Consider the following 70,525-nt stretch of genomic DNA (forward strand, 5'->3'; position numbering starts at 1 on the left):
GAGGGGGGTGCGAGCTGGGGGGGGGAGGGCACAGGAGGAAAAGTTTGCACACCTCTGCATTAGAGGAAATAGCCAACATTATTTGGTCTGTAGAGACTACTAAATATCAGTATATGAACCTATTTCGCTTTCAATGAAGAATTTGCCGGTAAGGCCGGTGCAGGGAAGGAAGGGTATTCTGTATGTTTGTTTGAACGTGTGTTTTTCTGTTAGAGTAAAGTTTCATTTGCTACCAACCGGTAGTTAAAATCAGACACAGGACCTCTGCATCCTTTTTAAGTTATTTTAAGGAAAGTCTAAATCTGGTCAATATTGGCGCAAAAGCTCATATTAGAAAAGTGTTTTTTGTTTTTTTAAGCTAAATAAAGTGAGCGCATCTTTAATTTCAACAAAAACAATTCTTTGAAAGAAAAGTGGCACTTTACATTTCTAGATAAATTTTAAAAAACTGGTACTCCTGGGTCTGTAAAAATATATATTTTAAAAATGGTGATTGAAAAGATAAGTAGTAAATATAATGTAAGCGGGAACATTACCGTGACTGCTTCCCCAGAGGTGCAGGGAAGGAGTGCTGCTCTGATAGCTCCGCTGCCTGGGGGGGTTAATTGGGATGTTACACGCACTCTGACTGTCCCCATCGCCTCTTTATCTGCAGAGCAGAGAGTCTGGGCTGCAGGAGGCATCAAAGGGGTTCAAAAGGCAAAATAGCGAGTCCTCCGGGAACCCAGAGAAGCGGCGCAGTGTGGCGCTTACAGCTGCTAATCAGGAGGTGAGTGTAAGCTCTGCAGACAGAGCTGGAGGGCGGCAGCTTGGCAAACGGAACATCCTCTCTGCTAGACAGACCTCAAAAATATTCATCTGTGAGAGAGATCTCCCTTACCCTCCATACCTCCCTTACCCTCCATACCTCCCTTACCCTCCATACCTCCCTTACCCTCCATACCTCCCTTGCCCTCCATATCCTCCCTTACCCTCCATACCTCCCTTGCCCTCCATATCCTCCCTTGCCCTCCATATCCTCCCTTGCCCTCCATATCCTCCCTTGCCCTCCCATACCTTCTTTACCCTCTCTTACCCTCCCATATAATGTGGTTTGGGAAGCTGACCCAGTAAAAAAAAAAAAAAAAAAAACTTGAAATGCTTTTATATACTTATATTTTTTTTTTAGAATTTCCTGGAGCGACCCATAAAAGCTAAAAGCAAAAAAAACACACAAGATCAATGCAGAACCACTGTCCTTAATATTGCATGTCATTATTAACCATGCTGCAAGACCTTTAACTATCTCTTATATTTTATTTTAATTGGGGTTTTAGTTCAAAACTTTTTTTTTATACTATGTCCTGAAACTGAATAAATACCAAAGTAAATCAATTAAAGCATGTTCTTTTATAATTTTTTCTGCTCAGGTTGTGGGTGAAATAGAAAAGGGAAACCCTGAGCCAGATGAGATATACAGCGCAGTGAGGGTGAACCCGTCTGAGATGGGGTTACCTGCTCCCTTGGAGATGGGTGAGGAGGATCTGCAGGTGGAAGTAGAGAGGAAAATACCTGCAGATGTGTCGGCTCCAGTGGACAATGGAGAAACTGAGCACGTAGAAGACCTGAAGACTTTTAGCAGTGAAGAGGAAGAGGAGGCAACACCCCCTGAGTCGGACAGTATCCTCCCTCCTTCTGTGCTGAACCAAGCCAGTGTTATTGCCGAGAGGTTCATAAATAACATGTCCAGAAGGAGTAGCTTGGCTTTGGACGATGGGAAGCTCATTGGCTTCTTAACCCCCAGGTTAACAAGCCGGAGCAGCAGTTTGATAAGCCTGGATTGTACAGAGAAAGTTCTCTATTGCAATGGGTCCTCTGACTTTCAGATCTCTGTGCCACATCAAGATGCTTCATCCGATGCCGGAGCTGCAACCACAGAGTCTCTTGGTAGAGTCAACTCTGCCAGTGCGGAGAATTTGATTGAGGAGCGAGAGAGAACCGTGTGCAAGAGGCGGGAGTCCATCTTGTCCGTTCAGGATAGACAACTTCTTGACAAGATCAAAAGCTACTATGACACTGCTGAGAATGAGGATGCAGCTTTTTGCATCAAACGCAGAGAGAGTTTGTCATACATCCCCACCGGACTTGTAAGAAACTCTGTCTTTAAGATTAACAGTCTCCCGCGGTATGATACCAGCCAGGTGTCTTTGGCACCGCAAAGGATAGGTAGCTCTTCTAGTAATGCCAGCTCAGGGGGTAGCAGACCTGCCTCCTGGACAGAATTTCCCACTTTTCCCAACGAAGGGGTGTCCAAAATGCCGAGTTCTCGACCACAAGAGATGTTTGTGCCACACCAAAATTCCGATCCAGAAGATCACATCCCCATTACAGACAAGAATGCAGGTCCAGAAGATCAGATTCCCATAACGGACAACGAATTTAAATCTCCCACAGAGATGATTAAAGTGTGGGAGGAGATTGAGAAGCAAAGCGCGTGGAAAGAGAAGACGGTTGCCCCGGAGGGCAGAGACGTGGATTCCAGGAGTGAGGACAAGCCATTGAAAACCCTGGAGAATGGGGTGGAATCTCATGAGCCACTGATGATCCTGGAGGACAGCGACCTCAGCACTATAACAGAGGAATCTCCAGCTCATACGCCAGAGCGCACCTCCCCATCTCAGTCTGGGAATCCTACAACCGACCAGAACTTTAACTATCTGGATTTTAAAACACCCATTAAGCTTCACCCCAAGATAATGCAGCTGGCAAACTGTATGGATGGAGACATGTCAGAGAAGATGAAGAACAAGGTGTATCAGCTAGCCAGGCAGTACAGCCAGAGAATTAAATGCAACAAGCCTGCCCCACGACGCCTGAAGGAGATAGAAGAGGATCTAAGAAGAAACAGCCTGCCATCTGTGCAAGAGGAGAAGCAGGAAGAGAAAGGTGAGGCACTGCTCAGGACAGGGTCTTCAAATCAATGAGATGAGTGAGTCTCAGCCCTGGGGGGTGCAAGATAGAGGGTCGGGACTTACCAAACTCTGATACGGGGGACAGAAGCTTAATTCCTCGTTAACTGACATTGACTTGAATGGCATTTAACATGGAATCGAGCAACAGATGTCACCTGATTTATCACGGAAAATTTCCATTACTCTCAGCAGAATTTCTTGAAATAAATCTGGTTCTGCACCTGACAGACTTTACTAAATAAGGCTGCGTTTATAGTAACCGTGATGGCGCGCTCTGCGAGAATAAATCTGTGGAAGTCAATGAGAGCGTCCATAGTGGGCGCGATGCAGACCGACCACGCAGCAGAATTTTCAAGCTTCAAATCAATGTGTTATTTCCGCACAGCGGCCGCGTCACGTGAGTGGTTCATCCTGTGAGGGCGAACCAACCATGTGACGTGTCCACCACGCCTCCCCATCGCCACTCACCTCAGTGCAAGGATCGCTCGAGCGATAGGCGTGCGCGGCTCCATGCGCTCGCCTGCTATAATCTCAGCCTAACCCTCAATAACCGTACTGTGGGCCAGTCACAAGTTCTTGGCTGACGTGATTTTCTAAGAACTGCTTCAGTAGCTGAGCTCTCATTGCTGCAAATTTGTAACTGGGAATACTTTATTTTCTTGGGTAGGTGTGCCCTTCTCCCCCTCCCATCTCTCAAACCAAAGCACTATTCCTGCATATTTTGCATTTTTTTTAATTCTGTTTTCCACATTTAACCTTCATGAACATTACCTTCGTAAATAGAAAGCACTCATACTTAAGCCCACCATGTACCATCATACAGAATTATCCACGAGACTAATCCCACATTGAGTCTTGTGTTGCAGAAGCACATCTCAACACTCACGGTTGTTTCTCTGTTTCTAGGTAAACTGAAGCCCTCGTTGTCACTTCCCATCTACGACCACGTTGTCCTCCAAGAACATGGCCCTACAACTCCCACATCCGCCTCATTCCAAGAGAAATCACCCAAGCGTCTCTCCTTCCCCTCCTGTGATAGCCCAGGGACCGCTTCCCCTGTGATATCAGACTGCAGAAGTCCTCTGAGTCCAGTCAAGACAGAAAAATTCCATTGGCCCGATGTCCGAGAACTGAGATCCAGGTACACGCGTCCAACTGGAGTGGGCAAAACTCTTCCGGTGAAGAGTCAGTCCGTGCCGGACAGAATGGTGGAACACAACGTGGCAGAACCATTAGGGGCTCAAAATAAAGACTGCATCAGTCACTCGTACAGCATGAACATAAAAAACACGGACAACTTGGAGGAAATAAGTCATACTAACAAGAAAATACAGTCCCAGGCTGAATGTGCTGCGTCAGCATCGTCCAAACTAAACGGGCATATGGAGACACTGCAGAACCACAGGAATTTGGGGCAGGGGGTGGACTGCCGTTACTATGTTAGTGCAGAAGCTCCACTGGAGTACAATAAAAAAGTAATGGTCATGGAGCAGTTTCCTATCGATAAGGACTTTGTAGACCCTTCCACCCATGATTTGGAAAGTGATGACACTTATGTACACATTAGATCACCCACCACCAGAGAGAAGATCTCTTTGAAGGCGGTGATCGAGCGCTGCAAAGCTTACCAGGAGTCCGAGGAGTACAGAACCAGGGAGGAGACCTCCAAGCCAGAAGATACCACGGAGCACAATCCAGATCCTACCCATCCAGATTCAAAACAAGAGCAGCTGCTCTCGCAAAACAGTGACGTGACTCAACAGAACCGAGTGAAGAACTTGAGGGAGAAATTTCAGACTCTGAACTCAAGTAGCTGAGCTAACGTGAGTGGGAAAACACTCCGAACGTCATTAACTTTTTCATTAAAATGTAGTATCCTGAGTTTTTTTTGGAATTACAATGAAAAGGAAATAGACTGAAGTGCTCCAACCTCCAATGGAAGGTTCTTTTGGCATTTGAGGCAATTTCATTGTCTCTCATTTCCACTGTCGTTGTCCTGACCACTATAGACATTACACTGTTGCAATGCACTACATGAAGACAAGGACTGCTGAAATGATTTAAGCTATAATAGCAACACTGTATATTTTGTGTATTTTGTATTTGATTGCTCCTGTTAAATTTGCGATGGGACCCAGAATATCTTGGAATGACTTGGTTAGGGACGAGAGACTTGCATGGCCTATTCCTACTTAATAAGGGACGATTCTGCTTCCTGATGTGTGTTTTTTTTTTTGTTTTTTTTTAATTTATAAATCTTTTTGGTTTTCACTTAACCTTCAGATCCCGAGTGATCAATGCATCTCGTCTGGGTCTTCTGCCTGAATGTGATTAGAGATTGACCACGCTTGACCACGCGGGCGACGAGTGCATGTTCCAAGCAAGGCATTGAGAAAAGCATAACTTTATATTCCCACGCTATTTATTGTTTCTTTGTCAATGTTTTAATATTTAAAAAAAAAAAATGGATGTCCTGTACAAATACGTTTCTGTAATTACTTCTCTGTGATGTAAATACAATTCATTCAATAAAGGAATGTGCAATAATGATATGACCAGCTGGGTCAATTGCTTCATATCGCAATAATTAGGGCTGCATTGCGTTGCAATTCATTTGTAGGCGCATCTGGCAGTGACTGGGCTAAGGGCATTTTATTGGAGGTGTTTTTTTAACAGCATGTTACCCATTTTTACCTAAAAAAAAATAAATTAAGATAAGAACAGGGAGTTATTGTATTGTCATTTGGTAATTTATGGCAGGAGGTTTGGGGTATAACGAACAGTGACTAGATCAGGGGCAACCAACTCCACTCCTCAAGGGCCACCAACAAGTCAGGTTTTCAGGATATCCCTGCTTCAGCACAGGTGGCTCAGTCAAAGACTGCACTACCTGTGCTGAAGCAAGGATATTGTGAAAACCTGACTTTCAGGGGTTTTCTCTGGGAATGTTGGGGGGGCTTTGTTGTTTTGGTTATAATTCGTCACTAAAGGAACCATTTTCTTAAATTCAGAAATGTAAACAATTTCATGTTTGTGTGTTGCCGACTGTGACCCTTGCAGTGCTAGATTATGCAACGAATGGTGAGTCTCTCTGGCACTGAAATAGTTAATGCAGTATGTTTTGAAGACTGTGTGTGTATTTGTGTATATATATATATATATATATATATATATATATATATATATATATATATATATATATATATATATATATATATAGAGACAGAGAGAGAGAGAAGAATGGAAATATTCCTGTATGCTCATTTGCATGTGTTAGACAAGTCTGCAGCCCCGCCTTTCACCATTATCAACCAGCACACAGCGCTTCCACTGCAGCAAAGGATTCTGGGAAATGACATACAAATGAGCACACGGTGCCACCTTTTGCTTCAAAACTATTTAACATGCTCTCCCTATAGGCTTAAGCTTGCTGCATTTCACAGCTTTGAGCACAGCCTGGGTTAAGATGCATAGCCAGTAAACCCACCCACAGACAGCTGTTTCGACCTTAATGGGTCTCCTCAGTGTGGGGTTGGTTATACTGGCTTTGCAAAATGAAGCAGTGATAGGTTTCACCACACTGCTTCATTTTGCAAAGCCAGTCCACCACCGTGCTTGACAGTTGGTATGAGGTGTTTGGGCTGATATGCTGTGTTTGGTTTTCGCCAAACGTGGCGCTGTGCATTATAGCCAAACATCTCCACTTTGGTCTCGTCTGTCCAAAGGTTTGTTCAGATGCAACTTTGCAAACCTAAGCCGTGCTGCCATGTTCTGTTTAGATTGAAGAGGCTTTCTCCTGGCAACCCTTCCAAACAAACCATACTTGTTCAGTCTTTTTCTAATTGTACTGTCATGAACTTTAACATTTAACATGAATGTTTCCCACTTTTGAATAATCTTTCTCACTGTAGAATGATGGACTTTAAATTGTTTGGAAATGGCCTTACAACTAGTATTGGACCGGGTCCTACATTTTTTTTAAACCGGGTAGCGGGTATCCGGAGAACTTGGCACCTTGTACCTGGCTTCCCAGTTTTTCACTTACCTGGGGGTGGTGGAAACATACCTGGGGTGGAGGAAGCCTGCGGCGACATCTTAACAGGTAAGCAGAGGTGCGGTGGGGCGGTATCAGCGGTCAGTGTGGAGCCCGCGCGGGAGCTGCAGGACTCCATACTGCACTGGGAGCTGCAGGACTCCATACTGCACTGTGAGCTGCGACCATGTGACCGGAGCAGGGGAAGAAGCTTTCCTATTGGACAGCCGGCTGAGCTCCTTGGTGAGTAGCGCGTTCTAAAAAGTTCGAAATAAATGACATGCAAATAAGCTCTTTACTTATCCATCTTAAGCGGTAAAGTAACACACCAAGTGCTCATTTGCATGTCATTACCCAGAATACCTGGCACTATGCTTAAAAGGTAATGGGGGGAAGACAGAGTTGGAGACCTGTCTGGGATGTAAATGTGCTCACAAGTGGGATGTTTATTTGCTGTACAGCAGGGCCCCGCTTTTCGGCGTTTCGCTTCTCGGCAATCCACCAATACGGCGGTACCGAGAAGGGGGCCGCCATCTCTGCGCATGCGCAGAACGGGGGAGCGGTCGAGTTTGCGCATGCGCAGAACGGGAACGGCAGAGGTTTTGCAGAACGGGGGAGCGGTCGAGTTCGCGTATGCGCAGAAGGGGGTACTTCAAGCCTGCGCATGCGCAGAAGGGTAGGAGATGCCAAAAATCGCCAGTTCCGCTTTTTGGCGATTTTCACTTTGCGGCGGCGCCGCCAGGGAGCGGAATCCGCCTTATGAGCGGGGCCCTCCTGTACTGTAACGGTAGAGTGTTTTCGTCACTTATTTTTTTTTTTTAACCCACCATAACTCTTTAAATGAATGGATGCGACCACGTGAGTGAGGAAATGACGCCATGCGGTGGGACAGCGTTTCAGGCTGCTGACCTTTCCCGATGAAGGGAACAGTTCCAACCTTAATTATTATGAGCAGTGGGGGAGCAGACAGATTGCTGCCAGGAGGCCCCCCGGTACCCAGCTGGAGACCCTAATTCTGCTCTCTGCGGGGCCCTGATCTCAATAACGGGAGACCCCTCTCTGTCCTTAATGTGAAGCCCACCTGCCTACAATCTTGCCCCCCCTCCCAGGGCAGTGTCCTTTTAAAGCAGGATATCCCAGCATGCCTCACTGTTTTGCCCTGCTGTGTTGAGGACAAATTAATATTCAGCGACGGTCACTGCAGAAGGGGACCCGCTATCTGAAAGTTTAATGGGGCATTTGTGTTTCCTACATGCATTATTGCCATAGACTTCTTGCAATCTGCTTCTCTACAAACAGAAAAAGACAAACCCATAGACTGGAACTCAAAGGCCTTGAACACGAGGGCGCTCATGGGGCAGGAAAAGCAGGGGCGGCCTACCCAGTCCTCAATGGCCACAAACAGGTCAGGTTCTCAGGATATCCCTGCTTCAGCACAGGTGGCTCAATCAGTCTGCTTTAGCACAGGTGGCTTCAACAGCCACCTGTGCTGAAGCAGGGATATCCTGAAAACCTGACCCGTTGGTGGCCATTAGGGACTGGAGTTGGCCGCCCCTTGGGTGTATGTGTCACAAAAATGTATTTTAATCCATAATCAAAAATAATTCATAAAGTCGATATCTAAAAACAAAATCGCACAAGCACCAACTGCCCGTAAACTGCGGCAGTATAACGTCACTGCTGGACTCCAATCATAGTGTACTGTATGCCAGTGTTCCGGGAATTACTACACGCGGGAAGTACCCGGGTACACCGTATTCTAGATCAGAGCGACCCCTTATTGCTCAAAAAGTATCAAATCGACAAGAGCAATATTACCCATAGCAAGAGCCTAATAAAAATCGGCTAAAAATGTAGCGCTCCTCGGCGCCAGCTCATAAGAACGTTGTGTATAAGGTCGTAATGTCCGGACCAGACCAGGGGGGCTCAACTCCAGTCCTCAACACCCCCAACAGGTAAGGTTTTCAGGATATCCCAGCTTCAGCACAGGTGGTTCAATCAGTCCCTGCTTCAGCACAGGTGGCTCAATCAGAGGCTCAGTCTATGTCTGAGCCACCTGTGCTGAAGCTGGGATATCCATAAAACCTGGCCTGTTAGTGGGTGAGAGGGGGGTCCTCTGCGGTTCTCCATATTGCAAAAGTCTGAGACTGTTACGTGTCTCTGTTCCACGCGGTCGTGTGCAGGCGTGACGATGTGTTGGGATACTGATGCGTGTGCGTGCTGGTGCGTGTTTACATGTTCACGTGCTAGAACGACAACGCATCGGTATCCCAGTACATCGTCACGCCAGCACACTTAGGCCTGGGTCCCGCTGCTTCCGATGGCCTGTGTGGCCGCGCGGCAGCGGACCACCAGCCCCTTTCCTGCAGTGTGGAGGTCCCCGCTGGCTCCTTACTACTTGGCTGACTGCGTGCTGTGACGCGTCAGCCGGCCGATGCTGGACGTGGTGTGGCAGTCAGCCAATGGGGGACGGAGGGGAGGGAATGAGCTACGGATGGGAGGCGGCTTGGGAGGGGAGCAGGGAAGGCGCTGCGGGGGAAAAGTGTGTGAGTGTATGTATGTGTGTATGTATGTGTGTGTGTATGTGTTGTGTGTGTGGGTGGTGGGGGGGTGGACGGCAAAACGATTTTCACAAAGTTTTACCACGCCCCCCACTCCCGCCCCCTCCCACTCCGCCTGTCTGCAGTGCGGGCGCGCTGACTGAGGGAGCGGGGCCATAGCCTAATATGGTGGCACTCCAACTTCTGTCTACAGGCGGGCTCCGGTAATGCGGCGGGACCATAGAACGGAACCGGCCGCATTACCGAAAATTGCCGGACAGCGGAACCGGCGATTTTCGCCATCTGCTCATGCGCAGACTGGCAATTTCCGTTCTGCGCATGCGCGACCTCTGCACCCCCCGTTCTGCGCATGCGTGACCTCTGCACCGCCCGTTCTGCGCATGTGTAGACATGGCGGCCCCCTTCCCGGTACCGCTGTTTGAGTGGAACGCCGTAAAGCGGGCCCTACTGTACTTCAATATAATTGAATGTATGTTGTTAGTTTTTAAGGTGTGTGTGTGTCATTGCTACCTTGGAAATCTAAATACAATGTAATATTAATATTACTCTCGGCATTCAAAGAAAACACGCCCTGAAAAAAAATATGTATTTTTCATAGTATTAAAACTGCAAAACGCTGACTCGCTCTGCTGGAAAAAAGAGACCTGCAATGTGTTGTGTAAGGCAGTGCGGACCTTCATGGCAATGATGGGGTTAAGTTATTTGGTTACATAGCTCTTCCCAGAATCCTTTGCGATTAGCTATAATGTGCTGTGGAATCTAAAATAAACTCCTGGTACGGTTAATAGATCGTTATAAACCATACATCTCCGTCCCCCGTGGCACTGAAGGGGTTAGTCTTGTTTACTTGTTGATTGCATTTGAGGTTTGTAATCAATTCTGTGTTGCTGACCGTGCCCGGGGGTCTGGCAGATGTCTCCTCTTGTTTGCACTGACAGTGCCAGAGCAAGGAGCGCAGGGTGGCATGGACGCTGTCAGATGCTTTGTCACTAGGACAGTTCTCGGTCTGGCACACGTCCCTCTGCCTCTAATGGGTTATTATCATGTCAGCCTTCCTACTCCGGAGCAATGACAGACACAACATCTGAGTACCTCCTGGGGGCACAGATTCCCCCCCCCCCCCACCTCCATCACAGCTGGAGCACCATGATGTGAGAGGAGACCTGCAGCCGCTTAGGGATCGGTGTTGTGTTGAAATCATTTTAAAGAATGATTTCATTGGCTGCCGGGGTCCCAGTGACGCTGCTGCAGCTTCAAAAAACGACTTGGGTTGTTTATTGAAACTGTAGCCAGCGTCAACTCCGTACTTCGGAGACAGGGCAGCTGCCACCCTGACAACTGCGACTCAGTTTAAACAGTTTGTATCGAACGCGCGCCCGCACGTAAGCGCGCCCCCCTCCGAAGCCGGCACCCTGAGCAGCAGGGATTAGGCTGCTGATGGGCTGGAACTGGGCTTCAAGTGGTGACAGGTGTAGTGCACAGAACCAGCCCGCCGCGTGGGTGTAACCGCTGCACGTGGACGGGGTCCAGTCTCGGGGATACGGATCTGAGGATGTCTACTTGATCAATCCAAGGGTCTGCTGGGGAGCGAGATCAAGGTGCTGTCATCCAGGACAGGGGATGGGGTGTGCCCTGTCAGGGCTGGGCTGGCAAAGAAGAGCTTCTGTGGATCCGGCAAAGCCGGAACCTTTGCCCACGCTGAATCTGTCCCAGGAGCAACACCGACTGCTCGTGGAGTCATGGAAACTCATTCGGGAGGACATTGCCAAAGTTGGAGTTATTATGTTCATCAGGTAAGGAGCAGCCCTTTTATAGAACCACTTGTCCCACCCAGGGCCTATGGGCACGCTGGGCAGTTGCCCGGGGGCCCCACGCGCCCGGCCCACGCGCCCCACCCTGGACATGGGATAGAGCAGGGCTGCGGCTGCGGCTGCTGCTAGGGGGCTGGGCAGCCTCTGATTGGTTGCTGCTGTGTAATTCAGCCAATCGGGAGATGACAGGAGCCTGGGGGTGGGGACAAAGAGCGGAGGAAAAGCATGCAGCAGAGGTGTGTGTGTGTGTGTGTGTGTGTGTGTGTGTGTGTGTGTGTGTGTGTGTGTGTGTGTGTGTGTGTGTGTGTGTGTGTGTGTGTGTCTCAGTGTCCTGTGTGTGTCTGTGTCTGTGTCATGTGTGTGTGTCTCTGTGTCCTGTGTGTGTGTCTCTGTGTCCTGTGTGTGTGTCTCTGTGTCCTGTGTGTGTGTGTCTCAGTGTCCTGTGTGTGTGTCTGTGTCCTGTCTGTGTCCTGTGTGTGTGTGTGTGTGTGTCTCAGTGTCGTGTGTGTGTGTGTCCTGTGTATGTATGTGTGTCTGTGTGTCTCAGTGTCCTGTGTGTGTGTGTCTCAGTGTCTGTGTCCTGTCTGTGTCCTGTCTGTGTGTCTGTCTCAGTGTCCTGTGTGTGTCTCAGTGTCCTGCCTGCGTGTGTGTGTCTCTGTGTCCTGTGTGTGTGTCTCTGTGTCCTGTGTGTGTGTCTCAGTGTCCTGTGTGTGTGTCTCAGTGTCCTGTGTGTGTGTCTCTGTGTCCTGTGTGTGTGTCTCTGTGTCCTGCCTGCGTGTGTGTGTCTCAGTGTCCTGCCTGCGTATTAGTGTCTCAGTGTCCTGCCTGTGTGTGTCTCAGTGTCCTGCCTGTGTGTGTCTCAGTGTCCTTCCTGTGTGTGTCTCAGTGTCCTGTCTGCGTGTCTGTCTATCTGCGTGTGTGTGTCTCGGTGTCCTGCCTGCGTGTGTGTGTCTCGGGGTCCTGCCTGCGTGTGTGTGTCTCGGTGTCCTGCCTGCGTGTGTGTGTCTCGGTGTCCTGCCTGTGTGTGTCTCGGTGTCCTGCCTGCCTGCGTGTGTGTGTTTCGGTGTCCTGCCTGCGTGTGTGTGTCTCGGTGTCCTGCCTGCGTGTGTGTGTCTCGGTGTCCTGCCTGCGTGTGTGTGTCTCGGTGTCCTGCCTGCGTGTGTGTGTGTCTCGGTGTCCTGCCTGCGTGTGTGTGTCTCGGTGTCCTGCCTGCGTGTGTGTGTCTCGGTGTCCTGCCTGCGTGTGTGTGTCTCTGTGTCCTGCCTGCGTGTGTGTGTCTCGGTGTCCTGCCTGCGTGTGTGTGTCTCGGTGTCCTGCCTGTGTGTGTCTCGGTGTCCTGCCTGCCTGCGTGTGTGTGTTTCGGTGTCCTGCCTGCGTGTGTGTGTCTCGGTGTCCTGCCTGCGTGTGTGTGTCTCGGTGTCCTGCCTGCGTGTGTGTGTCTCGGTGTCCTGCCTGCGTGTGTGTGTCTCGGTGTCCTGCCTGCGTGTGTGTGTCTCGGTGTCCTGCCTGCGTGTGTGTGTGTCTCGGTGTCCTGCCTGCGTGTGTGTGTGTCTCGGTGTCCTGCCTGCGTGTGTGTGTCTCGGTGTCCTGCCTGCCTGTGTGTGTCTCGGTGTCCTGCCTGCCTGTGTGTGTCTCGGTGTCCTGCCTGCCTGTGTGTGTCTCGGTGTCCTGCCTGCGTGTGTGTGTCTCGGTGTCCTGCCTGCCTGTGTGTGTCTCGGTGTCCTGCCTGCCTGTGTGTGTCTCGGTGTCCTGCCTGCGTGTGTGTGTCTCGGTGTCCTGCCTGCGTGTGTGTGTCTCGGTGTCCTGCCTGCGTGTGTGTGTCTCGGTGTCCTGCCTGCGTGTGTGTGTCTCTGTGTCCTGCCTGCGTGCGTGTGTCTCGGTGTCCTGCCTGCGTGCGTGTGTCTCGGTGTCCTGCCTGCGTGCGTGTGTCTCGGTGTCCTGCCTGCCTGCGTGTGTCTCGGTGTCCTGCCTGCGTGTGTGTGTCTCGGTGTCCTGCCTGCGTGTGTGTGTCTCGGTGTCCTGCCTGCGTGTGTGTGTCTCGGTGTCCTGCCTGCGTGTGTGTGTCTCGGTGTCCTGCCTGCGTGTGTGTGTTTCGATGTCCTGCCTGCGTGTGTGTGTGTGTGTGTGTCAGTGTCCTGTGTGTGTCTCAGTGTCCTGTGTGTCTGTGTCATGTGTGTCTCAGTGTCCTGTGTGTCTGTGTCATGTGTGTGTGTCTCTGTGTCCTGTGTGTGTGTCTCAGTGTCCTGTGTGTGTGTCTCAGTGTCCTATGTGTGTCTGTGTCCTGTGTGTGTGTGTCTCAGTGTCCTGTGTGTGTGTCTGTGTCCTGTCTGTGTCCTGTGTGTGTGTGTGTGTCTCAGTGTCGTGTGTGTGTCCTGTGTATGTATGTGTGTCTGTGTGTCTCAGTGTCCTGTGTGTGTGTGTGTCTCAGTGTGTGTGTCCTGTCTGTGTCCTGTCTGTGTCCTGTCTGTGTCCTGTCTGTGTCCTGTCTGTGTCCTGTCTGTGTGTCTGTCTCAGTGTCCTGCCTGCGTATTAGTGTCTCAGTGTCCTGCCTGTGTGTGTCTCAGTGTCCTGCCTGTGTGTGTCTGTGTCCTGCCTGTGTGTGTCTCAGTGTCCTGTCTGCTTGTCTGTCTATCTGCGTGTGTGTGTCTCGGTGTCCTGCCTGCGTGTGTGTGTCTCGGGGTCCTGCCTGCGTGTATGTGTCTCGGTGTCCTGCCTGCGTGTGTGTGTCTCGGTGTCCTGCCTGTGTGTGTCTCGGTGTCCTGCCTGCCTGCGTGTGTGTGTTTCGGTGTCCTGCCTGCGTGTGTGTGTCTCGGTGTCCTGCCTGCGTGTGTGTGTCTCGGTGTCCTGCCTGCGTGTGTGTGTGTCTCGGTGTCCTGCCTGCGTGTGTGTGTCTCGGTGTCCTGCCTGCGTGTGTGTGTCTCGGTGTCCTGCCTGCGTGTGTGTGTCTCGGTGTCCTGCCTGCGTGTGTGTGTCTCGGTGTCCTGCCTGCGTGTGTGTGTCTCGGTGTCCTGCCTGCGTGTGTGTGTCTCGGTGTCCTGCCTGTGTGTGTCTCGGTGTCCTGCCTGCCTGCGTGTGTGTGTTTCGGTGTCCTGCCTGCGTGTGTGTGTCTCGGTGTCCTGCCTGCGTGCGTGTGTTTCGGTGTCCTGCCTGCGTGCGTGTGTTTCGGTGTCCTGCCTGCGTGCGTGTGTCTCGGTGTCCTGCCTGCGTGCGTGTGTCTCGGTGTCCTGCCTGCGTGCGTGTGTCTCGGTGTCCTGCCTGCGTGCGTGTGTTTCGGTGTCCTGCGTGCGTGTGTCTCGGGGTCCTGCCTGCGTGCGTGTGTCTCAGTGTCCTGCCTGCGTGCGTGTGTCTCGGTGTCCTGCCTGCGTGCGTGTGTCTCGGTGTCCTGCCTGCGTGTGTGTGTCTCGGTGTCCTGCCTGCGTGTGTGTGTCTCGGTGTCCTGCCTGCGTGTGTGTGTCTCGGTGTCCTGCCTGTGTGTGTCTCGGTGTCCTGCCTGCCTGCGTGCGTGTGTCTCGGTGTCCTGCCTGCGTGTGTGTGTCTCGGTGTCCTGCCTGCGTGTGTGTGTCTCGGTGTCCTGCCTGCGTGCGTGTGTCTCGGTGTCCTGCCTGCGTGCGTGTGTTTCGGTGTCCTGCCTACGTGCGTGTGTCTCGGTGTCCTGCCTGCGTGCGTGTGTCTCGGTGTCCTGCCTGCGTGCGTGTGTCTCGGTGTCCTGCCTGCGTGCGTGTGTCTCGGTGTCCTGCCTGCGTGCGTGTGTTTCGGTGTCCTGCGTGCGTGTGTCTCGGGGTCCTGCCTGCGTGCGTGTGTCTCAGTGTCCTGCCTGCGTGCGTGTGTTTCGGTGTCCTGCCTGCGTGCGTGTGTTTCGGTGTCCTGCCTGCGTGCGTGTGTCTCGGTGTCCTGCCTGCGTGTGTGTCTCGGTGTCCTGCCTGCGTGTGTGTGTCTCGGTGTCCTGCCTGCGTGTGTGTGTTTCGGTGTCCTGCCTGCGTGTGTGTGTCTCGGTGTCCTGCCTGCGTGTGTGTGTCTCGGTGTCCTGCCTGCGTGTGTGTGTCTCGGTGTCCTGCCTGCGTGTGTGTGTGTGTGTGTCTCGGTGTCCTGCCTGCCTGCGTGTGTCTCGGTGTCCTGCCTGCCTGCGTGTGTCTCGGTGTCCTGCCTGCCTGCGTGTGTCTCGGTGTCCTGCCTGCATGTGTGTCTCTGTGTCCTGCCTGCATGTGTGTCTCTGTGTCCTGCCTGCGTGTGTGTGTCTCGGTGTCCTGCCTGCGTGTGTGTGTCTCTGTGTCCTGCCTGCGTGCGTGTGTCTCGGTGTCCTGCCTGCGTGCGTGTGTCTCGGTGTCCTGCCTGCGTGCGTGTGTCTCGGTGTCCTGCCTGCGTGTGTGTGTCTCGGTGTCCTGCCTGCGTGTGTGTGTCTCGGTGTCCTGCCTGCGTGTGTGTGTCTCGGTGTCCTGCCTGCGTGTGTGTGTCTCGGTGTCCTGCCTGCGTGTGTGTGTCTCGGTGTCCTGCCTGCGTATGTGTGTCTCGGTGTCCTGCCTGCGTGTGTGTGTCTCGGTTGCCTGCGTGTGTGTGTCTCGGTGTCCGTCCTGCGTGTGTGTGTGTGTGTCTCGGTGTCCTGCCTGCCTGCGTGTGTCTCGGTGTCCTGCCTGCGTGTGTGTCTCTGTGTCCTGCCTGCGTGTGTGTGTCTCGGTGTCCTGCCTGCGTGTGTGTGTCTCTGTGTCCTGCCTGCGTGTGTGTGTCTCGGTGTCCTGCCTGCGTGTGTGTGTCTCGGTGTCCTGCCTGCCTGCGTGTGTCTCGTGTCCTGCCTGCGTGTGTTTGTCTCGGTGTCCTGCCTGCGTGCGTGTGTCTCGGTGTCCTGCCTGCGTGCGTGTGTCTCGGTGTCCTGCCTGCCTGCGTGTGTCTCGGTGTCCTGCCTGCGTCTGTGTGTCTCGGTGTCCTGCCTGCGTCTGTGTGTCTCGGTGTCCTGCCTGCGTCTGTGTGTCTCGGTGTCCTGCCTGCGTGTGTGTGTCTCGGTGTCCTGCCTGCGTGTGTGTGTGTGTGTGTCTCGGTGTCCTGCCTGCCTGCGTGTGTCTCGGTGTCCTGCCTGCCTGCGTGTGTCTCGGTGTCCTGCCTGCCTGCGTGTGTCTCGGTGTCCTGCCTGCATGTGTGTCTCTGTGTCCTGCCTGCGTGTGTGTGTCTCGGTGTCCTGCCTGCGTGTGTGTGTCTCTGTGTCCTGCCTGCGTGCGTGTGTCTCGGTGTCCTGCCTGCGTGCGTGTGTCTCGGTGTCCTGCCTGCGTGTGTGTGTCTCGGTGTCCTGCCTGCGTGTGTGTGTCTCGGTGTCCTGCCTGCGTGTGTGTGTCTCGGTGTCCTGCCTGCGTGTGTGTGTCTCGGTGTCCTGCCTGCGTGTGTGTGTTTCGGTGTCCTGCCTGCGTGTGTGTGTCTCGGTGTCCTGCCTGCGTGTGTGTGTCTCGGTTGCCTGCGTGTGTGTGTCTCGGTGTCCGTCCTGCGTGTGTGTGTGTGTGTCTCGGTGTCCTGCCTGCCTGCGTGTGTCTCGGTGTCCTGCCTGCGTGTGTGTCTCTGTGTCCTGCCTGCGTGTGTGTGTCTCGGTGTCCTGCCTGCGTGTGTGTGTCTCTGTGTCCTGCCTGCGTGTGTGTGTCTCGGTGTCCTGCCTGCGTGTGTGTGTCTCGGTGTCCTGCCTGCCTGCGTGTGTCTCGGTGTCCTGCCTGCGTGTGTGTGTCTCGGTGTCCTGCCTGCGTGTGTGTGTCTCGGTGTCCTGCCTGCGTGCGTGTGTCTCGGTGTCCTGCCTGCCTGCGTGTGTCTCGGTGTCCTGCCTGCGTGTGTGTGTCTCGGTGTCCTGCCTGCGTGTGTGTGTCTCGGTGTCCTGCCTGCGTGTGTGTGTCTCGGTGTCCTGCCTGCGTGTGTGTGTCTCGGTGTCCTGCCTGCGTGTGTGTGTCTCGGTGTCCTGCCTGCGTGTGTGTGTCTCGGTGTCCTGCCTGCGTGTGTGTGTCTCGGTGTCCTGCCTGCGTGTGTGTATCTCGGTGTTCTGCCTGCGTGTGTGTGTCTCGGTGTCCTGCCTGCGTGTGTGTGTTTCGGTGTCCTGCCTGCGTGTGTGTGTCTCGGTGTCCTGCCTGCGTGTGTGTGTCTCGGTGTCCTGCGTGTGTGTGTCTCGGTGTCCTGCCTGCGTGTGTGTGTCTCGGTGTCCGTCCTGCGTGTGTGTGTCTCGGTGTCCTGCCTGCGTGTGTGTGTCTCGGTGTCCTGCCTGCGTGTGTGTGTCTCGGTGTCCTGCCTGCCTGTGTGTGTCTCGGTGTCCTGCCTGCGTGTGTGTATCTCGGTGTCCTGCCTGCGTGTGTGTGTCTCGGTGTCCTGCCTGCGTGTGTGTGTCTCGGTGTCCTGCCTGCGTGTGTGTGTCTCGGTGTCCTGCCTGCGTGTGTGTGTCTCGGTGTCCTGCCTGCGGGTGTGTGTCTCGGGGTCCTGCCTGCGTGTGTGTGTCTCGGTGTCCTGCCTGCGTGTGTGTGTCTCGGTGTCCTGCCTGCGTGTGTGTGTCTCGGTGTCCTGCCTGCCTGTGTGTGTCTCGGTGCCCTGCTTGCGTGTGTGTGTCTCGGGGTCCTGCCTGCGTGTGTGTGTCTCGGTGTCCTGCCTGCGTGTGTGTGTCTCGGTGTCCTGCCTGCGTGTGTGTGTCTCGGTGTCCTGCCTGCGTGTGTGTGTCTCGGTGTCCTGCCTGCGTGTGTGTGTCTCGGTGTCCTGCCTGCGTGTGTGTGTCTCGGTGTCCTGCCTGCCTGTGTGTGTCTCGGTGTCCTGCCTGCGTGTGTGTATCTCGGTGTCCTGCCTGCGTGTGTGTATCTCGGTGTTCTGCCTGCGTGTGTGTGTCTCGGTGTCCTGCCTGCGTGTGTGTGTCTCGGGGTCCAGCCTGCGTGTGTGTGTTTCGGTGTCCTGCCTGCGTGTGTGTGTCTCGGTGTCCTGCCTGCGTGTGTGTGTCTCGGTGTCCTGCGTGTGTGTGTCTCGGTGTCCTGCCTGCGTGTGTGTGTCTCGGTGTCCGTCCTGCGTGTGTGTGTCTCGGTGTCCGTCCTGCGTGTGTGTGTCTCGGTGTCCTGCCTGCCTGTGTGTGTCTCGGTGTCCTGCCTGCGTGCGTGTGTCTCGGTGTCCTGCCTGCGTGTGTGTGTCTCGGTGTCCTGCCTGCGTGTGTGTGTCCTGTCTGTGTGTCTGTCTATCTGTGTCGTGTCCTGCGTGTGTGTGTCTCTGTGTCCGTCCTGCGTGTGTGTGTCTCGGTGTCCGTCCTGCGTGTGTGTGTCTCGGTGTCCTGCCTGCCTGTGTGTGTCTCGGTGTCCTGCCTGCGTGTGTGTGTCTCTGTGTCCTGCCTGCGTGTGTGTGTCTCGGTGTCCTGCCTGCATGTGTGTGTCTCGGTTTCCTGCCTGTGGGTGTGTGTCTCGGGGTCCTGCCTGCGTGTGTGTGTGTCTCGGTGTCCTGCCTGCGGGTGTGTGTCTCGGTGTCCTGCTTGCGTGTGTCTCTGTGTCCTGCCTGCGTGTGTGTGTCTCGGTGTCCTGCCTGCGTGTGTGTGTCTCGGTGTCCTGCCTGCGTGTGTCTCGGTGTCCTGCCTGCGTGTGTGTGTCTCGGTTTCCTGCCTGCGTGTGTGTGTCTCGGTGTCCTGCCTGCGTGTGTGTGTCTCGGTGCCCTGCTTGCGTGTGTGTGTCTCGGGGTCCTGCCTGCGTGTGTGTCTCGGGGTCCTGCCTGCGTGTGTGTGTGTCTCGGTGTCCTGCCTGCGTGTGTGTGTGTCTCGGTGTCCTGCCTGCGTGTGTGTGTCTCGGTGTCCTGCCTGCGTGTGTGTGTCTCGGTGTCCTGCCTGCGTGTGTGTGTGTCTCGGTGTCCTGCCTGCGTGTGTGTGTGTCTCGGTGTCCTGCCTGCGTGTGTGTGTCTCGGTGTCCTGCCTGCGTGTGTGTGTCTCGGTGTCCTGCCTGCGTGTGTGTGTCTCGGTGTACTGCCTGCGTGTGTGTGTCTCGGTGTCCTGCCTGCGTGTGTGTGTCTCGGTGTCCTGCCTGCGTGTGTGTCTCGGTGTCCTGCCTGCGTGTGTGTGTCTCGGTGTCCTGCCTGCGTGTGTGTATCTCGGTGTCCTGCCTGCGTGTGTGTGTCTCTGTGTCCTGCCTGCGTGTGTGTGTCTCTGTGTCCTGCCTGCGTGTGTGTGTCTCGGTGTCCTGCCTGCGTGTGTGTGTCTCGGTGTCCTGCCTGCGTGTGTGTGTCTCTGTGTCCTGCCTGCGTGTGTGTGTCTCGGTGTCCTGCCTGCGTGTGTCTCTGTGTCCTGCCTGCTTGTGTGTGTCTCTGTGTCCTGCCTGCGTGTGTGTGTCTCTGTGTCCTGCCTGCGTGTGTGTGTCTCGGTGTCCTGCCTGCGTGTGTGTGTCTCTGTTTCCTGCCTGCGTGTGTGTGTCTCGGGGTCCAGCCTGCGTGTGTGTGTTTCGGGGTCCTGCCTGCGTGTGTGTGTCTCGGGGTCCTGCCTGCGTGTGTGTGTCTCGGTGTCCTGCCTGCGTGTGTGTGTCTCGGTGTCCTGCCTGCGTGTGTGTGTCTCGGTGTCCTGCCTGCGTGTGTGTGTCTCGGTGTCCTGCCTGCGTGTGTGTGTCTCGGTGTCCTGCCTGCGTGTGTGTGTCTCGGTGTCCTGCCTGCGTGTGTGTGTCTCGGTGTCCTGCCTGCGTGTGTGTGTCACGGTGTCCTGCCTGCGTGTGTCTGTCTCGGTGTCCTGCCTGCCTGCGTGTGTGTGTCTCGGTGTCCTGCCTGCGTGTGTGTGTCTCGGTGTCCTGCCTGCGTGTGTCTCGGTGTCCTGCCTGCGTGTGTGTGTCTCGGTGTCCTGCCTGCGTGTGTGTGTCTCGGTGTCTGTCCTGCGTGTGTGTGTCTCGGTGTCCTGCCTGCGTGTGTCTCGGTGTCCTGCCTGCGTGTGTGTGTCTCGGTGTCCTGCCTGCGTGTGTGTGTCTCGGTGTCCTGCCTGCGTGTGTCTCGGTGTCCTGCCTGCGTGTGTGTGTCTCGGTGTCCGTCCTGCGTGTGTGTGTCTCGGTGTCCTGCCTGCGTGTGTGTGTCTCGGGGTCCTGCCTGCGTGTGTGTGTCTCGGTGTCCTGCCTGCGTGTGTGTGTCTCGGTGTCCTGCCTGCGTGTGTGTGTCTCGGTGTCCTGCCTGCGTGTGTGTGTCTCGGTGTCCTGCCTGCGTGTGTGTGTCTCGGTGTCCTGCCTGCGTGTGTGTGTCCTGTCTGTGTGTCTGTCTATCTGTGTCGTGTCCTGCGTGTGTGTGTCTCTGTGTCCGTCCTGCGTGTGTGTGTCTCGGTGTCCGTCCTGCGTGTGTGTGTCTCGGTGTCCTGCCTGCCTGTGTGTGTCTCGGTGTCCTGCCTGCGTGTGTGTGTCTCTGTGTCCTGCCTGCGTGTGTGTGTCTCGGTGTCCTGCCTGCGTGTGTGTGTCTCGGTGTCCTGCCTGCGGGTGTGTGTCTCGGGGTCCTGCCTGCGTGTGTGTGTGTCTCGGTGTCCTGCCTGCGGGTGTGTTTCTCGGTGTCCTGCCTGCGTGTGTCTCGGTGTCCTGCCTGCGTGTGTGTGTCTCGGTGTCCTGCCTGCGTGTGTGTGTCTCGGTGTCCTGCCTGCGTGTGTCTCGGTGTCCTGCCTGCGTGTGTGTGTCTCGGTTTCCTGCCTGCGTGTGTGTGTGTCTCGGTGTCCTGCCTGCGTGTGTGTGTCTCGGTGCCCTGCTTGCGTGTGTGTGTCTCGGGGTCCTGCCTGCGTGTGTGTCTCGGGGTCCTGCCTGCGTGTGTGTGTGTCTCGGTGTCCTGCCTGCGTGTGTGTGTGTCTCGGTGTCCTGCCTGCGTGTGTGTGTCTCGGTGTCCTGCCTGCGTGTGTGTGTCTCGGTGTCCTGCCTGCGTGTGTGTGTGTCTCGGTGTCCTGCCTGCGTGTGTGTGTCTCGGTGTCATGCCTGCGTGTGTGTGTCTCGGTGTCCTGCCTGCGTGTGTGTGTCTCGGTGTCCTGCCTGCGTGTGTGTGTCTCGGTGTACTGCCTGCGTGTGTGTGTCTCGGTGTCCTGCCTGCGTGTGTGTGTCTCGGTGTCCTGCCTGCGTGTGTGTCTCGGTGTCCTGCCTGCGTGTGTGTGTCTCGGTGTCCTGCCTGCGTGTGTGTGTCTCGGTGTCCTGCCTGCGTGTGTGTGTGTCTCGGTGTCCTGCCTGCGTGTGTGTGTGTCTCGGTGTCCTGCCTGTGTGTGTGTGTCTCGGTGTCCTGCCTGCGTGTGTGTGTGTCTCGGTGTCCTGCCTGCGTGTGTGTGTGTCTCGGTGTCCTGCCTGCATGTGTGTGTCTCGGTGTCCTGCCTGCGTGTGTGTCTCGGTGTCCTGCCTGCGTGTGTGTGTCTCGGTGTCCTGCCTGCGTGTGTGTGTCTCGGTGTCCTGCCTGCGTGTGTGTGTGTCTGTGTCCTGCCTGCGTGTGTGTGTCTCTGTGTCCTGCCTGTGTGTGTGTGTCTCGGTGTCCTGCCTGCGTGTGTGTGTCTCGGTGTCCTGCCTGCGTGTGTGTGTCTCGGTGTCCTGCCTGCGTGTGTGTGTCTCGGTGTCCTGCCTGCGTGTGTGTGTCTCGGTGTCCTGCCTGCGTGTGTGTGTCCTGTCTGTATATCTGTGTGTGTGTCGTGTGTGTCTTTGTTTTTGTGGGTGTGTCTTTGTTTTTGTGGGTGTGTCTTTGTTTGTGTGGTGACAGACAGTACATACAGTACTGGCAACTTTTGTTTAATTGCTCACTCACCCTTTCTTTTCTTTTACTGTACAAACAGTCTTCCCATTTTCATGATCTATTAAAAATAACCAGCATTGTAAATTCTCAGGCTCCATAACTCAGCTCTCATCCCAGCAGCATTGCAATCTCTGCAGCACCTTCTTACTTACAGATCATCCCAGCAGCATTGCTATCTCTGCAGCACCCTTACTTACACATCATCCCAGCAGCATTGCAATCTCTGCAGCACCCTTACTTACAGATCATCCCAGCAGCATTGCAATCTCTGCAGCACCTTCTTACTTACAGATCTCAGCTCTCATCCCAGCAGCATTGCAATCTCTGCAGCACCTTCTTACTTACACATCATCCCCAAGAAGGCAGAGCAGGTTACTTATTCACTGGCATGATTCAATATGCAAGTTAAAGCTGGATTTTGAAGTCTAAATTTGAAAGCTACTGTACTGATAATGACAGGGATGGGGGGGGGGGGTGAGAGGACAAAGTGGATGAGGGGTAACAGAGGATGAAGGGAGGGGGTGAGAGAGGATGAAGGGACGGGGGGGGTGGGGGGATGAGAGAGGATGAAGGGAGGGGGTGAGAGGACAAGGGGGAGAGAGGATGAGGAAGGGGTGCAACAATCTTGGAATTTGTGGGCGGAGCAGTAAGATTAGTATTGCTCGCCATGTACAGTATGACTGCAGGTTAGTTATGTATAAATGATCTGACCATTACGTCATTTGTTCTAAATGTTCACTCCAAGCGCGCACCAATTTGCACTATTTCATATTGTATTTCCTAAAACAATCCTCGGATGGGCGCTCCCTCCCAAGACTCCTCCCCAGATTTTTTACGAAATAGAATATAAACCTACTCGCTCCGCTCGCTCTCCCACCACCCCGGCTCCGCTCACTCTCCCCCCGCCCGGCACCGCTGCTCCGCTCGCTCTCCCCCCGCCCGGCACACGTCACAACCGCTCGCAGCCTAGCAGTGCAGCACTTCCGGTGCCTGCTGCTGCTAGTGAGCGCGTGGGAGGCTGGGAGCGACAGTGTAGGCCGGGCCCCGTGCACTGCTCTGCCCGGGGGCCCCTAATGGTGTTCAGATAGCCCTGGTCCCACCCAGTCTGCGCATTCTTCTACCCGCTATGAAACCTCACACCCCATGTAATCCCTTTGGTTTATTTTGTATTTAGGATTGGCTTGCGTCTCCCCCCGGCATGCTTTGATTCATTTACTGTATAAGGCTGCGTCCATAGGACTGCAGCCGTGCGGAGGCGCGCTGAGGCTGAGGGAAAGCGAATGTTTTCCTGGCTTTGGTCCGCGCGCCGTCTGGGGGCGTGTCGGGGGCCTGTGACGTCATTGGGCGAACCGCTCACGTGACCGGCCCTGCGCTCCCGTGAGCGCGAAAATTTTTAATTTGAATAAGACCTACGCTTCCGCACGCTTGCAGAAGCGTGCGCGAGCCCCTGCTAAAGCCGCTCTCATTGCAGTTGCAGGGGAACACTGAGAAGCGTCAGCGCGCCTGAGCACGGGTCAGCGCCTATGTGCTGACCCTAGCTGCAGCCTTAGCCTCCAGCACTTCTACTCGAAAGCTATTCCAAGAAGCCACCACCTTCCATGAAGTACTTCCTCACACATGAGCCTCCCGTCCTCAGGGCATGACCTCTTGCTCAGTTGGAACTTCTTTGCGGTGTGCTCATTTGCATGTCATTTCCCAGAATCCCTGGCTGCAGTGGCAGCACTGCTTGCTAAAACAGGGGGACTCAACTCCCACTCAAGCAAATAACACCAATAGTGAGCACATGTACGTGTTTCAGACAGGTCTGCAACCCTGTCTTTCCCCATTATATCTTAGGACAGTCATCAAGCTTGCACCCCAACCCCCCCCCCCCCCCACCCCAACAGGTCAGGTTTTCAGGATATCCCAGCTTCAGCACAGTTGGCTCAATCAGAGGCTTAATGAATGACTGAGTGGCCTGTGCTAAAGCATGGACTGACCGAGCCACCTGTGCTGAAGCAGGGATACCCTGAAAACCTGACCTGTTGGAGGACTGTGCTACCAGATAATGGGGAAAGACAGGCTTGCACACTTGTCAGAGACACGTAAATGTGCTCACTACTGCTATTTGTATTTGCTGCACCCTTCTTTACCTGTAGCATGCTTCCCTCCTGCACCTGGGTGAAACCCTTGCTTTAGTTGCAAGCTTCATTTCTCTCCCACTATGCCTCACCTTTTTAACATAACCCCTTAAGTAACAAATGGCTTCCATGGGTGAAATACCGCTATATAAATATTAAAACATGAAATTCCCTTTGTGGTCAAGTGAACAAGCTGTTGGTACACCAGGAATCCTCTGTAAATAGCACTGAATATGGGCATTTATTTCCACGCTGTTCTGTGGAAGATCCCTTCACATTCCTCTGCACCTCCGACGTTAATATGTTACTAAAATAAACCTTTTACAGAACACACGACACCTCTGTTGTTTCAGGTTGTTTGAGACTCACCCTGAGTGTAAAGATGTTTTTTTTATGTTCCGTGATGTGGATGATCTGCGTGGACTCGGAGCCCGTAAAGACCTGCGGACACACGGGCTGAGGTGAGCCCGCGCCACTGCACACAGCGGGAGTTCTTAGTGAACACACCCCCCCCTCCCATACACTATAATGTATTACCCAACACACACACACCCCTACCCCTCATACACTATAAGGTATTACCCAACACACACACACCCCTACCCCTCATACACTATAAGGTGTCACCAAACACACATCAGTTTCCCCCCACCCTCCATACAATGTCACCCAACACACAGTCCCCCTCAAAAGAAAGATGTCTGAAGCTGAAGAATCCCTGGGTAGCTCCATTGATAACTGGGAGGTGGCAAGTTGGCTTTGGGTGCAAGTGACCAAACAAATAATAATAGTGTCTTGGAGATAAATCTTTCCATCCCCACATTTGTCTCTTGGTGCCTGGTGACCTCCCCCATACGCTACGGTTGAAATCGCTGCTCTGGTTCATTAATGCTGAATGTATAATGGGATCCTCTGCTTTTCAAGAGTCTTGTCTTTTGTGGAGAAAAGTGTGGCTCGGATAGGTCAGTCTGCTCGCCTGGAAGAGATGACCTTGGATCTTGGGAGAAGCCACTACGCATACAATGCTCCTCCACACTATTATCAGGCGAGTAATATTTCATCACAGATCAAAGAAACTGCTCAAAACACTCATGTACAACGCTGCCGTTCCAGAGCTGTTTAGAAGTAGAGATGGGTGAATTTGGATCTGCCATGGATTGTCTGGTTCCTATGGTCCGCGGATCAATGTCAATAAGGGCGATTTTGCGGATTTTTTTAATATATCATTATTACCAATACACTCCGCGGATTCAGCAGACCCGTGGACGGACCTGTCGAATCCAATCCATGGATTCAGCAATCCGTTGATGGATTCTTTAGAATCCACCAATGGGTTACTGAATCCGAGGACTGGATTCCACAGATCCGTCCACCGGTTTTGTCCAATGGCGGATTTTGATGAATCCGCGCGGGTTGAAATCGCCTAAAATCCGTTTCTGGATTTTACGCCATGAAACTATTTAGAAGAACTATTTGTATTAACTTTCTCATTGTATGTCTGTATCGATCTATGTATGTGTTTATTTAAATAGCGCCATTAATGTGTGCTTCACAGCAGTAATACACAAAATATTATAAATAACAAATAATACAAATGTTATGGACCCTCATAACACACAATGGGAAGAAGCGCTTCAGACATAAAAGTAACATTTAGGAAAAGGAGTCCCTGCCCCGAAGAGCTTACAATCTAATTGGTAGGTAGAACGTTCAGACAGTAGGAGGGCGTTCTGGTAAGTGCGTCTGCAAGGGGCCATGGTCGATGTATGAGGTGTAAAGTATCAACCACAGAGCTGCTCATATGCTTCGTTAAGGAGGTGTGTTTAATACAGGCCTTAAAGGTGGATAGACAGGTTGCTAATCAGATATTGAGGGGAAAGGCATTCCAGAGTTGTGTGGCGGGGGAGGGCTTTAGACAGAAAAAGGGTAGCGCGAAGACATCCTTGAGCAGAACGCAAGAGTCGGGCAGGTGTATAGCGAGAATTTAGGGTGAGGTGTAAGGAGGAGCAGAGGGATTTGATGTTATGTTTATTGTGTTTGTTATAGAAGACGAACGAGGTGTGAATGATTGTGAATTGATAATTTACTATTTGTTACTGTTTATATTATGAATAGATTTCCATATTTTTAGCTGATTATTTTTGCAGACCATCTCTTTGACAAACACGGTTTGTGTTTTTGTCACCGCAATGTTTATTGTGTTTAGTAATATGTCATTCTCCAGGTTATAGTAAGGCTTGGGTGGTATACAGACACGCTGAATATTTGTGAGATGAGGGTAAAGTGGTCCCTTTTATACGATGATGGTTTCCCCCCCCCCCTTAGTAATATTGATATGTTATGGCTGGGGCAGTATGCGTATTTTTGTGCTGTATACCAGAGGGGCTCAACACCAGTCCGCAAGCCTCCCCAACAGGTCAGGTATTCAGGATATCCCAGCTTTAGCACAGGTGTCTCAATCAGTCCCAGCTTCAGCACAGGTAGCGGTCTTCAACTGGGCCTCTGATTGAGCCACCTGTGCTGAAGCTGGGATATCCTGAAAACCTGACCTGTTGGAGGGGCTTGTGGACTGGAGTGCAGCGCTCCTGCTGCATATAACTCCATTTACTGCTATGACATGTAACAGTAATAACCCATATTGATTTCCATGCCATGGATAACGTTGTAAGAAATTCCTGCAGTGCGCTCGTGGTGATCTGATTATACTGGGAACAGCTAGCTCCATGTAACGCCACGTCCAAATGTACATAACTGCATTATTTAACAGTAGTGCTATTGTAAACCATGGTTAAGGAGATAGTTTTATTTTGCCGGGGGGGGGGGGTGGGGGAGGAGATTTACATCTGTCATTCAATTAGCTGTGTCCTATTGTCATTTATGTTGTAGTATGTTGGGACTGAGTTTATTTCTGCCGTTCGTCCAGTTCTGAACGAGAAATTGACTCCAGATGTGGAAGAAGCTTGGCAGGTATGTGGCTTTATCATTTGAAGGTAATTTTAGCCTCAGGTGTTTTTGTTGATTTGAGAAGTAATAAGAGGGCAGAATTTGATGGGGAGAGGGAGGAGGAGACAGAGACTCTCTAAATCTATTAGCATAAAAAGTCTGCATTTCATAAACCAATGAGATTAAAGAAAATCTACTACTATCCTTTTGCTGCCAATGAGATCTGTAATACATTGCAAAGTGTGACACACACACAGACGTAATCAATTAATGCTATTCATTCTCTCAACAGCATCTGTTTACATATATCTGCACTGTAATGAAATGGGGATATCAGGAAGAAGAGAGAAAGAGCTTCGGTGGCAGAAGTGGCACACCCAGATCCCAGCAAGCAAGAGAAGCCACGGTTGCGTAGAAACATAATGCAACGACCCCTGGGCTGCCTCTAGTAGGAAGTCTTCGCACAGTACAGATGTGAGCTGGGGAGGGTTAAATCACTGTGCTAAGTTATGGCATACTGCACTGTCGGACACTTCAGATCATTAAGCACGTAATCTAGATTAATGATGCTTACTTGTACTTTAAGCGCTGCCAGACATGCTTAAATCTGTAATACATGCCCTAATCTTCCAGGTTCTGTAACATCGCTTTAATGTATAACTGTCCCAAAGTTATGTCTACTTGCCCTTTGCCTTGTTTTCCTTGCAACCAGTTTTGTTAGTCACTACCAACACAAATTTACACTGGGTGTGACGTACTCAACTCCTAACATCCGACCAATACAAATAACTTTTCCAGCAGTTTACATTTTGCGCCAAGAGAGAAACAGAATCATAAAAAATAACTAAACTGCAGTGAAGGTAGTAAACTATAGCTAAATATTGCGGACAATCTTATCCATGTACTTGAAACAAGAAATCACCTTTACTGTAAAGATGAGTTGTGTACAGTGAAAGGTGAGCTACAAATACACACCATAGTGCTGTGCTATCGCCAGATTCAAAATAGTGGATAACATTTTAGAAATACAATAGCCACATATAAGCCTTCCCAGAACGCCTTTGCTCTACGGTTGTTATCCTTTCAAATAAATATGTCTTAATCTTTTTAATGTCTTGTTTCTGTGAGATTGTCCTGTAACGGTATGTGTAAATACATTGTTTTCAGTGCACTATTATGAGTGTTGGCTTCTAAGTGCTTTATCAGAGCGGTTTCAATGTATGACATGCTTTAGGGTAGCACCTGAGTCATTAAGGCTTATATCACTTATCTGCATGCCAGACATATGTAATTAATATACACATGCACCTGCATCCACATTAGCAAACACTTGGTTGTCAGCAGGTCCTGCAAGGCATTGTTGTCTAAGATGTGTATGTGTTTAACTCCTCCACTAGAGAAGCCCCAAACAATTGTTTCTGTTGCAATTGGGGTAAAAACTTTTCCATGTAACATTTTCTGCTGTAATTGGTTCAAAAGTATATGTACACACACATCGCTCAATTTTAAAATACAATTTAATTGATATACTGTAGCCTTTTTAGAAAACTGTTTCTTGTGTCTGAGCAACTTTTATCAAAGTCAAACATCTGATGTTTCTACTTTAGTAACCACAAGAGAATACAGCACTAGCAACAGTTATGGAATTGAGCGTTAGTTTTAATGAACGAACTTAACCGAACTTCTCCAACCAGACACAAAATATATGCATTAAACCGAAGTGAAATTCCTTCACAAAATAAAATACAACTAAAATACAGGCCACAGCATATGCAAGTTACACCATTCCCTGCCATACAAACAGGAGTGGTGGTTCACGCAGTATCTGGTGTCTTAGTGTCTGCCCGGTCCAAACACAGTGTGCCGAGTGAGCCGGGTCACTGAGGGAGGAGGGGATTTTCTCCAGTTCATCACGGAGCCGCACTGCTTTTCTTGCTTTTACTCTTCTTGTCTTTCTTTTTTAGACCGTCCATGTTCGCTCGGAGGAGGTTGGAATATGCCTGCAAAGAGAGACAAGACCGTTCAGAGGGTCTCATGTAGGAGGCGGAGAACTCCGCTTCCTTAAGATTCAGGAACATATCAACCAAGCAGTGCTATTCTGAACTTCCAGCACAGCTTTGTAAATATGGCCCATTAAAGACTGTTAACATTGTTGTTTCTAGGTTAGTTATCGGGGACTGCACCTCTAACGCAAGTTTTAATTGTGTCTCCACATGGAACTTACCATTTGAAACTTGTTTACTTCCTTGGAACTCACCTGCAAATAGAAGGGAAACAATTAAAACGCAAACAAGATTGAGACCAGTACAGTTCAATCTGCAAATGTAGCAGCAGGTCACTTACCACTGCACTGATTTTCTTCTTTCCATCAGTAGCTCTTAAAAGACATTTGTTATCGGCAGGTTCAAAGACCTCGGGATGTCCTTTCCGCGGTACTGGCTTTGTTCGGCCATCATCTTTTGGCATTGAGGGAAAAAATAAGATACATCAATGCATTCAAGTCTAGAAGAATATTAGTGTCACATCCAAACATGAGAAGCAACTCATTCACAAAGATAGAATACCAAAAATATAGCAAGTGGGTGCTTTGGAAAAGACAGGCAGCTATTTCCCACAATATACAACACCCAATCACATCAGCAGCCACATGAAAAAAAATAGCGCAGTTTAATCAGGAACTCGTATGGCCTAGGAAAAATAAAAGCAGGGAATAACCTCAGTGAAGAGCCAAATTGTTTAGAAAATGTTGCTGCTTTGGTTTTCCTGATAATTTAGAAAAAACAGACAGGATAGGTAGTGCGATGCCATTTATTAGAACCGATGGTTCAAACCCTGCATTGTTCTTCATCAAGTATGGCAGAAGTAAAGACAGATCTAGATACATATACACACGTAAAATGGAAGGTTCCATGTAGTGTTAGGACCGGCATATTTGGTTATGCCTTGACGTTGGCATGCAGGCTTATAGTGCTTTGGCCAAAGGGTTTAACTAAAATGATCAAGAAATTATTATTGCAGCATTTAACTTTATACCATATATATTTTGTCAAATTGGATGTAGCATTGGGTTTCCCTGTATTGTTATATAGTCACACAGTATTAGAGATTATGTATGATTTTTATGTATTTTCATGCACATGTTATAATTATGCACAAAGACAAGGAGAGCGAGACTTTGCCTGTACACGCAGAAGAAATCAAATCCCTCCCAACTCAGCTCATCATGCTCACAAATTAACTTTAAAAATAAATAATTATAGATGTCAGATTTTGGTTTAAAAAAAAAAGCCAACACACAGGTTTGACCCCTAAACATGTCGCTGTCATTAGTGCACTTTCCTCACTTTGTGACTTGCTATGTATGTAGGTTAGTAGCAGATATACAAGTGCTTCAGGACAGGTAGAACTTGCTCTCTGGATTTGCTTGCATGTCAGCAGCTGTTACCTCCTTCCTACCCTTTATTGATCGGTATTGGGTGCTGCATCTGTTGGGCACTGCAAGATTTTAACAGCCAGCAAATAGTCAGAAGATGACAATAATACTAAGGGGTACTAACACTATACACAGCTTACTCATTTAGAGTGGAGGAAAACCAACAGCTTTTCAGCTGCTAAAGCCACAACCGCAGAAATCAGCTACACACGTGTGCTCATCTCTGCCTGTGTATGTCACATGGTTGTAATATTCACATTTCTATGTCCTAACAGGCACGCTCATTTAAAGCTGCAGTACTGCCATCAGAATGAGGCACTGCAGCTTAGGCTGGCTTGATATTACTTCTGCTTTAAGATAATCTGTTCATGCACCAGCAGATGTTGGCTTCTCAGTGTATACCGTGAAACCATTCATGTTTCCCGTACGTACATTTCTTCAGTGTGATATACACACTTCCCGACGTCCGGCATTTCTGGAACAACCGCGTCAGCTCAGTCAGAAACTGCAAGGGGAGACAAAACAGTCGCCCGGAACTTGGTAAATTGTTCCTTTGCCAGACGTGTGTGCGCAACAGGAAGTTCCGGGAGGTACAGCTATCCAATGGAGAATGTGCACGCCGTGGAGGTGTCTGGGGCAGGGCAGAGCGCGCACGCGCAGGGCGTATAGATGATGGTCCATATTTACAAAGCAGTACTGCTCCATAAAACCCATTGAAATGAATACACTGCAAGGTGTCTTCCAGCACGAAAGAAAACACCGCTTAGTAATTATGACTCAGGGTTGGCAGACACAAAAATGTACAGGACTCGGGATATACACATGTCTAACATACCTCAGGACGAGGGAACTTTTACCAGGGACAATATATATATATATATATATATATATATATATATATATATATATATATATTCCCCCCCCCATATTACTCTCTTCCCTACCCCCCCTCCACCCCTTATTACTCTCTTCCCCCCACCCCTTATTACTCTCTTCCCTCCCCCCCACCCCTTATTACTCTCTTCCCTCCCCCCAACCCTTATTACTCTTCCTTCCCCCCACCCCTTATTACTCTCTTCCCTCCCCCCCAACCCTTATTACTCTTCCCTCCCCCCACCCCTTATTACCCTCTTCCCTCCCCCCCCCACCCCTTATTACCCTCTTCCCTCCCCCCCCCACCCCTTATTACCCTCTTCCCTCCCCCCCACCCCTTATTACTCTCTTCCCTCCCCCCCACCCCTTATTACTCTCTTCCCTTCCCCCCACCCCTTATTACTCTCTTCCCTTCCCCCCACCCCTTATTACTCTCTTCCCTCCCCCCCACCCCTTATTACTCTCTTCCCTCCCCCCCCACCCCTTATTACTCTCTTCCCTCCCCCCCCACCCCTTATTACTCTCTTCCCTCCCCCCCCCCACCCCTTATTACTCTCTTCCCTCCCCCCCCACCCCTTATTACTCTCTTCCCTCCCCCCCCACCCCTTATTACTCTCTTCCCTCCCCCCCCACCCCTTATTACTCTCTTCCCTCCCCCCCCACCCCTTATTACTCTCTTCCCTCCCCCCCCACCCCTTATTACTCTCTTCCCTCCCCCCCACCCCTTATTACTCTCTTCCCTCCCCCCCCCCCACCCCTTATTACTCTCTTCCCTCCCCCCCCCCCCCCACCCCTTATTACTCTCTTCCCTCCCCCCCCCCACTCTTTCCCTCTTACCTGCTCACTCTCCAGCAGCACCATCTCCCCGCAGCGCTGAGCTCACACAACCAAGCGACGGAAACACGTCACGGGAACTGCGGGCCCAGACTGGCAATTATAGAGACAACCTGAGGATCATAGAGAGAAAGTGCGGGCGTTTTCTCTGGAGGACCCCACCAGCGCCCCCATGCGGCCAGGAGAGGAACAGCAGTTACTGTTAAAATTGGCAACTTTAGCCTTATATAAAGAAACGTGGTAAAAATACACCCAGGTTTAGCATGTTTTAGCCAAAAGATGGAACTAAATGACCCATATCTCGGAGAAGAAAAATATACAGCAATGAGCTAAATAATGTACCACATTGGACGTGTATTGGGGCGTCTTTTACGCGATCTGGGACATTTGGTCGCTGTTTTGCGTGACCAAATTACAGTCGGGGCTGAGCTGCAACACCCCTCTGCCGGGACCTGTCGCCACCGCTGCTTCGCTGCTCAGGTACGTGCCTAAACCACGTACCCTAATCCCATACCCTACACCTCGTATTCTAATCCCATACCCTACACCTCTTATTCTAATCCCATACCCTACACCTCGTATTCTAATCCCATACCCTACACCTCGTATTCTAATCCCATACCCTACACCTCGTATTCTAATCCCATACCCTACACCTCGTATTCTAATCCCATACCCTACACCTCGTATTCTAATCCCATACCTACACCTCGTTCCCTAATCCCATACCCTACACCTCGTATTCTAATCCCATACCCTACACCTCGTTCCCTAATCCCATACCCTACACCTCGTATTCTAATCCCATACCCTACACCTCGTTCCCTAATCCCATACCCTACACCTCGTATTCTAATCCCATACCCTACACCTCGTTCCCTAATCCCATACCCTACACCTCGTTCCCTAATCCCATACCCTACACCTCGTTCCCTAATCCCATACCCTACACCTCGTTCCCTAATCCCATACCCTACACCTCGTATTCTAATCCCATACCCTACACCTCGTATTCTAATCCCATACCCTACACCTCGTATTCTAATCCCATACCCTACACCTCGTATTCTAATCCCATACCCTACACCTCATATTCTAATCCCATACCCTACACCTCATTCCCTAATCCCATACCCTACACCTCGTATTCTAATCCCATACCCTACACCTCGTTCCCTAATCCCATACCCTACACCTCGTATTCTAATCCCACACCCTACACCTCGTATTCTAATCCCATACCCTACACCTCGTTCCCTAATCCCATACCCTACACCTCGTTCCCTAATCCCATACCCTACACCTCGTTCCCTAATCCCATACCCTACACCTCGTTCCCTAATCCCATACCCTACACCTCGTATTCTAATCCCATACCCTACACCTCGTATTCTAATCCCATACCCTACACCTCGTATTCTAATCCCATACCCTACACCTCGTATTCTAATCCCATACCCTACACCTCATTCCCTAATCCCATACCCTACACCTCGTTCCCTAATCCCATACCCTACACCTCGTTCCCTAATCCCATACTCTACACCTCGTATTCTAATCCCATACCCTACACCTCGTATTCTAATCCCATACCCTACACCTCGTATTCTAATCCCATACCCTACACCTCGTATTCTAATCCCTACACCTCGTATTTTAATCCCATACCCTACACCTCGTATTCTAATCCCATACCCTACACCTCGTATTCTAATCCCATACCCTACACCTCGTATTCTAATCCCATACCCTGCACCTCGTTCCCTAATCCCATACCCTACACCTCGTATTCTAATCCCATACACTACACCTCGTATTCTAATCCCATACCCTACACCTCGTATTCTAATCCCATACCCTACACCTCGTATTCTAATCCCATACCCTACACCTCGTATTCTAATCCCATACACCTCGTATTCTAATCCCATACCCTACACCTCGTATTCTAATCCCATACCCTACACCTCGTATTCTAATCCCATACCCTACACCTCGTATTCTAATCCCATACCCTACACCTCGTACTCTAATCCCATACCCTACACCTCGTATTCTAATCCCATACCCTACACCTCGTATTCTAATCCCATACCCTACACCTCGTTCCCTAATCCCATACCCTACACCTCGTATTCTAATCCCATACCCTACACCTCGTATTCTAATCCCATACCCTACACCTCGTATTCTAATCCCATACCCTACACCTCGTACTCTAATCCCATACCCTACACCTCGTATTCTAATCCCATACCCTAAACCAGGGGAGCGCAAATTTTTACTGTTGCGGGCCCCTGTCGGCCAGCTCCGGAGCCGGGCCCCCCCTCCTTCCTTTGCAGCCGCATCAAATGACGCTCTGGGATCATGTGACGTCAGGTCACGTGACCCGTGGCGTGCTTTGACGCCTGTGGCATCACGTCACATGACCCCGTGACCCCGTGATGCCACGTTGCCATGGAGACGCGTCACAGTGTCTGAATCCCGGTACGTTTTACTGTTGCAGTGGACTCACGCGATCCCCCGGCATTTAAATTAAATGCCTTGGGGAAGAGCGCGGGACCTCTGCACCCCCCAGAAAATCTCCCACCTCCCAGGTTGCCCTAAACACCCTACCCTTAATCCCATACTATAAACCCCATACCCTTAATCCTCTATCCTAAACCCCATACTCTAAACACCCTACCCTTAATCCCATACTATAAACCCCATACCCTTAATCCTCTATCCTAAACCCCATACTCTAAACACCCTACCCTTAATCCCATACTATAAACCCCATACCCTTAATCCTCTATCCTAAACCCCATACTCTTAGTGCCCTACCCTTAAACCCATACTATAAACCCCATACCCTTAATCCTCTATCCTAAACCCCATACTCTTAGTGCCCTACCCTTAATCCCATACTATAAACCCCATACCCTTAATCCTCTATCCTAAACCCCATACTCTTAGTGCCCTACCCTTAATCCCATACTATAAACCCCATACCCTTAATCCTCTATCCTAAACCCCATACTCTTAGTGCCCTACCCTTAAACCCACACCCTAAACTCCGTACCCTAAGCCTTTACACTAACCATTAAAACACCTTAAATTAACCTCCTACCCTTAGAAGCAGCAGCGGGCGGCAGCAAGGGTGCTACAGTAGCTGCAAATCGCCTGCGGCGTAGGCTCTGTCTGCGGCCTAACGCCGGCCGCCATTTCGTAGCGATCAAATGTCCCATTCCTTCTTTTCCTGTTGTGCAGTTGAGTAACCTACTCACAGACAGCTTCTTCTTTTTTTGGCGCCCAAGACATGCAAATGTACTACAAGTGGTACTGAGTGGTACTGAGTGGTACTGAGTGGTACTGAGTGGTACTGAGTGGTACTGAGTGGTACTGAGTGGTACTGAGTGGTATGTATTTGTCTTTTAGACTAAAGTAATGTAATAGTGATGCGGAATTATACAGCGTATCTATATAACATCACCACAAGAGGGACCCCCACATCCACAGATAAAGGGGGATTTAGGTGTGTGTGTGTGTGTGTGTGTGTGTGTGTGTGTGTGTGTGTGTGTGTGTGTGTGTGTGTGTGTGTGTGTGTGTGTGTGTGTGTGTGTGTGTGTGTGTGTGTGTGTGTGTGTGTGTGTGTGTGTGTGTGTGTGTGGGTTCACTGACTTCGCATCTCATCCCAGACTATGTTCAAAAGCTGTGTCTAAAAACAGCGAGCATTTGCTTAAGGGTGCCATGTAATAATGGACTTGAGACAAGGGTGACCAGATTTTCAAAATGAAAAACCGGGACACTTAAAAAAATTATTTATAAAACAATGTACATCACGTCACGCCCTCGTTGCCATGACAACGACACACTAACGTCAGGCGGTGACATGTTGCCATGACAATGTGGCATCACGTGATGCCTCGTCACCATAATGCATCCTGTTGTCATGTCAACTTGGAAGTCGCTGGAAGTCACTTCAATTTGAATTCCAGTGACCACAGCATGACGTCAGCGTCGCCGGCACTATAAGCGCGGCCTTAGGCTGCGCTTATAGTGCCGGCGACGCGACAAAACAAATGTATTGCTGCCGTCGCGTGTGCTTATCGTAAGCGCAACGTGAGCAACGCTGTCGGCGCAAATTTCTGAAACCGGCCAAATTTGATTTTTCAGAGGTTGTCGCCACGTGACAGCCTCTGAACCAATCAAGGACCTGGTCCCCCGTGACGTCGCCGGAAAGCGAATTACAACTTTCGCTAGCGGCGACGGGTGACGTCAACCGTCGCGCACACTATAAGCGCGGCCTTAGGCTGCGTCCATAGATGGACCAGCCGTGCTGAGGCGTGCGGACGCTCCGCGCTGAGCCCCTGCATCCTCAATGAGGATGCCTTGAGAGGGGGCTCACGCGAGCGTCCGCAGGCGTGCTGAAGAGTTGGAGGTTTCAGCCGAGCGCCAAGCTGTTTTTCAGCGCGCTGTCGTCTGAAAACCTCCAATCACAGCACAGCAACGTCACGGCGCCGTGACGTCGGCGCCGTGACATTGACGCCAGTGCGTCGCGGGCGATTGGCCCAGCGACGTCACTGCCCCGCCTCCAACCACCTCCCCCTGGCTCCTTTCGCGCACGCTGGCTCGCCTGCAAGTCCGTGCAATCGCGCTGACTGAAGCAGGCGAGCCTCAGCGTTAGCGCGCCTCCGCTCTCCCCACCCTCTATGGCCCGGGCCTTAGGTTAATTTCACACCTCAGGAGCCCCTTCTATTTCCCACCCTCTACCCATGAATTTCTCTCTCCCCTCCGTCTCACTCACTTCCCCCCTCCCCCTCCCCCTCCCCCTCTCCCCTGTCTTACTCCCTCTTTCCCTCACTCCCCCTCTCTCCTCTCACTTGCCCCTACCTTCCATCAACTACCCCACTCTGCTCACTCAATTCCCCCACAAAATACATACCAAAAAACCCCACCCCGTCAATACATATTAAAAAGACCCTCGCCGCCTCAATAAATTTTTAAAAGACCCCCACCCCCCACACATATTTTAAAAAATTGGGCCGCACAGGTAAAAACATCATCATCATCATCCCCATATACCCACCCCCACATCTCCCATCTCTCCCGCCTCCCCTGCATCTCCCATCTCTCTCTCCCCCCCTGCATCTCCCATCTCTCTCCCCCCCTGCATCTCCCATCTCTCTCCCCCCCTGCATCTCCCATCTCTCTCCCCCCCTGCATCTCCCATCTCTCTCACCCCCCTGCATCTCCCATCCCTCTCCCCCCCCTGCATCTCCCATCTCTCTCCCCCCCCTGCATCTCCCATCTCTCTCCCCCCCCTGCATCTCCCATCTCTCTCCCCCCCCTGCATGTCCCATCTCTCTCCCCCTGCATCTCCCATCTCTCTCCCCCCCTGCATCTCCCATCTCTCTCCCCCCTGCATCTCCCATCTCTCCCCCCCCTGCATCTCAACTCTCTCCCCCCCTGCATCCCCCATCTCTCTCTCCCCCTGCATCTCCCATCTCTCTCCCCCCCTGCATCTCCCATCTCTCTCCCCCCCTGCATCTCCCATCTCTCTCCCCCCCTGCATCTCCCATCTCTCTTCCCCCCTGCATCTCCCATCTCTCTCCCCCCCTGCATCTCCCATCTCTGCATCTCCCATCTCTCTCCCCCCCCTGCATCTCCCATCTCTCTCCCCTCCCTGCATCTCCCATCTCTCCCCCCCTGCATCTCCCATCTCCCCCCCCCTGCATCTCCCATCTCTCTCCCCCCCCATGCATCTCCCATCTCTCTCCCCCCCTGCATCTCCCATCTCTCTCCCCCCCCCTGCATCTCCCATCTCTCTCCCCCCCTGCATCTCCCATCTCTCTCCCCCCTGCATCTCCCATCTCTCTCCCCCCCCTGCATCTCCCATCTCTCTCCCCCCCTGCATCTCCCATCTCTCCCCCCCCCTGCATCTCCCATCTCTCTCCCCCCCTGCATCTCCCATCTCTCTCCCCCCCTGCATCTCCCATCTCTCTCCCCCCCCTGCATCTCCCATCTCTCTCCCCTCCTGCATCTCCCATATCTCTCCCCCCCTGCATCCCCCATCTATCACCCCCCCTGCATCTCCCATCTCTCTCCCCCCCATCTCCCATCTATCACCCCCTGCATCTCCCATCTCTCTCCCCCCCCTGCATCTCCCATCTCTCTCCCCCCCTGCATCTCCCATCTCTCTCCCCCCTGCATCTCCCATCTCTCCCTCCCTGCATCTCCCATATCTCCCCCCCTGCATCTCCTATCTCTCTCCCCCCCCTGCATCTCCCATATCTCTCCCCCCCTGCATCTCCCATATCCCCCCCCTGCATCTCCCATATTTCTCCCCCCTGCAGCTCCCATCTCTCTACCCCCTGCAGCTCCCATCTCTCTCCCCCTGCAGCTCTCATCTCTTCCCTCCCACCCCCTGCAGCTCTCATCTCTTCCCCCCCACCCCCTACAGCTCTCATCTCTTCCCTCCCACCCCCTGCAGCTCTCATCTCTTCCCCCCACCCCCTGCAGCTCTCATCTCTTCCCCCCTCCCTTGCAGCTCCCATCTCTCCCCCTCCCTTGCAGCTCCCATCTCTCCCCCCCTTGCAGCTCCCATCTCTTCCCCCCCCTTGCAGCTCCCATCTCTCCCCCCCCTACCCTTGCAGCTCCCATCTCTCCCCCCCCCCACCCTTGCAGCTCCCATCTCTCCTACCTCAGGCGGCTGCGGGTTCGGCAGAGGCGGCGCTCACTAGCAGCAGGCACAGGAAGTGCCGTGAGCGGGCTCTGGGTGGGGGAGAGTGAACCAGGGACCGAGTGCCGGAGGGAGGGTGGAGGGAGTGCTGGGGTGCCGGAGGGAGGGAGAGCCAGAGTGCTGGGGGGAGGGAGAGCCGGAGACTAGTGCCGGAGTGAGGAAGAGCCGGAGACTAGTGCCGGGGTACCGAGGGGAAGAGGAGGGAGAGCCGGAGACTAGTACTGGGGTGCCGAGGGAGGGAAAGCCGAGGAGAACCGGAGACTGGTGCCGGACGGAGGGCCGGGGTGCCGAGGGAGGAAAAGCTCCTACAGTACTTTTATCCAATCCCCTGATGGCCAGCATTCTAAAGCCCCGCCCCCGGCATCCTCCACCAATCCCCTGCGGCCCGGCATGTTCAACTAAGAAGCCCAACCCCTTGCATTCGGGCTGTCGCATCCTCCTCTTCACCGCCGCCGACTCGCGCACCGCCACACCCGCGCACCTCCGCCGACTCGCGCACCGCCGCAGACCCAACTAAAAAACGGGGCCAGGGAGAAAATCCAGGACATTTCTGGGACGGACAGGCAACCGGGACAGGAACGAAAAAAACGGGACTGTCCCGGCAAAACCGGGACGGCTGGTCACCCTATTTATTTTAGTATATTTTCAATTATTTTCAATTAACAAATTCATTTCTTATCACTTATTCAGCATTTCAGCCAGAAGTACTTACATCTGATTGTAGAAGCTTGTAAGGAGTAACTGGAATATGTCCCAGACAGTTTTCTGGACCGCAGAGTCTCACGTTTACCAGGTGTAACACATTAAGGGGTCTATGCAGTAAGCGACAAAAAGCACTTTCGGCAGGGTTTGAACTCGCCATTTTTTTGCTGAGTATGCAGAAAGGCCCGAATACCTGTGAGAGCAACCTTTTTCTAAATGGCGAGTAGCTGGTGGCGAGATGACCTGCCTGCCGAGAAGGGCTCCCTGGCGAGATCTGCCTGCAGCAGAGAGATCCGCCACTCTCTCTGCGCAAATCTCACCTGAAAAAAAATATTTTGAAATAAAATGTTATTCCTAGTGTAGATGTGCAGAGGGTCTCCGGAGCTGAACCGCGTTGATTTCAGTTCCGGAGACCCCCTACTTCCCGAGATACAGGCCCCGTTATGGGGTGCCAGTATCCCTCTGCTTTTAAATGTCCCGATCACGTGACCGTGGGATGTAAACAAAGTATAGGAGATACCGGCACCCCATAGCGGGGCCTGTATCTCGGGAAGTAGGGGGTCCCCGGACCTAAAACCAATGTGGTTCTGCTCCGGAGACCCCCTGCACATCTACACTAGAGTCAAAACACGCATAGCAATAAACAATAATTAATTACCGTAGCGGATAGCCGCTATGGTAATGAAGCTGCATTAATGTTATTTTTTTTAATAGTGTGCGGGAGCAGGGGGTCTTCTGAGCTGAACCGCTTTGATTTCTGGCTCAGGGACCCCTGCTTCCCGAGTTACAGGCCCCGGTATGGGGCATCGGTGCCGGTATCCCATTGTTTACATGTCACACGTCACGCAACGTGGACACAATAAAAATGGCGGCGACACTGGCACCCGATGCCCCATACCGGGGCCTGTAACTCAGGAAGCAGGGGGTCCCTGAGCCAGAAATCAATGCGGTTCAGCTCAGGGGACCCCCTGCTACCGCACACTATTAATAAAAATACATTAAAGCAGCTTCATTACCATAGCGGCTATTTGCTAAGGCAATGAAGGGGTTAAGGCACGATAGCATGTTTATTGGGGACACTTGCCCCCAATAAACATTGCAATTCACAACACACACCCTCTGCCCCCAACAACCCCTATACCCCCTAACATACATAACATATCTTAATTGTTTGAGGATGCACAGGAATTCTACTACAGTGGCCCTTGGGTGGTGTCTGGGGGTCCCCGCTTGCCTGCAGTACCAATTCTGTGCCCCCCCAAAATATTTTTAAAAATACATAAATACTTTAAAATAAATACACCCCCAGCACCCTAACACATATGGATAATAATGCATTTGCCCATTTCAAATACAAGAAGCAGCAGAAATAAAATAAATACATCTTGCACTCACCCCTGCCAGGCACCCACGATGAAGGTCGTCCTCATCCTCACCCCAATCCTGCAAAAAATACACAAGAATAAAAAGCGACAATATAATGTCCCCTAACCCCTTAATCACCTTAGCGGTAGAGTAATTAAGGGGTTAACCTACCCTCACCCACTATCCACCTGGGAGGCCTAACCACCCTCCCCCCAATACCCACCCGTGAGGCCTAACTATATATATATATATAAATATAAAAATATATATATAACTATATAAATATATAAAATCTGGGCATGATTAACCAATATACAAAAAAATGGTTAGGGATTAACAAAACATGCCAAAATAAGAACATCACATTGCTAAATCAAAACATCACATTGGCATTTGTTACATATTTAATTGGCAATCAAACAATTTAATTGTACAGTGTGTACATGATGCAATTAATCTGTGCTTCATGTAACACTATGCCAATCAATGTTCAAATGAAAAGAAACCATTAAAAACAATATACAATGCCATGAAAACAATAATAAAATAAAAACAAAGCAACAAGTAAACCGAAATAAATTACCATCAATTAATCCAACTAAAATCAATTACACAATTCACTATTAAAATCCAAAAAACAAACAATTATGAAATAAATGCATGTTCAAAGTAACACCATCAACCAAAATCTAACTACCAAAAAGAAGCCACTATTAAAAAGCAAGCCCCCCCCCCCCCCCTGAAAATAATAATATGATGGCAATGTGATGTTTTGATTTTGAAATGTGCGGTTTTGATTTAGCAATGTGATGTTTTATTTTTTATTTGCTATGTGCTGTTTTGATTTTGATATGTGATGTTTTGATTTTGAGATGTGCAGGGTTTGATTTTGCAATGTGATTATCATGCCCATATAATATATAAATATATATATATTATACTGTAGATGGGCATGATGAAGCCAATGTACAAATGAATGGGTGAAGGGTGGGGGTATTTGCCTGGGAAGGGTGCTTAGGCCTCGTGGTTGGGTATCAGTACAGGGTGGGTTAGCTCCTTAATTACTTTTGCGGTTTTTAAGGTAATTAAGGGATTTGGGGACATTAGAATGTATTTTTGTGGCAACGGAGGACACCTGCTTTATCCTGACATCCATCATATTGCTGTGGTAAATAGAACTGTATTTATTTACTTTATTTATGCTGGTTTATGTATTTAATAATGGGCAAATAATCCATATCTGGATAGTAGTTATTTTGCACATTACTGTACTGTATGGGTTTGGTGGTGGTCCCACGCCCACGGGTACCACCTGCAGACCCACGGGGGACACTTGCGGGAAAGAACCGGGGGCCCCGCAGACTCGCAAGGACCATCTGAGGGCCCCAGGCCCCCGTGGGAACCACCCAAGGGTGTGGATGTTAGGGGATGTCAGACAGCTGTAAGATTTTGGGGTGTGGATGTTAGGGGGTATCAGATAGCTGCAAAGTTTGGGGGTGTGGATGTTAGGGGATGTCAGACAGCTGTAAGATTTTGGGTGTGGATGTTAGGGGATGTCAGATAGCTGTAAGGTTTTGGGGTGAGGATGCTAGGGGATGTCAGATAGCTGTAAGGTTTTGGGGTGTGGATGTTAGGGGATGTCAGACAGCTGTAAGATTTTGGGTGTGGATGTTAGGGGATGTCAGATAGCTGTAAGGTTTTGGGGTGAGGATGCTAGGGGATGTCAGATAGCTGTAAGGTTTTGGGGTGTGGATGTTAGGGGATGTCAGACAGCTGTAAGATTTTGGGTGTGGATGTTAGGGGATGTCAGATAGCTGTAAGGTTTGAGGGTGTGGATGTTAGGGGATGTCAGATAGCTGTAAGGTTTGGGGGTGTGGATGTTATGGGGTGTAGGGATTTTCTGTGAGTTCTACTGGGGCTTATTCAGTAAAATTGGATAGTGCTGCACTGAAAGTCCTATTCATGTCCCTGGCACTGTCACACTCTGCTGAATAAGTCACGCTGATTTGGAGTCAGTGATTTTCAGCCTCCGCATCTCACAGACTTCCCAGACTTTTTCATTAAAATGCAATTTTCTGAGTCCAGAATTCCCAAATCTCACACTTTAAATGCTTTTAAGTTTGCGCATCCTGACCATCTCCCTTATTGATGAGGGAAACCCCCTGATCTTTAGATGGAAATCATTCTCGGCGGTCTCCCTAATCCTCAAAATCTTCACCCCAAATCTCCCTAATCTTTCTACGATGGCCAGTCTCGCCTCCGACTTCTCTGATCTTAGAATACCAGGACTCGGAGCCCCCTTACACAGGGCAGGGGACCAGGGGGTCATCGTCCTTGAGAGCTCTCTGTAGGGACATAGAGGGGGGCCTCCCCGGGTTACAGCTGAGCGGGGTCCCTCTCCCCCGTACCGACGCTGGCGGAAGCTGCTTCCTGTTTTGCAGACACTCAATGCCACCGAACAATGGATGGAAGAGGAGCTGTGTGCTTCAGACTGCAATGTCTGGGATGTAGGGAAGTTGTTTTGAACATTTCCCTTTACGGCCCAGAACTTCTTCCCCAAGGAGGCGAGAGGGGAAATACTGCGGGCTGTGGATTAACCCTTTATGCTGCCACTGGGGCCTGAAATGCAGTTAGGAGATAAAGGGTCAGTCTATCCTAGGACAAAAGTGAACTAAGGACAGTGACGTGATTAATAGGATAAATGCAGCTGGTTTATTGGACAAGTATATGTATTTTACAGTTGTATTTTTTAAACTTGTAACATTTCCATGAGAGGTAAAAGCTTTGGCAGGGGTTTTTGTTTTATACCAGCTTTATCTAATGTCTTTCAGCAGTAAGACTGTTTGTCAGTCTTCAAAGCCGCAGATAGATTGGCATTTTCTTTTTGCTGTGTGTTTGCTTGAAAATGTGCCCCTGAAATATATCGAAACATATTCACAATATAAAGAGATACCAGTAGGCAGGATAGTCACTTTCTGGGGACTGGATCCCCAAAATGCCAATAAACTGATCAGATGTAAAAAAGAAATAATTTATATATATAAATATATATAAATGTTATGATGCGTAAAAAAGTATCATAAACCCCCCACAGTACAGCAAATACAAATATCACTTGTGAGCACATTCACATCATTCACATGTCCCAGGCAGGTCTGCAACCCCACCTTTCACCATTATCACCTAGCATACAGTGCTTCCACTGCAGCAAGGGATTCTGGGAAATGACATGCAAATAGGCACGCAATGTGTCGCCTTTTACTTAAAAATAAATATATATGCAATATTACCCCTCTACTGCCAGCCTAGAAAAGTCTGTGCTCACAACAGCATCAGGGCAGGTGATGGCGGGCTGGCGGCACGTGTGAAAGCCGCGATCAGCGGTCTCTGCTTCAGCTTTCAGTGAGGAGCAGGAGCTCTGCCGGGGGGGGGGGGAGGGGGGCTGGGGACGTGGCGGGAGGGCGCGGCTATAGACACTGGGACGAGTGCTAAAAGAAGACATGTACAATTTATTGGCATTTATTCAGTGGTGCGAGGGTAACAGGTTCACAATCAACAGCTGCTGCCTGGGAAGGGAAGGGAAGCCATGCTCAGACTGCCCAGTCTACTACTTTCTTCTATTTTGCAAGGAGAGAACCATTTGTTTTATAAACCACTTCACTGCTGCTTTGAGAGCTAAAATATTGTTAACCCCCCAGGATACAAAGTCCAGTGTGTAATAACAGAGCATAGCCTGTATGTCCATATAAACACAAAGATACTGAGCCAGATGACGCAAGGAGTATCCCTGGTGTAGATGTAGTTGCTTCCGAGAGGAGTAACAGGGATCAAGTGCAGAGTATCGCAGAGTCCTTTAGAAATGAATAAAGTGCATAATTAGGAGACAGGAGGTGTCCATCTGTACCACTAACGCGTTTCGCCCTGCTGGGCTTCTACCATTCTGAGAAGCCCAGCAGGGCGAAACATATCCGGATTTTTTCCCATTCAGGGATTCATGTATTCAGATGGGTACTTTTTAGTATCTTTGTACCCGACCGGCCGGTCGTGATTACTCTGGGCACTTTGTTCCCAGTGTAGTCTATTAATATAGGTTCCATCTTTTTCCTCAGTACTATTTTTCATTGTATGTAGTCCTAGAAGTCTATATTTTTTTTTGTCCTATTTTTGCATTTAGCTTATCAGGAGGTTTTCTAGTCTGTTTCCATGTGTGTGTTTATTTTAGTTTTTTTGTTAGATGTGTTTGATTAAAAGTAGTTTTTTGCTACTTTAATTACATCTTTCTTTGTATTATTTATGATATGTCTGAGTGCTTTATTTGGGGACCTTTTCGCTTTTTGTGTGATTTGAGGTAGATATATATATAGCAAATGGAAATATTACTGTGTGCTCATTTGCATGTCTTAGACAGGTCTGCAATCCTGCCTTTCACCATTATCACCCAGCAAGGGATTCTGGGAAATGACATGCAAATGAGCACACAGTGCCCCCTTTTGCTTCAAAACTATATGACATGGTCCCCATATAAGCTTATGCTTACGGCATTGCACAGCTTTTGAGCACAGCCTGGGTTAAGATGCATAGCCAGTAAACCTACCCACAGACAGCCGTTTCAACCTTAATGGGTCTCATCAGTGTGAGGTTGGTTATACTGGCTTTTTTTACCCAATATATATATGATAAGATATGCAAATGAATATACAGGAATATTTACAGTTGCTTTATATATATATATATATAAAGCAACTGTAAATATTCCTGTATATTCATTTGCATATCTTAGGCAGGTCTGCAACCCTGTCTTTCACCATTATCACCCAGCACACAGCACTTCCACTGCAGCAAGGGATTCTGGGAAATGACATGCAAATGAGCACACAGTGCCACCTTTTATCTCAGTATATATATATATATATATATATATATATATATATATATATATATACCGTACCTCTACATTTATTGAGGCACTTAGACGACTGTGGCCAGGGTATGATGTGACACGCACACTCCGCTGTCATCGCCAGCGCTTATTAACAGAGCCGGTAAATTAGTATCATGATGTCTGAAGAAACTGAGCCTCTCGCTACAGTCTTAATTATGTACTAGTGATGGGCTGTTTAATTATTCATCGTACAAACGTATCCGCAGCAGAAAATTGACACCTTGTATCTCTCGCCCTTCTAGTTTTCGGCAGCGCTGAAAGTGGACGCGGCGCTATACAGAGAGTTGCTGGCACAATTAGTCCCCCGCCCGATGAGCTTACAATCTAATTTTGATGCTCGAGGCACAGGGGGAGAGAGGGACCCAATGTTACAAGGAGCGGACCTCGGTTTGTCAGCCGTTACTCACTGAGCCGCGCCTCAAAAATAGGTATTTCATATACATATTCCGCTAGGAGGAACTGAATATTTCATCTTTTCAAATGAGTCGCTAAATGGGAATGTACCACGGTTTTTAACCATCTTGTATCTGCTATGAATATGCAGCCATGGCTACAAATAGGCTCCATGGGAAGAGCTATCGGATTCATTCATGTAGCGCATCACATCCTGAGGTGGGGGAGCAAGAAGGGACAACCCAAAGCTGACACTAAAAGAATTTGAGCTGGGGGGGGGGGTGGGAGGTGGGAGGGGTGATTTTTAGATGGGCCCCTATTTGTAGCTCCAGGGAACGCCCTGGTTCCAGAGCAGACTCACATCCTTGTTTCTTCTTGGATGTGCCACCCAGGCAGTCCCAGCAGGCTCTGTGACCAACATCCAGCAAGCCTAGCGGACTGTGCCAGCCAGCTTCCTCCTGGTTGGGGAGAAGTCGCTCTCGCTCCTCCTTCTCTGGAAAAAGCAGCCTCTCTGTGTGTGCAGCTCTCTGTCTGCCTTTAACATGCCTGCTCTCTCAGGAGACCAGGCTGATTAGCTGATTTGTTAGACTTGCAACATGCCTCTACAGGGAAGGTTAACTCCCTGTAGGCGGGAAAGCACACTAGCTGCACCACTCCAGCCCATACAGAGACAGTGACTATATCACAATATATGTATATATATATATGTATATGTAGAGGTATCTGTACCGTGTTAGCCAAGCTTAATAATCAAAAATAAATAGACGATACTGTTCTCTGGCTAACGAACTGCCCTCCCAACAGGAACACTACTAGCAACTATGGACGTAGAATCACTTTACATAAACATCCCCCCACAAAGATTGGATTTCAGCCTCTAGATACTTTCTGGAACATCAGGAGCCAGTCACAGGGACAGTGAATAAATGCATAGAATTTATTCTGACCCATAACTACTTCACATTTGCAAATGACATATACCTTCAGACAACCGGACCGCTATGAGCACTCGGATGGCGCCACAGTATGCCAATCTGTTCTGCGCAAAACTGGAACGTGACTGTCTTTCCACCTGTCACTTGAAACCCCTTAAATACCTTCAGTACATCGATGACATCCTCCTGATTTGGACCACTGGTGAACAGGACCTCCTACAGTTCCATGAGAACTTCAATACGTTCCCCATACCATCAACCTCAAGCTCACCCATTCCCCGTACGAAGTATATTTCCTAGACCCCACCATTACTATAAAGAACAACCAACTACAGACTTCTGTATACCACAAACCTACAGACAGAGACCGCTATTTGAGGGACAACAGCTTCCACCCGACATACACTAAGCATGCAACCATCTACAGTCAAGCCATGCGATACAGCTGACAGATGCCAGCGGATTACAGCCTTGAGATCGGATTTCATAAACCGTGGATATAACCACAGAATTGTAGACCAGCAAAGCCACCAGAATAACAAGAAGTGATCTCCTTGAATACAGACAGAAAGAGACAAGCGACATGGTACCTTTGGTGGTCACATATAACCCACACCTAGAAGCCCTACACAAGATCTCCAGGGAACTACAACCCATTCTCCAGGAAGATACAAGATACAAAACCATATTTGAATTGTCTGTCTGTCTCCAAATCACCTCTTGAAGTGTATCTTAATTCAATTCAGCTTTCACACTTGGGCAGGACAACACCCTGCTTAGAAAAAACATCTGTTTTAATGTCCCTCACATGTGCTAGTTAAGTTGGTTGGGCCAGTCAGGTGACATTTTAGAAGAGTATAAGTAAGCACACAGCAGCCTTGCTGTCTGCAGTCATGTTTGAAGTAGCCAGGTTAAAGTAGAATGTTAGTGCTGAAGTTTAAAAGTAAGTTCAAAAGGAGTGAACAAGTGGGCAACACCTGCTGGTCCTGATTCCTGCATTTGATCTACGCTGGAAAGGTGGATATTATCTACCCCAGACTGCACACCTCAGCACAACTATTGCTGTGATGCCGCCTTTACTATTCATATTTGCTATGGCTTCACTTGTTTTCAAATTATGAACTTCTTTCTACCAGCCTCATGTCTCCTACTCTATTCATATATCTCCATCTCTCCTTTCTTCGCCACTTTTCAGCTCACATGAACTACTTTCTTACCTGCGCTCTCCGTCACTTTACAGCTATACCCCCTGTACTAAAACACACCCCTACAAATCCTCCTCACACATTTTCTTTCTATCCATACTTCTCCTCCTTGCTGCTGGGGCTATTTCTCCCAATCCTGGTCCCTGCCTTATTTCTACATGCTCTCACCCTTGTCTGCCAAATGCAACTTCTACTCCTTCTGGTGTCAATCCCTCCAACCTCATACCAATCCCCTGCCACCCTCCCTCCACTCTCCCTTTCTCCTGTGCCCTTTGGAATGCTCGCTCCCTTTCTAACAAGGGCCTCTCTATCCATTAGATAAAAAGAAAGGTGATAGTGCGCAGCTAATACCGTGATATGGTGAAAGAATTCACTAATTGTGAACAGAATAGGAAATAATATACAAAGTGATTACAGTGTATAGTGACCAATATTGATAACCTTATAAGTGCACAAAAAGTGCATCTGCAGCCTTTTCTTGAGGGGTGGCTCGGCACCCCTAAAGCTAGAGAAACAGAAAAAAGACAGGGCGCACAACGCACATAGTGAAATAACGTTTAAAAAGTAATTTTACTCAAACAATAATAAGTTCTGCGTACATCAAAGTTAAAAGTATCAAGCAATGGATAAGTGGGGTTACCACACAGGGAGACGGCAGGACTCGTCAGACTTCATCCACCACCGGGAGGAAAACCGGAGACCAACGATCAGCTGACCAGGTACGTGGTGAAGAGATGGAGGAGGGGTAGAGGGGGAAGCCCTCTGGGTCCACGGATAGCACTCACTCCGTTCCGAGATATCAGGTGTTGAGTCCACAGTGTGAATACACACACAAGTCCCAAAGGACAGTGTAATCCTCTCTGCTAGGGCTGCCACTGCTACACGCCGACAGCACGCTGTTGCGCCTCGTGAGACGCCCGCTGATGACGTCACTGCTGGCTCCTTCAATACAGAGCCCGAGGCAATGCTTGCAGGACACTCGTTCACAGCGCAAACAGCCGCACGGCTTCCAGGGAGGCACAGAATAAATAAAAACAGGGATAGCTGGCACACGGGACAGGAAAACGTTGTATGACAGAATAATGACTATAAAATATAGTATAAAATGAGCTGAACACACTCCAACGCGTTTCGTAACACACAGTTACTTCTTCAGGGACTTATTTCTCTCTCACTCTGCTCCTATTTGCTATAACTGAGACTTGGCTCACTCAGTCTGACTCTGCTCTGGAAGCTGCCCTCTCTTATGGTGTCTCCCACACTCCGCGCCCTGATGGCAGGGGTGGGGGCTCCTCCACGCCTCTCTCTGCCATTACCGAACCCTTCCTATTCCCCCCCTCTCTTGCTTTTCCCTTCTTTGAGGCCCACACTGTCCAGATCTTCTCTCCTCTCCCTGTCCACATGGTGGTCATGTATCCCCCACCTACCTTTACTCATTCCCCTTCTGCCTTTCTCTCTCACTTTGAATCCTGGCTTTCTTTCTCTCCTCAGACTCTCCAGTTCTTCTCTTTGGGGACTCAACTGACACTTTGATGACCCCTCTCTCCCTTGGGTTTCGCGCTTTCTCTCTCTAACCTCTTCTTTTGGTCTTCAACAGTGGACTGCAGCCAGCACCCACAAGGATGGCCACTACCTAGACCTGGTTTTCACGAAAAACGTTTCTCTCTCTGATTTCTCCATTTCCCCCTTTCCTCTCTCTGACCATCACCTCATCTCATTTTCTCTCTCTCGCTTCTCCCCTTCTCCATCTACCCCTCGTTTCTGCAGAAACCTGTGCTCTTTTAACCTACCAGCCTTTGAGTCCACTTTACGCTCCTCTCTCAGTTCTGTTCCAGACCCTGACAACCTGGTCAGGAACTACAACTCTGTCTTATCCTCCTCTCTCGATCTACATGCCCCGCTTTCTCTCTGTACACACTTTCTCTAGGTGACCTAATCACACCTCTTGGGTTTAAATATCACCTCTATGCTGACGACACACAAATCTACTTTTCAACCACTGACCTTATACCTGCTGTACAGATCAAAGTTTCTGAATGTCTCTTCAATATCATCCTGGGTGGCCCTACGCCAACTTAAACTTAACATGGCAAAAACTGAGCTCCTCATACTTCCTCCCAAACCTGGCCTTACTCCCTCCAACATTACTGTTGGAAGTACTATCATTCACCCAGTAGCCCAAGCACGCTGCCTAGGGATCACACTCGACTTCTCTCACATTCAAAACGTTTCTAAAACCTGTTGCTTTTTCCTCCGCAATATAACAAAGATACGCCCTTTCTTCTGTTGTTCGACTGCTAAAACTGACTCAGGCCCTCATTCTCTCCCGTCTTGATTACTGTAACCTCCTGCTGTCCGGCCTTCCTGCCTCTCACCTGTCTCCCCTACAATCTATCCTAAATGCTGTTGCCAGAAAAACTCTACTCTTTCCTAAATCTGTCTCCCCTGCTCAAATCACTCTCCTGGCTTCCTATCAAATCCTGCATCTCACACTCAATTCTCCTCCTCACTTTAAAGCTTTACACTCTTCTGCCCCTCCTTACATCTCAGCCCTAATTTCTCGCTATGCTCCATCCTGACTCTTGCGTTCTGCTCAAGGATGTCTTCTCTCTACCCCCTTTGTATCTAAAGCCCTCTCCCGCCTTAAAAAACTTTCTCACTGACTGCTCCACACCTCTGGAATGCCCTTCCCCTCAATACCCGACTAGCACCCTCTCTATCTACCTTTAAGACCTACCTTAAGACATAATTGCTTAAAGAAGCATATGAGTAGCACCGTGGATAATACTAGACATACGAAACATAAAGCTTGGCCCCCTGCAGATGCCCTTACCAGAATTCCCTCGTACTGTCTCTGTACGTTCTTGCTACCTACCAATTAGATTTTAAGCTCTTCGGAGCAGGGACTCCTCTTCTGAAATGTTATTTTTATGTCTGAAGCACTTATTCCCATGATCTGTTATTTGTATTATTTGTTATTTATATGATTGTCACGTATATTACTACTGTGAAGCGCTATGTACACTAATGGCGCTATATAAATAAAGACATACATACAAGACTGCAACAGGTCTTCCCTGAAACACCCTTATTATCATACAGACAACCTCATAATCTCAAGAAAATGATGGTGAGGAGTAAAGTATTCAGCAGTACAACTGAATGCGGGACAAGAACATGCCAGGAGGCAAGATGCAAAACCTGCGCAATGCTCCACACAGCGGGCACAATACAAATACCACACAGAAATCTGGAGTACAAAATCAGAGGAAGATTCACCTGTTCCTCCTGCAATGTCGGGTACTTTGTCATGTGCATGAAATGTCCAAGGGGCTGCTACTACATAGGTGAGACGGGACAGGGGCTAAACAAGAGAATGAATCTGCATCGCCACAGCATCACATGCGGAACAAGAGACAGTCCTGTCGGGGAACATTTCTCTGACTCTGGCCATAAGATGAATGATCTGAAGGTAGCCACACTCAAAGGTAATCTTAGAACACCGAAAGAGAGACGGTTGCATGAATACAAATTTATGCAACTGTTTGGGACACTTAGCGGTGGCCTAAACCGAGACCGCAGTTTCATGAGTCACTACTGTCACGAGAACTCTCTTCCCATGAGTGCTTAAGGCCATGTCTATACATACTGCGCTATATGTATGCACACACAGCTGTCTCTTACACATACAAATACTCTATGAAATCCCATCCCTATGTAACCCATGTTCCCCCCCCCCCACCCCCGACACAGATGCCATATCTAGGGTGTAGTGAGGGCTGGCTACATGTATGTTGGTGGTGCATACCTGCCGGTAACAGGAGGGCCTGAGTCTCCCGCGGTGATATCGGGGATACAGGACCAGGCTTCTGGGGTATATGCCTCCATCTTCTCCTTAGCAACGGTGCAGCGCCTCCATCCTCTATAACTTCCCACAATGTGGGGTAGGACCCTTATAGAGAAGTACTGTAACCCTGGTCACAGGGTGAATGCTCCAGAACACACACACAGTCTGATGTAAAATCCGCAATGTCTCTTAATTGTCTCTGATCACAGCAGCAGCACACAGTAGCAGCAGTTCAGATATATGGGTATTCCTCCTCTCCTTCCCTCCAGTGATGTCACCAGACAGGATGGTCTGGATGGGGCCTCAATACCCCAGCCTCCACCTCCACCAGGGTAGGCCCTGTGGGTGAGTCTAGATCTCCTGCCCCTCACCCCCTGAGCAGGGTGAGGGCATTGGTCCATCTCTATATAGGTCTGTCCTTATCTCCTCTCGGTCCTACAGCACTTCAGACCACACACTCTCCTCCACTTCCATCTGATGCTCCCAGACTGACCAGCTACCCGCACAGCTGTCACAGGGTCATACCTCCTCTCTCTAGTGCAGCAGACACACTGCTCTCCAGAGACTCCAAACTCTCACAGGCCGGACAGACAAGACTCAACTCCAGGCAGAACTGACTGTCCAACAGACTGAACTCACAGAACTCCATACAGAACTGACTTGACGGACATCCATACAGAAACTGACATCCCACACACACAGGACAGCCTCTAAGTCGACTCAGCCCCGCCCCCTATGATGTCAGCAAGACCTCCCCTCTGTCTAGCCTGCACAGAGCTCAGGGGCCTGCCTCTACCACAGAGGCGGGGCTTGGTGAGGGGGGAAAACCCATGGTCACTACTGGCGCCTGCCCTTACCAGGGCTTACTCCAGTAGTAGAAGGATAAGTAGCCCGTTCTGTTTACAGGGGGCTACACCTATATACCAATAGGGACCACATAGTATCTACAAACACTTTTAGTAATACAACACCCTCTCACATTTCCACACCTACCCATACCATTGGTATACACTCCCACTCCACACACACCTTTTGTAAAGCACTATATACAATGTGGGTGCTTTATAAATTTATATATACATACATACACACACACACTCACTCTTACATCACTAACATTCAGGGACTATTTAACATCACGAGTCATAAAATCGCATACTGCACAGGGGGGAGGGATAGGTTTCAGTCACAGATAAATTCCAAGAAGCACTGTTTTTAAGTAAAACCCTTGCTTGCTTTATTCATTGTAACATCGCCGGAAGAAGAGGTCAGTGTATCTCGAAAGCTCGCACAAATAAAAGCATTTTGTTAGCCACAGAACGGTATCGGCTATTCATTTTTAATTTTATATATATATATATATATATATATATATATACACACACACACACACATTTATACTTCCTGGACATACATATTGATATATTTTTATGAACATCTGCATTTCTGATACAGTGAATCTGTAGCTCTGTGCGTGTCACTGTAGCTCAGAAGCTGAGCTTTTTGGCTGGTACACACCTCTACCTGTGCCAAGATGAAGTTTTGGCACATCACACGGTATACGAAGGGGAGAAGGCTGATCAACAGTGTGGATAAGACTTTATATTCACTCTGTAAATTGGCGCTTTGCACTGGCAGGTCCCCATATGTGCTTGGTCTGTATTCACACACAGTATAGTTTGATGATTGTGTAGACCCCCTCTGGGGACTACTGATTCTATAAGGGCCTTAATGGATTAACCGGGTGGGATCACTCTGTTATTGTCCTTCCCCCTCAGGTAATGTAGGGTGACTATTCAGAAGGGATTGCCCCAGTAATAGAAGGATAAGTAGCCTGTTCTGTTTACAGGGGGCTACACTCTCCCTCTAGTGGAATCCAATGGTCCCCACTTGGACTTACTTTTAGCAGAACCATCCTGCGTAGACAAACCTGGGAAACAAACACAGTGCAAGACAGGTTATATCTTGAGCCAGCCACCAGGTGGCGTAACAGTAACAGTAGCCGGGTACTCCCAACGGGGAGAACCAACTAGGAATAATGCTTTGGGTCAGGCTTCCGCACTTTTCTTCCATTATGGTCAGTTATGGTCACGTAAAACGACTGTGCCGACCCAGACTCTGGCCGATAGATCACACTGTGCATGTATATGCACCGTCCTATACTCCAGATCCTGACCAACTCACTGATCCTATCTTGATTGTGGTACCCTGCCTTACCAAACTTGGTCCTTAGGTACTCTTGCACGGCTTCTCGGAGCCAACTATCCCTGTTCTCCTCAATCTCTCTCATTATGGGTTCAGGCACATAAGGGTATTCGTACCCATGGGACTGCCTGTACCTAGCCACTATGGCTCTGTCTGCTCTGCTCAACTTCGTGAGTTTACGGTGACCCGCCCTGCTTGGCAGTACCCAGAACTCTGGTTCTGTAGGGGCAATATCATCATACAAAATACTGGGGCCCTTGGGCAGAATGATCTTCTGTTCTATCTCCCGGTACCTGTGTTCTACTTCGTTAACCACCTCCTGGGGAGTATAGGCACCTTCCGCCCACCAATGATCAACTATGTTGTTACGGATGAGTAAGAACCTGGTGCGGTCCATACCTGCATGGTACCCAGTAAATATGGGGGCCCACCACTTGTCACGGTGCTCGTACTCAGATAAGGGGCTAGTGGTCTCTATATCGGACTCTGCTTGGTATGAGACACCGGACGTCCCGCCTCTGTAGAGCGCGAGCAATCTCTCCTCCCTTTGACGTTGATGTAAACCGTAGGGTTCATCTTGTGAACCAGTTCAATCACAGGCCCAGCCTCTGCTGTAGTGTGGGACCCTCGGGCTCTCCCTCTAGCTGCAGGAGAAAAAGGCACAGGGTTAGGCACACGTATTACATTAGCATATGGTATTTCCCCATCAGACCCCTCATCGCTCAATTCCTAGTCCCGCACATCTCTGGAATATTTGGGGTACTTGCTCAATTTATCCCCGCTAGGTCCCGGTGACAACACTCGTGACGGGGCAGGGGCAGGGGCAGTGGCCGGGGCGATGGAGCTAGGGGTTGGGGCTGGGGCAATGTTCAAGTTAGTATCCAGCAAGCGGGTAATACCGCGACCCGTGGGCGCTTTCTTGGTTGCTCTCTCCGACGTGCTTCGTGCTCCTCTGGATGGGCCTTGGCTTTTAAGTGTGGCCATGGCAGCTGTCATGGCTGCTCTCCGTGGGGAGAACAGCGCTCCCGGGCCTCTCTTCCAGTCGGACCCGGAAGTGATGTCAGCGCCGGTGCCTGCGGAATCTCCCTCCGCTCCGTGGTCACGCACCGGAAGTGCGTCGAAGACCGGAAGGGGTGGTGGTGGATCATCTGGTCCGCGGACGGGTAAGTAGGCCGCAAGCCTCTCCTTCTCGTCCTCTGCAGGTGCCGTCTTCGCCTGGCGGGAGTAAGGGGGTGGTGGAGTCTCCTTACCGCTCCAGGCTGATGTTCTCGAGGTCCTCCAGAGTCGTCCCAGACGCCATCTCCGCCGCACTGGGAGTCACCACGGCCGTGGGACTGCTACGGGCCTCAGGCCGCACCAGCGCTCGCCTTCGGAAGGTGTCCGGACTCGTCTGCTCCTCTCCGGTAAGTGGACCGCCATCTTTGTTACAGCTGGGGTGGTTCGCCGGTAGGCGCATCGCCACCGATGGGACGCCAACTTCTTCCTCCGATGATATTACGATCGGCTCCTCCGCAAGGGAGTCACCGGGTTCTTTGGCGATACCGCCAATGGGTAGTGGCACGAAAAGGGCTCGCTCTGGTACCTCCACTGCGGTCGCGCTCTCCTCCGCCGCTGGTTCTTTCGGCTCTGTAGCTGGCTGGGCCTTGGTTCTTATCGCATGGGTGAAGCAGGGAACTAGGGCAGCCTGCTCTTTCGTCTCCGCCACCTCCGTTAGTTTTCCTGGAGAGGCACCCCGCGGGGTCTCGATCAGTGGCCATGGCTCGTTAGGCCACAGGTAGTACGTGTCGCATTGAGGGCATCGTGCCTTAGTGCTGGGGACCGCTCCGGGTATCCCGCAGTGGACGCACCAACACCGGAGGTATTCGTGTCCCTCAACCTCCACTACCAGTAAGCCTCCTGGTAGCTGGTAAATCGTGGTGCTCAGCTCGGCCATATTTTGCTCAGGGGTGGAACAGTTCAATTGCTCAGCTCCGCTCTCTGTGAATGTCAAACAGAAATGAAGCTCCTCGCTCTCACTTCCTGTCCCTCCCTTCGCTGGGGAAGGCTCTCCTGATTGGCTCTCCTTGTGCCCCCTCCCTCTGGTGGAAACAAGAGGCGGGGCACTCCTTCTTTCAGTGTGACGTGGCCTGGTTGGTTGGCCAGTCACAGCACAGGTGGGTGGGCTTTCGGCTTTCGCGCCGCTCCGCTCCTCTTGCAGGGGATCTGTTTTTGGCGCCAAACCCCTGCACATCTCCCGCCACATTTCTCGCACAGTCTCTTTGCACGATTCATGTGCGCGCTCCAGGATTGGCGGAAATCGCCATTTTAGTTCGGCTGCTAACTGCTGGGCCGTGGATGGCGCGTTTGTCGCCATTTTGGATTCTTTCTGCTCCGCGGAGCACATGTAGTGACGGCCGCCAATTGTGCACTATCCTAAGTGTCTAGTGCAAAGCTCGTACCTAGACACTGACTGACCTCCACTTGCTCACTGAACACTCTCTGCATCCTTTCTGATGCTATTCTGACTGTTGCCCACTGATATGATGTATGGCATACCCCAGGCTAGGCAGAACTCCTTCTCTATGCACTGTACTCTGTGACTGTTCCTGCAAGTACTCTGTGGTGCATTTTATGTGGGTGCTAGCTAGTGTACCGGGCATCTCCCTAAGTACGGGCGTCCCTACTTTTGGCCACTCATAGTGCGGGCCCTGGGCCATGTTCCCTGGACAAGTTAACAGGCTAACCCCCCCAGTTGCCTCACACTACCTGCCTCAAGGGACTAGGACAGCTATAGCTTGGCACCCATCTTACGACACCCTCTTAGGGCACCCAGGGTGTACTGTGTGGGAGTCCACGTTCCCCTTACTACCCCTGGTATGACATGCCCTACTTTCTCCAGCACTTGCACGGAAAGTGCACTTCACTCCTCCCGTTCTGCTTCGCTGAAAGCCTGTCCTGTTTGGGATCTCAGCAGCGCCTCCAAATGTAACCCATGTCCCCCCCCCCCAGACACAGATGCCATATCTAGGGTGTAGTGAGGGCTGGCTACATGTATGTTGGTGGTGCATACCTGCCGGTAACAGGAGGGCCTGAGTCTCCCGCGGTGATGTCGGGGATACAGGACCAGGCTTCTGGGGTATATGCCTCCATCTTCTCCTTAGCAACGGTGCAGCGCCTCCATCCTCTATAACTTCCCAGAATGTGGGGTAGGACCCTTATAGAGAAGTAACCCTGGTCCCAGGGTGAATGCTCCAGAACACACACAAAGTTTGATGTAAAACCGCAATGTCTCTTTATTGTCTCTGATCACAGCAGCAGCACACAGTAGCAGCAGTTCAGATATATGGGTATTCCTCCTCTCCTTCCCTCCAGTGATGTCACCAGACAGGATGGTCTGGATGGGGCCTCAATACCCCGGCCTCCACCTCCACCAGGGTAGGCCCTGTGGGTGAGGCTAGATCTCCTGCCCCTCACACCCTGAGCAGGGTGAGGGCATTGGTCCACCTCTATATAGGTCTGTCCTTATCTCCTCTCTGTCCTACAGCACTTCCAACCACACACTCTCCTCCACTTCCATCTGATGCTCCCAGACTGACCAGCTACCCGCGCAGCTGTCACAGGGTCATACCTCCTCTCTCTAGTGCAGCAGACACACTGCTCTCCAGAGACTCCAAACTCTCACAGGCCGGACAGACAAGACTCAACTCCAGGCAGAACTGACTCTCCAACAGACTGAACTCACAGAACTCCATACAGAACTGACTTGACGGACATCCATACAGAAACTGACATCCCACACACACAGGACAGCCTCTAAGTCGACTCAGCCCCGCCCCTTATGATGTCGCAGGACCTCCCCTCTGTCTAGCCTGCACAGAGCTCAGGGGCCTGCCTCTACCACAGAGGCGGGGCTTGGTGAGGGGGGAAAACCCATGGTCACTACTGGCGCCTGCCCTTACCAGGGCTTACTCCAGTAGTAGAAGGATAAGTAGCCCGTTCTGTTTACAGGGGGCTACACCTATATACCAATAGGGACCACATAGTATCTACAAACACTTTTAGTAATACAACACCCTCTCACATTTCCACACCTACCCATACCATTGGTATACACTCCCACTCCACACACACCTTTTGTAAAGCACTATATACAATGTGGGTGCTTTATAAATTTATATATACATACATACACACACACACTCACTCTTACATCACTAACATTCAGGGACTATTTAACATCTCGAGTCATAAAATCGCATACTGCACAGGGGGGAGGGATAGGTTTCAGTCACGGATACATTCCAAGATGCACTGTTTTTAAGTAAAACCCTTGCTTGCTTTATTCATTGTAACATCGCCGGAAGAAGAGGTCAGTGTATCTCGAAAGCTCGCACAAATAAAAGCATTTTGTTAGCCACAGAACGGTATCGGCTATTCATTTTTAATTATACATATATATATATATATACTAGCTGAGAGCCCCGGCGTTGCCCGGGATGTTTGTGGTGTGGGTGTGGCATTTGGGTGGGGAGTGGTCCACGCGGCCCATGTGCGGTGGTAGTGCTGCTGTGGCTGTACTGATGGTGATTGTATTGGTGTGCTGATTTGGGAGGGTTTGGTGCTGATGTGGGGGTGCGGATGTGGGTGTGCCGATGGGGGAGGTGCAAAGGTGGCGATGTGTGGGTGCTGATGGTGTTGATGGGGGCTGGGAATGGTGGGGAGCCGAGAATGCCAGTGTGCTGGGGGGGCATGGGATACCGGTGTGCTGATGTGGTGGTGCTGGGGTGTGTGTGTATACACGTGTGTGTGTGTGTATACACGTGTGTGTGTGTGTGTATACACGTGTGTGTGTGTATACACGTGTGTGTGTATACACGTGTGTGTGTGTATACACGTGTGTGTGTATACATTGTGTGTATGTATACGTGTGTGTGTGTATACACATGTGTGTATACACGTGTATACATGTTTGTGTGTGTGTATACATGTTTGTGTGTATACATTGTATGTGTGTGTGTGTATAAGTGTGTGTGTGTGTGTGTGTGTATAAGTGTGTGTGTGTGGGTGTGGGTGTGTGTGTGTGTACACATGTTTGTGTGTGTATACACGTGTGTGTGTATACGTGTGTGTGTGTGTGTATACATGTGTGTGTATATACATGTGTGTGTGTGTACACATGTGTGTGTGTACACATGTGTGTGTGTGTACACATGTGTGTGTGTGTACACATGTGTGTGTGTGTGTACACATGTGTGTGTGTGTGTACACATGTGTGTGTGTGTACACATGTGTGTGTGTGTGTGTGTACACGTGTGTGTGTGTACACATGTGTGTGTGTATACACATGTGTGTGTGTATACACATGTGTGTGTGTATACACATGTGTGTGTGTATACACGTGTGTGTATACACGTGTGTGTATACACGTGTGTGTGTGTGTGTATACATGTGTGTGTGTGTATACATGTGTGTGTGTATACATGTGTGTGTGTGTATACATGTGTGTGTATACATGTGTGTGTGTATACATTATGTGTATGTATACCTGTGTGTATACGTGTGTGAGTGTATACGTGTGTGTGTGTATGTGTACATGTGTGTGTGTGTATGTCTCCACGTATGTGTTTGTATGTCTCCATGTGTGTGTGTGTATGTCTCCATGTGTGTGTGTACGTGTACATGTGTGTGAGTATACGTGTACATGTGTGTGTGTGTACGTGTCTACGTGTACATGTGTGTGTGTGTGTGTGTGTACGTGTACGTGTGTGTGTGTGTGTACGTGGTGGGAAGGGGGGGAGGTGGTGGGGAGTTGGGAAGGGGGGTGGGGGAGGTGGGAAGGGGGGTGGAGGTGGTGAGAGGTTGTAAGGGGGGAGTGAAGGGAAGGTGAAGGGGGGGTGAAGGTGGGGGTGGAGGGGAGGTGAAGGGGAGGTGAAGGGGGGGGGTGGAGGGGAGGTGAAGGGGGGGGGGGTGGAGGGGAGGTGAAGGGGGGGGGGGTGGAGGGGAGGTGAAGGGGGGGGGGGGTGGAGGGGAGGTGAAGGGGGGGGGGGGGTGGAGGGGAGGTGAAGGGGGGGTGGAGGGGAGGTGAAGGGGGGGTGGAGGGGAGGTGAAGGGGGGGTGGAGGGGAGGTGAGGGGGGGGTGGAGGGGAGGTGAAGGGGAGGTGAAGGGGGGGGGTGGAGGGGAGGTGAAGGGGGGGGTGGAGGGGAGGTGAAGGGGGGGGTGGAGGGGAGGTGAAGGGGGGGGTGGAGGGGAGGTGAAGGGGGGGGTGGAGGGGAGGTGAAGGGGAGGTGGGGGGGGGGGGTGAAGGGGAGGTGAAGGGGGGTGAAGGGGAGGTGGGGGGGGTGAAGGGGAGGTCGGGGGGGGTGAAGGGGAGGTGAAGGGGGGTGAAGGGGAGGTGGGGGGGGTGAAGGGGAGGTCGGGGGGGGTGAAGGGGAGGTGGGGGGGGGGTGAAGGGGAGGGTGAAGGGGAGGTGGGGGGGGTGAAGGGGAGGTCGGGGGGGGTGAAGGGGAGGTGGGGGGGGGGTGAAGGGGAGGGTGAAGGGGAGGTGAAGGGGAGGGTGAAGGGAAGGTGAAGGGGGTGGAGGGGAGGTGAAGGGGGGGTGGAGGGGAGGTGAAGGGGGGGTGGAGGGGAGGTGAAGGGGGGGTGGAGGGGAGGTGAAGGGGGGGTGGAGGGAGGTGGAAGGGAAGTGGAGTGAGGGGAGGTGAGGGGTGGGTGAGGTGAGATGAAGGGGGGTGAGGGGAGGTGAAGGGGGGTGAGGGGAGGTGAAGGGGTGGAGGGGAGGTGAAGGGGGGGTGGAGGGGAGGTGAAGGGGGGGTGGAGGGAGGTGGAAGGGAAGGGAAGTGGAGTGAGGGGAGGTGAGGGGTGGGTGAGGTGAGATGAAGGGGGGTGAGGGGAGGTGAAGGGGGGTGAGGGGAGGTGAAGGGGGGTGAGGGGAGGTGAAGGGGGGTGAGGGGAGGTGAAGGGGGGTGAGGGGAGGTGAAGGGGGGTGAGGGGAGGTGAAGGGGGGTGTGGGGAGGTGAAGGCCGCTCCCTCACCCGTCCGGCCGCTCACTCACCCGTTCGGCAGCTCCCTCACCCGTCCGGCCGCTCCCACGTGGATCTGAGGCGGGAGGCAGCTTGTTGTGGCCGCTCCCCCGCTGTGTCCCGGTGTCCCGGGCGCTCGCTCGCTCCGCTGACTGTAGCGGCGCCGGGGGGGGGGGGGGGGGGTGGAGGGGAGGTGATTTGAAGGGGGGTGAGGGGAGGTGAAGGCCGCTCACTCACCCGTTCGGCAGCTCCCTCACCCGTCCGGCCGCTCCCACGTGGAACTGAGGCGGGAGGCAGCTTGTTGTGGCCGGTCCCCCGCTGTGTCCCGGGCACTCGCCGCTGACTGTAGCGGCGCCGGGGGGGGGGGGGGAGGGAGGTGATTTGAAGGGGGGTGAGGGGTGGGTGAGGTGAGGGGTGGGTGAAGGGGGGGGAGGTGATTTGAAGGGGGGTGAGGGGAGGTGAAGGCCGCTCACTCACCCGTCCGGCCGCTCCCACGTGGAACTGAGGCGGGAGGCAGCTTGTTGTGGCCGGTCCCCCGCTGTGTCCCGGGCACTCGCTCCTCCGCTGACTGTAGCGGCGCCGGGGGGGGGGGGGGGAGGCTGATTTCGGGGAGGAAGAGGCGGAGGCTCCGGCGGGTATGTGAGGGCCCCCCCCCCCCCGGGTTATACATGCTGCTAATGTACACCCCCCCCCCCCCTACTGTGTGTGTGTGTGTGTGTGTGTGTCCGTGTGTGTGTGTGTGTGTGTGTGTGTGTGTCCGTGTGTCCGTGTGTCCGTGTGTGTGTGTATATCCCTGTGTGTGTGTTTGTGTCCCTGTGTGTCCTTTGGGCCGTCACTCCGCCTCAGGCCAATGAGAGGTGTGCGGGGGCGGCCCAAGGGACCAATGAGATTTCCCCTAGGGACACCGGACATCCAGCAGGCAGGCATGCATGCAGGCAGGCAGGCAAACATACAGTGCTTTCACTAATATAGTATAAGATATATATATATATATATATATATATATATATATACACACACACACATTTATACTTCCTGGACATACATATTGATATATTTTTATGAACATCTGCATTTCTGATACAGTGAATCTGTAGCTCTGTGCGTGTCACCGTAGCTCAGAAGCTGAGGTTTTTGGCTGGTACACACCTCTACCTGTGCCAAGATGAAGTTTTGGCACATCACACGGTATACGAAGGGGAGGAGGCTGATCAACAGTGTGGATAAGACTTTATATTCACTCTGTAAGTTGGCGCTTTGCACTGGCAGGTCCCCATATGTGCTTGGTCTGTATTCACACACAGTATAGTTTGGTGATTGTGTAGACCCCCTCTGGGGACTACTGATTCTATAAGGGCCTTAATGGATTAACCGGGTGGGATCACTCTGTTATTGTCCTTCCCCCTCAGGTAATGTAGGGTGACTATTCAGAAGGGATTGCCCCTCCCTTGCAGGTCTTGTGACCAGTGATGTCACCATAGAGAGATAGAAGGGTAAATATAGCTCCACCCAATGTTCTAGAAGCAGGTTCCTCAGAGTTTTGACGGGTTCTCATTGTGCGTATGTATATAGCGTCAACAGTACTTAACACTTTACAAGAGACAATACAGTACAGGGAATTATAGTACAATAAGTGCAACACAAGATCAGATGATAGGAAAGGAGATCCCTGCCCTGGAGAGCTTACAATCTAAGTGGTATGATGGGAAACTTACAGAGACAGCAGGTGAGGGAATGTGTAGATGACAGTCAATTGTAGGGTGGGTGGGGGACACTAGCCATGAGTCTGGGCTATTGGGAGGCTTCATTTAAGAGGCGAGTTTTAAGGTTTGACTTAAAGGTGGGGAGAAAAGGTGCTTGGGGTATAATGAGTGTGTGGGAGTTCCACAAATAAGGGGCAGTGAGGGAAAAGGGTTTAATGTGGGAGAGAGCAGTAGAGTGAAATGGGTGGAAAGGAAACTGTGAGTTCTGTAAAGAAGTTTATGTGTATAAAGAAGTGTCCTGTCACCGTTTATTTTCAGTTGGTAATGTGCCCATTAAGTAAGCCCCAGTTGTAAGGGTCAGAGATTGTTCTCACTATAGAAAAGGAGGAAGCATTCTCTTGGTAAGTAGTTCTCGGCATTGTAACTCCAGAGTATGTTTTGACCGACCTCCCCGGAAGGTCCCTAGTGCAATTCTGATCACCTAGGTATGGAGGAAGTATGCGGTACACAGTCACGGGTTGCTAAACCCGAAGGCCGAAGTATATGCTTGAGAGGCCTGTTCAATATGGGGCCTTGCTAACTCTATGCAAGAGACTGCCAATTTATGCCAATTTACCTATATTTACTATAGGTAATGAGTATAAGTACCTCCCCAGCGGAGGGGTGAGTGCTACATGGGGGATGAAGTCCAGAGTATCATGTTTTGCCACAAGTTCTCTGTCAAGTGAGATGGATTTCAGGGGTATTCCCCTCCAGTCCTCAAGCTGCCCCCTCAGGTCACGTTTTCAGGATGTCCCTGCTGCATCACAAGTGGCTCAATCAGAGACTCAGTGCATCTACACACAAAGTAGAGCGTCTACACACCTTTCTCTGCATTGATACATATATTCATATATATTTCGTTCAACGTGTGTGATGATTGGCAGGTAGAAAGAGTCCCCAACCTAACAAGCTTACAATCTAATGCACAAAGATAAAGCATCACTGTGAGATTTATTTGGGGTGAAACAATAGGATTCTGCTCATGACCAAGTGCTGAACTCCAGGGATCCTGAAAGTTTTATTGACTTTGCCAGGTGTTCATCTCCTGAGTTTGAATTGATGGAATCACCTACTAGGATTTGCCCTGGGCCATTGTATTCATTATTGTGCAATATCTGAGCGGGTAGGTGCTGAATCATAATCCTTTTAATTAATGTGCCTTGAGCCATCCAGGTATAAATGCACCTTCATACCCTCCCATAACTGCTGACTCATTTCTGCGTTTTGCTTGCTCATACCTTAACGGGGGGGGGGGGGTGCTCAAATCCAGTCCTCCAGTACTCCCCCACCCCCCCACCCCCAAACAGGTCAAGTTCTCAGAATATCGCAGCTTCAGCAAGGGTGGTTTAATCAGTCCCTGCTTGAGCACAGGTGGCTCAATCAGAAGCTCAGTCTTTGAGCCCCTGATTGAGCAAACTGTGCTGAAGCTGGGATATCCTGAAAACCTGACCTGTTGTGGGGGGTGGAGGATTGGAGTTGGCCACCCCTGCATTAACTAATAATAGCACAATGACAACGACCCCATTTTTTTATTAGAATTCTTCTTGAAAGAGGCGCATGCGCGGCGGCTAGGTGCATGGAAACTTGCGTGAAGAGCTCCGTCCCTGCCGCACTAAAAGCATATTTAATCGGCGTGACAAGCAGGAAAATAACAAAGACAGACGGGGTTTCGGTTACCGGAGCACACCAGGATGCCAACGAGAGCTCAATCTCGTAAAGGAGCTCCCGTTTTAACCGACTACTTCCAGATGAGCGATTTGGCGCGAGCGGGAGGCGCAGACATGTCTAAGCAAATGGAGGGCTCAGACTCAGAGAGCGAACGGTCTGCGAGTAGAACGGAGGCAAGAGACCAAGAGTGAGTAACAAGGAGTGATGTGAGGGAGTTCTGCTCCGAGATGGAAACCTTTTATCAGAAAGAACTCTGGGACTTAAGAAAGGATATTGATAGCCTGGGTGACAGAACAAACACTTTGGAGACAAAGCTAGACACCACTATCAAAGCCTTCCAAAAGAATGAGAAAGCCACAGCTCACCTGCAAAATATGATTCTTGATCTCAGTGACAAGCAAGAGGACGCGGAAAACCGCGATAGGCAAAATAACATCCGTCTGAGGGGGGTCCCTGAGGTCATCACGGAGCCGGAGGAGTTTGCTGCAAAATGGTTGGCGCACATACTCCATGACATCTGAAGTGGACCTCCATTTTGACAGATGCCACAGGGCACTCCGTTCGAAACCACAGCCCGGGGACCCACCTAAGGATATAATTATCAGATTGCATTACTTCAAAATAGAGGAATGCATTTGCCAAATGGCAAGAGCCACAAAGAGCCTGGAGTTTGAGGGTATAAAACTCCAAGTATTCCAGGATCTAGCCCCCACCACCTTGTCCAAAAGAAGGTCCCTGGTATCAGTGACAAAAACCCTTCGACACAATGGGGTCCGCTATAGGTGGCTGTTCCCATTTGGACTAATGGTGCTTAAAAATGGGGCTGCATTCACGATGAAGCATGCTGAGGAAGGAAATTCGGTTTTGAGAAAAATTGGTGTAACGGATTTTCTGGACCTTCCTGACCCACCCAATCTCACATTGGCCCCTGTGGTCTATCCAGCCCCCATTACATGGTAGTGTCTGGTGGTGCACCTGTTGGCAACAGGACTCCTGAGTCTCCCGCATGATGGTGTTTGGGGAAATGTCAATCCAGACAGGCAGCTGAGGTAGTGTGTGCGAGTCCTACCTACATACAATGCAGCGCCTCCACCTCATCAGGATCTCTGCGTCCGCAAGGAGATGGTTCTGATGAGGAACTCCTCTGTGGTGCCTTCCTCTGTGGAGTAACTTCACACTCACACATGGGGGTTCTTGTGAATAAGGGCATCTTTATTGATGGTTTAGGCAGACGGCCCCTCGCAGCAGACAGCTCAGCCGCTCATTCTTCACAGCACCCTCTTTCAGAAGATCTGCCCTCCCAATGGAGTTGGATCACCTCTTCCCTCAGGGAGATCACCACCTGTGCCAGGTCCATGGACACAGTGTAGGCCCGCTGTCTAGGCCTGACAGCCTTACTGCTGCATACTTTAAAGCCACTCTTGAACTTGAACTGCACCACTAGTTGACACACTAGTGAACCACTGTGAACACACACTAACTTTGGGCAGTGCTGTGTCTTATATAACAAGGGAATAGCTCCACCTCCTGTGTCACTAACAATGGACACAAGGTCTGTTGCCACTCCCCTAGTGTACATATGACACCTCACCAGGGTGTGAGGGCAAACCTCCATGATTGATGCTGGCAACCCTGTATATTTACCAGGCTTACTGCCAGCATGAGACAGAACTGTATACCATTTTTAACACATGGCTACATTGGCCTACTTGCGGCTCCCCCCAGGACATCTCGTCAGGCTTCGGTGGAGGGCCCGGTTCCGGAGACATCCTGGCAGAGAATGGGAGCATCAGGGCGCAGAAGCAAAGATTAATTTGTTCTAAAGTGGCAATTAAGCCCAATTAAGGATTTAAAGGAGTCTTACCCAGTCCTGAGAGTTGGAAGCAGTTTGAAGCTTCCCCTGTTGGCGGCCTATGACCTCTAGTGGCGGGAAGGAGAACTGCTGCCATCTTAGATCCCGAAGGTAGAGATGACAAAGAAGATGGCAGAGACGACCGAGAGGAACAGATGAGGAGCCCGGATCCCGACGGATGACCTGTGATGGCGAAAGAGCTTTGAGGGACTTCCTGAAGAGTTCTAGCCTGCCAAGACTGAGTGATTCAGAGAGGAAGTTATTGGGAGTAAATTTTACAATAGAAGAGCTAACCCAGGTAGTTAAAGACGTAAAACCATCAAAGGCTCCTGGGCCGGATTGTTTTTCGAATCTCTATTATAAGAAATATATTAAGCTTCTAGCTCCTTCTTTCCTTGGGATATTTAACGCGGTACTTGAAGGGGCAGCGTTCCCGGAACAGTTGCTCCAAGCATCCATCTCAGTAATACACAAATCTGGAAAAGATCCACTAGATTGTAAAAGTTATAGACCAATCTCACTGATAAATACCGACATTAAAATATATGCTAAAATGCTGGCCAATAGACTTACTGTATACATTCAGATCAAGTCGGATTTATTAAGGATCGCCAAGCCGCAGACAACACACGATGAATCATTGATCTGTTAGATATAGCCAATACAAGAAAGTATGGTTATGATGCTGAGTCTAGACGCAGAAAAAGCTTTTGATAGGATTGACTGGCCATACAGTAATTAAAACCCACTCTTGGAGCTTTTGGATTCAGTGATCGTGTGAATAACGCGATCCTATCTTTATATCGAGGTCCGGCGGCAAAAGTAATCCATCAGGGCTGCCCGTCGGAGCTCTTAAAAATGAAAAGTGGCACAAGACAGGGGTGCCCATTATCGCCTCTATTGTTTGCATTATGTATGGAACCATTAGCAGCTCAAATTCGGTACAATACGGAATAGAAACAAACACACAAACGCATAATGTGGCATTGTATGCGGATAATGTGTTGTTGACGATCTCAAACCCTCTCACTTCCCTGCCGAACCTTTTTGACTTGCTAGGGAAATTTAATATAATATCAGGTTTTAAGATTAACCAATCTTAATCTGAAGCTCTGAATGTAAGCCTCCCAAAAGAAACAGAAAAATTGATAAAGATTCATTTTAATTTAAATTGGCAATGCAAGGATGTTAAATATTTAGGGGTGTATATAACTAAAGACTATAAAAGCCTCTACCAAGCAAATTATCCCAAACTGATCCGCTCCTTGAGAGAGGATATTCGGAAATGGTTGGCTTATAAAATCTCTTGGTTAGGAAGGATATATAGTGTTAAAATGAATCTCCTCCCACGCATCCTATATTTATTTCAGACGTTACCGGTGCCACTCAGACTAAAGGATATACTCTCAGTCTGCAATATCCAAATTTATATGGGGAGGTAAGAAATCGAGAGTAAAGGGAATAATTCTTAAAAAGTCAATAGCAGCAGGGGGTCTAGCGGTACCTTGTCTGTTGTCCTATTACAAAGCGGCACAATTATGTCAAATTTCCCAATGGCAAATGAACCCTGAATTGAAAAGATGGGTGGCAATGGAGAGAGAAGTTTGCTCCCCATTGGAGTTGAACAATCTAATTTGGCTACCCAAAACAGCACTCAGAATGGTTAAGATCCCGCTGGCCTCAATGGCTAACTCATTGTCAGTCTGGGAGGCCACCAGATATAAATGCGACCTAACCACAAGAGGCTTATTGATGACCCCCCTGTGGGGTAACCCAGATTTTGCTCCAGGGCTGAATAGAGCTGAATTTTTAATTTGGAAACAAAATGGAGTTCATAGACTTTGGGAACGGGAGGGGTGGAGAGGAATCAAATCTTTCGATCTAATTAGATCAGACAAAAAATGTCCCCACCAGGAATTGTTTAGATACCTCCAGATCAGAGCATTTTCTAATAAAAATTTCCCCTAGACCTCAATTAACTACATTTGTAAAGCTCTGTCTTGTTGAGACTGATACTAGCGGACTCACATCGCAAATGTACAGAGAAGTGATCGGTTTGGGTGCGAAGGTCAGTCACAAGCTGGGTTATATGACACAATGGGTGTCGGATCTGGGGGAGGTCTTAGACGAGCAGGAATGGTCAAAAATAGTAACAGCAGTAGCTAAACGTTCGATCTGCACGACATTAAGGGAGAACGCATATAAGGTTTTAATGCGGTGGTATCTCACCCCACTGAAATGATCTACATTTATACCAGGATACTCCCCGCTGTGCCCTAGACAGTGCGGAGAATCAGCCGACCTGTTACACATGCTGTGGTCCTGCCCGCGGATTAGCCCTATATGGCGGAAGATAAGAGATTGGCTTCAGAGGATTTTTAACCTCACAATCCCCCTGGACCCGTGGCTGTTCCTCTTGAATAGGCCAATACCGGGTCTAAGCAAAGCAGGTAACAAACTGGTTGCTCATTTTGCAACAGCAACGAGGTGCGAGATCGCAGCATTATGGAAACAACCCGAAATTCCATCGATTCCCAAGATCAGGAACAGAATTTGGTTTGTGTGCCAGATGGAAAAATTAACAAGTTTAGTTAATGACACAGGCAGAAATTTTCTAAAAACCTGGACGCCCTGGTTGGCCCAGACGGACATCCCCAGGGTTGAGAGAGACACAATCTGGCTTTGATAGTAGCAGATACGTTCTCCCTTGATGGAGGCCTGGAATAGTCAAGTTGGGGTTCTTAACAGAAGCCTAGAGTCTCTTTTGAGTTTAAGGAAGATGCAGAGCCAGGACCATGTATCCCGGGCAGTTGGAGGACAAGGACCACAAACACATGGATCTGCGGAGAGAGAGCCACAAGGAAAAACTTGGGCCCATGTCAAGGGGCGGACCCGCGCCATACTCCCCCCCCCATTACCCACTTGTATTTGGTGACTGTTGTTAATACTAGATCAGCGTTATTGTGATAAAATACACTGGATGTCAGAACTGTTTCTGTATTGCTTCAGAAAAACAATCAAAATCAAAGTAAAAAAAAAAAATTCTTCTTGAAAGATAATATGGATAATTATAGGGTTAGAGGTAATATTTATTTGTAATGTAAAAAAATATATATATAATAATTAGTAATAAAAATACATAACAAATATTGTATTGTTTTAAAAAAACTCATTGTTTTACAATTTAAAAATACTGATCCCGCCTATTATTATTATCCTGCACTATTATTGATATATTAGTAATATATGCAGTTAACCCTCAAAATGACTGCTGATTTACTCAAAACTGGCACACTGAGCACCTCATTATTTTAATAATTAAAAGAAGTGGTGTGTATGTGTGTGTGTGTGTGTGTGTGTGTGTGTGTGTGTGTGTGTGTGTGTGTGTGTGTGTGTGTGTGTGTGTGTGTGTGTGTGTGTGTGTGTGTGTGTGTGTGTGTGTGTAAAAAAAAATAATTATATATATAAACATTATCTTCAGCCCGTGTCTCCCCACTGCTGGATGATCTCCCAGGTACTGCGGTTACAGCCTGTCTTCTCCACGTCGCTCCCACACATTTTCTCTTCCCTTCCTCCCATCTTACTTTTGGTTCTCCAGAAAGTAGCCCCAGAACCGGGAAAGAAAGGGGCGCACAGCAGCAGTAATGATGGGGTTCAGCACATAAAAAATGGTTTAAAAACAATTTATTGAGCTGGGTGACATC

General features: G+C 50.4%; 3 protein-coding genes across 4 annotated transcripts in view; 2 read left to right on the plus strand and 1 right to left on the minus strand.

Moving 5' to 3' along the window:
• The window catches only part of PLEKHG3 (pleckstrin homology and RhoGEF domain containing G3), a 94,263-nt gene extending 88,764 nt beyond the window's left edge, over nt 1-5,499 (plus strand). Inside the window, exons 18-20 of the mRNA XM_075613353.1 lie at nt 656-769; nt 1,410-2,925; nt 3,858-5,499. Of these exons, the coding sequence (XP_075469468.1) occupies nt 656-769; nt 1,410-2,925; nt 3,858-4,768 (2,541 nt within the window). The 3' untranslated portion in view covers nt 4,769-5,499. The remainder of the gene's footprint in view (nt 1-655; nt 770-1,409; nt 2,926-3,857) is intronic.
• A 5,298-nt stretch (nt 5,500-10,797) lies between these two features.
• LOC142502414 (neuroglobin-like) lies at nt 10,798-28,556 on the plus strand. 2 transcript variants are annotated; one of them, XM_075613354.1, is made up of 5 exons: nt 10,798-11,338; nt 24,510-24,617; nt 25,081-25,201; nt 27,043-27,123; nt 27,392-28,556. In XM_075613354.1, the coding sequence occupies exons 1-5, from the start codon at nt 11,166-11,168 to the stop codon at nt 27,512-27,514; spliced, it is 606 nt and encodes a 201-aa protein (XP_075469469.1). In that variant the 5' UTR covers nt 10,798-11,165; the 3' UTR covers nt 27,515-28,556. The 2 variants fall into 2 exon arrangements, with proteins under 2 accessions (XP_075469469.1, XP_075469470.1); XM_075613355.1 differs by lacking the exon at nt 10,798-11,338 and adding an exon at nt 11,523-11,592 and having other exon boundaries at nt 27,392-28,555.
• Nucleotides 28,557-28,598: 42 nt separating this feature from the next.
• Nucleotides 28,599-32,382, minus strand: SRP14 (signal recognition particle 14). Its single transcript, XM_075613357.1, has 5 exons — nt 32,243-32,382; nt 30,965-31,037; nt 29,443-29,555; nt 29,324-29,356; nt 28,599-29,099 (listed from the first exon to the last, which is right to left on the minus strand). Exons 1-5 carry the CDS (start codon nt 32,264-32,266, stop codon nt 29,010-29,012), a joined length of 333 nt encoding a protein of 110 aa, XP_075469472.1. The 5' UTR covers nt 32,267-32,382; the 3' UTR covers nt 28,599-29,009.
• Nucleotides 32,383-70,525: the final 38,143 nt, after the last annotated feature.

Source organism: Ascaphus truei, chromosome 9 (assembly GCF_040206685.1).
Source record: "Ascaphus truei isolate aAscTru1 chromosome 9, aAscTru1.hap1, whole genome shotgun sequence".
Lineage (NCBI taxonomy): Eukaryota > Metazoa > Chordata > Amphibia > Anura > Ascaphidae > Ascaphus > Ascaphus truei.

What these genes read in the sequence shown, in the direction of transcription:
- LOC142502414 (XM_075613354.1), top strand. Translation starts at nt 11,166, where the DNA reads ATGGGGTGTGCCCTGTCAGGGCTGGGCTGGCAAAGAAGAGCTTCTGTG. An exon ending in CTGCGGACACACGGGCTGAG is followed by an intron (nt 24,618 to 25,080) that starts GTGAGCCCGCGC and finishes CTGCTTTTCAAG; the next exon opens with AGTCTTGTCTTTTGTGGAGA. An exon ending in CTCCTCCACACTATTATCAG is followed by an intron (nt 25,202 to 27,042) that starts GCGAGTAATATT and finishes TTTATGTTGTAG; the next exon opens with TATGTTGGGACTGAGTTTAT.
- SRP14 (XM_075613357.1), bottom strand. Translation starts at nt 32,266, where the DNA reads ATGGTGCTGCTGGAGAGTGAGCAG. An exon ending in TGCTGCTGGAGAGTGAGCAG is followed by an intron (nt 31,038 to 32,242) that starts GTAAGAGGGAAA and finishes CTCCCCTTGCAG; the next exon opens with TTTCTGACTGAGCTGACGCG. An exon ending in GTATATCACACTGAAGAAAT is followed by an intron (nt 29,556 to 30,964) that starts GTACGTACGGGA and finishes CAATGCCAAAAG; the next exon opens with ATGATGGCCGAACAAAGCCA.